This window comes from Castanea sativa, chromosome 6 (assembly GCF_040712315.1).
Source record: "Castanea sativa cultivar Marrone di Chiusa Pesio chromosome 6, ASM4071231v1".
Lineage (NCBI taxonomy): Eukaryota > Viridiplantae > Streptophyta > Magnoliopsida > Fagales > Fagaceae > Castanea > Castanea sativa.
The window spans coordinates 48,627,574-48,693,113 of record NC_134018.1 but is presented as its reverse complement, the minus strand read 5'-3'; the positions used below and the strand labels follow the sequence as shown (position 1 = coordinate 48,693,113).

The window sequence follows — 65,540 nt, the reverse complement described above, 5'->3', positions numbered from 1 at the left end:
AAGTAACAAACAATGATCTATTTCATTCATGATTGGTAATATGCACTATGTAAATTTCAGAATTTAAGAACAAAATAGCGTACCTTAGTGTGTAGAAATTCAAAATAAATATTAGAAGTACTTGGGAATACTTTTAATCTTCACTCTAATTTCACTTTACGCCCAAGAAGTGTGGTCTCTCAATCAGTTTTTAAGGGAGAATAATCGAGTGGCTTCACTCAACCATACACATCATTTCACAATGATGTCTCTCTTCTTCTCATTCTCTGATAAAAAATTATGTATGTTTCTCCCTTTAAACTAACTGATTATCTAATTAGGCTGGCCTATTGAGCCTTTCCAATTGGGCTTTAGTGTGTAGCTTGGAGTGGAACCAAAAGGGACCAATAAGACACTAGCTCCAATGGGCCTTAGGCTTTTTTGTCAACTCTTGACAAGTCCAAAGTTACCATTAATTATATTTAATACCACTATATAAATATAATTGCACTCTAAGCCTTATTAATAAATTATATCCCAAGACTTTATTATACATGCAACCCCTTCATAAATATTCGTAGTAATACAAAGTCATAAATGTAGACTGCCACTTTGAAGATTAATACATCTTAATCCTTGAGTACCCGGTTTAATCCTTTAAGTTATTCATCATATATTTATGAAATCTAATTTCATAAATATATACTTTAGTAACTTGTTACTAAAGTAGTTAGGCCTAACACTCTGAATAACAAAACTCATTAAACTTATCTCAAGGGAACATTTTATATCTTCATTAAAAGATTATGAATTTCATCTTAAGAATATATGTTCCATCAACACTAAATGTGGCTGTCCAACATACTAAGATTTTAATCGTGACTTTAGATCTCACTTTTGATATATCAAAGCAACCTACATCTTATGATCAAGTCCATTATTCTCTCAAGATTAAGAGTTCATGCAAATAAAAGTTGTGAGATTTATTATTTATTTGACAGTTGTTAGGAGAATAATAAATCTCACAGCGGTCCAGTTCAATATGTCTTAACTCTTAAAACATATCAACATATTAACTAGAAGTCCCCACTTCCATGATCAAGACAAATCATCTTAGTTGATACGTTATAGTCTTTGTAGATAAAATGCTCAATTTCATCACCAACTACGAACTATAAATTATGAGTTTACAAAGAACTTGTGACTTATATCTTCTGTGACTAAATCACATACTATGCATCTCATGGACTATATGATAATGTCCAAATATTCAAGTTACCATTATTTTAGATGATAATAAAACAACTTAATTAATCACAATATTAAGTCATACACAATGTCATACATAATGTCATACATAATATCATACATAGCATCATACAATAGGATTTAAGGGCACTAATCCTAACACATTGATGGCGCAGCAAATCTAGAGTGGGGCTAGTTTTGGTATCTTCAGAAATCACTATTAAGAAATCCCTAAGATTAGGATTCTCGACCACCAATAATGAAGTTGTGTATGAGGCTTTACTGGTAGGAATGATTATGGTTCAAAAAATGGGAGAAAAATCAGTGGAGATATTCTCAGATTCGAGGTTGATTGTAGGCCAAGTGGGAGGAGAGTTGGAAGCCAGAGATCCAAGAATGCAAGAGTATTTGAATCAGGTCAGGCATTCGCAGTCAGGGTTTGAGTCTTTCACCTAATTGCAAATCCCAAGAAGTAAAAACACTCATGCTGATTCTCTGGCCACTCTCGCAACATCCTCAGCACAGCGCCTACCGCAAGTTATCCTTGTTGAAGACTTGTGTAAACCTACAAAGGTGGAGGGAGAAGTGTTCCGTGTTAATTAGATCAGGGTTGGTCCTAGCTGGATGGACTCCATTGTGCTATTCCTTAAGGAAGATATCTTGCCCGAGAGTAAGTCCGAGGCTGACAAAATACGCAGAAAGGCTCCTCAGTTTTAGCTATCTGAGGACCAAAAGTTGTACAAGCGCTCTTTTTCTAGACCATATTTGTTGTGCATACACCCTGAAGCAATTGGAATACTCCAAGAAGAGTTACATGAAGGGATTTGTGAAAGCCACACAAGAGACAGGTCTTTGTATCACAGGGCACTCAGTCAAGGGTATTGGTGGCTAAATATGCAGAGGGAGGCACAGGAACATGTGAAGAAATGCGACCAATGCCAGAGATTTGCCCCAAACATTCATCAACCGGGGGGTGCCCTTAATCCTCTATCCAGCCCTTGGCCCTTTGCTCAATAGGGTTTGGATATTGTAGGGTCTTTCCCTAAGGCAGTAGGAAATAAAAGATGTCTATTGGTCGGCACGGATTACTTCACCAAGTGGGTTGAAGCTAAACCACTGGCAAATATCAAGGATATGGATGCCAGGAGATTTTTCTGGAAAAATATTGTCACTCAGTTTGGATTTCATCGTACACTCATCTTGGATAACGGTCTTCAGTTTGATAGTAAAGCCTTCAGAAGGTATTGCTTTGACCTGGGCATTACGAATAGGTATTCCACCCTAACTTATCCACAGAGAAATGAACAAGTTGAGGCTGTCAATAAGGTCATAGTGAGTGGATTCAAGAAGAGGCTGGATGATGCAAAGAGAAAATGGGTGGAAAAGTTGTCACACGTTCTATGGATGTATCGTACTACACCTTAAAGGTCCACTAGAGAAACCCCTTTTTCTATGACTTATGGGGTCAAGGCTGTAATTCCTCTCGAGACCGGTTTCCCAACATTGAGGACGAACTCTTTCAATCCGAGCAACAACGATGGCTTATTAGAAAGGAGCTTAGACTTGATTGAAGAAAGGAGAGAAAATGTAATGGTTCAGCTAGCATACTATCAGCACAAGCTCAAACAAGGGTACAATTCAAATGAGAAGCTAAGGTCACTCGTGCCTAGAGACTTAGTATTAAGAAAGGTTTTGGGTACTATCAAGAACCCATCTTGGGGAAAGTTGGGACCCAATTGGGAAGGGCCATATCGCATTATCTCGATGGCTGGAATAGGGGCTTATTATCTTGAGGACCTAGATAAAAATGTTGTACCACACCCTTGGAATGTAAATAACCTACGAAGGTATTATTACTAATGAAAGTCTTTTCTGTCAAATTTTCGCTTATTATATTATGCGTTGCATCTCTTACTCATTTGGATATCAAATAGAATATTGGTCATGCCTAGCTCTTCGGACCACATACCTTGGATAAATTGATATTTTTCATTATGTTTCTAAGTGTTAAATAGAATCTTAGTTATGTCTAGTCCCTCGAACCATCTACTTTGGGTAAATTGATACTTTATGACATTTCCCTAAGTATCAAACAAAACATCGGTCATGCCTAACTCCTCGGACCACATACCTTGGGTAGATTGATATTTTTCATTATGTTTCTAAGTGTTAAACAGAACCTTAGTTATGTCTGGTCCCTCGAACCACCTACTTTGGGTAAATTGATACTTTATGACATTTCCCTAAGTATCAAACAAAACATTGGTCATGCCTGACTCCTCAAACCACATACCTTGGGTAAATTGATATTTTTCATTATTTTTATAAGTGTTAAACAAAACATTAGTTATGTATGGTCTCTCAGACTATCTACTTTAGGTAAATTGATACTTTATGACATTTTCCTAAGTATCAAACAGAACATTGGTCATGCATGGTTCCTCCAACTACATACCTTGGGTAAATTGATATCTTTTAATCATTTTTCTAAGTATTAAACAGAACTTCAGTTGTGTAGGATTCCTCAGACCATTTACTTCGGGTAAATTAATACTTCACTTTATCTTATCTAAGTAACAAACAGGAACTTGGTCATCCTTTCTCTACAAATTCATTGTATTGGGCTCTTTGAGCCGAAGTTCATCCATCATTTGGGCTTGGGAACCAAATTGCATCCCTACAATACCAATAGTCTTGTATACCTTCTAACATTTCCAATAAAATGTCTCAAGTTCAAATCTTCCTCCCCATTATAGCAATCAAATTTATAATAATAATAATAATAATAATAATAATAATAATAATAATAATAATAATAAAATGACAATACAATAATATGGCATGTTTGAATTTTGATTGGTTAATATTGCACCAAGGTTTATTTTGGATACCTAGCAAATATTTCTTATTATACTCTCACATAATCCTTCTTTCCATATATGTGGGAGGAGGTAGGACAGAAAAACTTTTTTTTTTTTTTTGGTTGCATTGTTAGGATTTGAGTTTGTAGTGTTGGCAAACCATAACAAAAAGTAAGTCTTGTTGAGTTAGAATGTATACTTTCATGTCCAAGACAAAGACTTAAGTTTAGGATAAAGAAAGATGCAATCTGCCATTTTGAGTGATGCTCGATTGATATTCGATTCCTCTCGATCGATCGAGAGTCACGGATCAGCAAAAATCAACAAACATAAAAAAGCCCATAACTTGTCTGTTTCAAGCCCAAATCATGATCTGTTTGTTACAGTATTTAGAAGACATTATAAGGTAACCCTAGGTGGGGTTTTTAGAGAGAGCAAGAAGAGTGTTTCTTATGCATCTTATTGTATATTTAAGGTTTCTGTACTTAAAGCTCTCTCAAATCTTCTACCAACAATATTCTTTTAAGAAACTCAAGATCCAAAGTTGTAGAAGTTGCTGCCACATTCTAGTCAACAAGGGTGCTAGAAATCTAAACCTTCAAGGATGGTCTTGGAGTCATAGACTAGAGGTTTGTGTGATTCAAAGCTTCAGTATCAAATGTACTGAAGAGTAAAGCGTGAACTGGAGGTTAATGTTGGAGTAGGTCCACATCAAAGAAGTTTGAAGGTTTCAAAATTAGGTTTTATAATCATAGTTAAGTTTATTACTAATCAATATTTTTTATTGTAAACTTCTATTTGATATAGTAGATTATTCTTCTTGGAATATTTTTCCCCAAGTATTTTTTAACCTTGAAACTGGTTTGTTTCATTGGTTTTTCCTAAGTCATCATATTTGTGTCTTATTTACTTTTTCACTACATGATATAAATGATGAATGTTTAACCTAATGCCTACATAATTGACTTAAGTATCAACTTGATAATAAAATTAGGTTAAACATTGTGCGTTTAAGAGTCTAATAACTAACTCCAGTTTACAACTACAAAAGCTAAGCCATTTTGTAGATGTATTCTAGTTATATAATGTATTATAAATCCAGTTTAAAACACTAATATTACTATTTTTGTGTGTATTCTAATAAGTATTACTGTTTACTCAAAAAAAAAAAACAAACATGCATAATACTAAGATTTTGTTACAATTCAAACCATCTAATATATTAACCATTTTTTTTTTTACATTAGAGTCATATAACTAAACCTTTTGTTAATATATGCAATATAAATTCTCATATATATGAAAATAATGAAGTTACTACTAATTTTGTAATAAAAAACCTATAAAATAGTTTCTAAAAAAAACTTATAAAGTTTTGTGGCAATCAATGTGATTGGTGCTATATCAATAACATAATATAAATTTCTTAATTATTTTTTTTGTATTCAAAAGTTGACACATTCCTTTTTAAGATTTGCGTAGTAAAATTTCAATATCCATTATGTCATTTAATATAAATAAAGATATAAATCACGTAAAAATTGAAATTTATCTACCATGCATGCTTTATATAGATTTGTTTCAACCGTTTAAATCTACTAATAATAAAAACTATTAAATACATTTTTTTTAAATAGTGGCTCCATTAACTTTAATAGGTTGACACTCTACCATAATATATAAATCTATATAATTAACCACCGCTCCCCCTTGGTGCAGTGGTCACTCTACAAGTATAAATGTTTGTGGGGTGTGAGGAGTAAAGACCGGGATTCAAGTCTCTAAGAGAAAGCTTTACACACATATACACTTAGATTAGATTAGAGTAGAAATTCTATCTTGTATCAAAATAAATAAATAAATTAATCAGTATATATATGATTTTTGTTGTTGTCCATAAATTCCATACTTACACTTTCTCATAAAGGAGTGGAAAACTCTTTGTGACCATCTCGTCTTCATGGTTGCACTTTCTCATAAAGGATCTGAATGACTCTTTGTGACAATCTCTTCGTCAATATAGCACTTCCTCAAAAAGTATCCGAAAGACTCTGTGATAAATGCAATCTTTCAAGAGTGAAAAGGACGTTGTATCAACAAAAAAAAAAAAAAAAAGTGAGAAGGACGTGGGAATTTAAGGTGATGTTTGGTTCGTATTTAATGTATATTCATTTTCACTTTTTTATTTTTTTTTGTACTTATTTTCTCTTTCTCAAATTTTGTACTTATTTTCTCTTTCTAACTCATTTTATGTTTGGCACAAACTTTCTTGTCTATTGTTTTTTTCCCACTTTTCAAGTAAAAAAATCAACACAAACTTTGAGTTTTCTTTTTTATATTACAAAAATACTACTATATTAATTTTCAGTGAAAAAGAAAAAGACAAGAAGGTGTATTCATTTTAGTGAAAATGAAAAACACACAAACTCTGCATATTTTTCTTTCTTAATATATACTTATCAAAAAAAAAATCCTTAGTTACAATAGGTGCGCATCCATCAATTTTAGAGTTTATTCCATAAAATTAAAAATAAAATAAGAAGAAAAGAAAGAAGGGACTCTAATAGAGCATCACTCCATCATAGTTTTTATTATTGTACATAAAAATGGTGTGGCTGAGGCACTTTAATAGGATGCCACTCTATCATATATACTGTGACATCAGAGTTCTATAATTTTGTTTTTGGTTGGATGTAAAGAATTTGGAGGTGATCATCTCCCAACCAGATACCATCGTTTTGGGATGTTATTTTAGGCATCGGAATCTTTTGACGAATCAGATATTATCTTCTGGATCAATCGGGTAGTCTCTTCCTCAGACATAGTGTCAGCTGTGCTCTGCCTCTGAGATTGAGCATAGGTCTCAAAGAATTCCTTGTTTTCTTTCTCCAGCTCATTCCACACTGCAATTAAATTTATGCATGGCTTAACGTTACCATTGTTCTCGTACAATAATCCTCCCTTTGTGTGTGTGAAACTTTTTTTTTTCTTAAAGTATGTTTCGAAAATCTCTTCCCTCTTGTATTTTTTGTTTTAAAAAAAAAAAATTGGACATAAATTTCTATAATGGTCCCCTTAAATTTTTACTAAAGGTCTGTTTGAGAACAGTTTATTTAGTAGAAATTGAAAATTTTTTACTGAAAATAATGTAGATAAAGCTAAAAATTAGTTGAAATAGTACAGTAAAACTTATGAATAATACCAAAAAGTGCAATGAAACTCATGAATAGTAGTAAAAATAAACTAAATAGTAAAAGAAGCTGTCCAGTATAAGTTTATCCCAAACACAACCTAAAAACACGTAATACAATTATATACTTGATTAATGCATTTTTCGTTCTTTAAAATTACTCTTTTATCATATATCTCAGTAAATTAAAGTATATTTAATGGACATCACACGTAATATAATTATATTTTATTTTTATTACATTGTATTTTTTAGACATGTCAATGACTTAATATTTTTTTGGCTGCAAAGATGTAATCACTTATTTGATGTAAATATTTTTGTTTATATAAAAAAATATCATATGTTAAATCAAAATTAAAAATATTTTATGTATAATATATAAATATATATGTGTGTGTGTGTTATATTTTGGATTTAATTTTTTTTTTTTATATTTACCTTGGCATCTAAAAAATTTTCAGGCTCCGCTACTATCTATTAGTACATAATTTAGTCTGTAACAAACAAACTAAGCTGCCCTAATCTATTTGTGAGATAAGCTTAATCAAGCCAAAGCCACAAGCTATTTTACAAAAGATAATGCTAAAGCCACGGGTTATTATACAAATTGTTGATATATTAAGGACATGTTTTGGTTGGTTAGTTTGTGTAATGTTGTTTGAGTATTTTTGATATACGTTTAAGTAAAACAATGTAGTGAATTGTGTGTAAAGTTGTTTAAAATATGTAGAAATATGTTAGAACTTAGCTACCAAACACCCCTTAAGTAATTATTAATAAGTAAAAATATAATATTAGTGGTGAACTAAACTCAAATGAAAACTAATAAAAATTTATTACATCAATAGCTTATAAAATAATTTATGCTTATATATAGCATTATTCTTTATATAACCAAACCAGAGGAAAGTGCTATATATCTACTGGTATAGTGCATCCTGTTTGAGAATCTTGTCAAAGTTTCAAGCCATCCTCAAGCTAGCATTTATTACTCAACTAATAAGGTTTTTCCTTTTGCAGATCTCTCTCTTTTGTGTGTCTATGTGTCTATGAGTGAGTTTGCACGTGTTCTTTGCGAGCTTGCGATGACCATACGTCTTCTATACGAGCAAGAAATCATTAAGAGAGAGTTAAGGGAAACAAACCAGTGGAGATGATAACAGGGTTGATATTTGCATGTTTTGAAAGGGCTTCCATGCACTCTTCTTTAGTCATGTGGAACGTCAGACAAGTCTCTATCAGGTGATGTACCTATAAAAAGTAGCTTCGATCATTAACCAAATGCAAAAACAAAACTGAATTAACATACGTATATGAGGGGCAGAGAATAGTCCGATATCCTATAACATGTACGTACGTAGTCCCATGTGTATATACGTAGTCCGATATCTCAGTACGTACCAGGTGTATGTATGAGGCTGCAGAAGAGTCCCCCAAGTAGCGAGTGAAAGAATTACTCGTGCAATAAGATGAGTATTTCAGCTGAGGTGGAGAACTGTATATATGGAACTATAATAAGGTGGAAGGGTTCAGTAGTCAGTAGAGTGGAGCTAGCTAGGTATCACATGTGGGATATAGATAATAATTGGTTGTGATGAGCTTAGAGAGATGACTTTTTGATTCGTACGATGTTATCTGGCAGCGTTCCTTGACACGTTACCCGACCAGAAATTCTCCAATAAAACAAACCCAAACCCCACGTTTGGTCGGTTCGACTTCAAAGTGATGACCCAAGGACAACGACATTTTTATGGTAATGTGTCATGTCTTTATAGTTTAAGGGTTTGATTCATATATATGTCCTTAAAATATATATATATATATATATATATATATATATATGTTAATCATCTATTATAAGAAAATTTTTATGAATAATTAAGAAAATTGTTAAAAATAGTTAATTAATTTTTTTTTCATAAAAAATTTCTTAAAATGATTTACTAATGTATGTCTTTAGAGCATATGTTAGTAAAACTAATAGTTTAATTAACTCCCTTTGACTCTTGTCTTTCTTCCACTGTCTACTTGTAAGTGCACAATTTGTACTCGGATCCAAAAACAAGTGATGTGTTCACACTCAAATAGTTTTATACAATAAAATTTGTAGAGTATGAGTTTGAAACCTAGGTTTGGGATGTTGGAAAGTTAATCAACAGGCTAGAATGCCGTTATCTATGCAAGTGATGGATGAATACGACAGGAAAACCCTCCTCGGATGTAAGCCGAGGACAATTTGTATAGTATTTCTTTCTCTAAGCAAAAAATTACAATTTTTTAGTTTTCAACCAAGAAGAAGATCCCCCTCTTCTTTCCTCTCTCGTCTTCTTATATCCTTCTTCTTCTTCTCTGTTTCATCCACGTGTAACACAAATCTTTCTCTCAGATACTTGTCCCATCCACCACATTCTCAAAGTCTTCAAATAATAGCTAGAAGGCTGAATTCTACTGTTCAGATGTCATTTCTCTATTAATGAGGCCAGGGAGGTAGATGCAGGGCCTTTAATGCGGTGGTAACAACTTTTTCGTCAGATATTTCTCACACGTTCCTGCTTCTAAAGGGTGCTTGGATCACACCTTTACCCAATAGATCTTCCAGAATTCTGCCTCTAAACCGTTTAGCAAGTCTCAGGGCCTTTACTGGGCCTGTCCGAGGAGACACTCCTCCTCGGACAACTCCTCGGACCTCTATAGTGCGGACTGACCTGTGGGCCTAGAGACCTCGATTAAACAGACTTGCACCAACTAACCAGGCCCAAAACCCAAACGTTTATTCAAGCACTTTTACCCCCACACTACCTATCTAATATTAAAAAAAAATTGTCATTGAAGTAATTTAACTATTAATTAAAATAATTTTACATGTATTAATTGAATAAAAATTATTTGTCACACGTTAAATGTTTTTCTTTATACTTCATCAATCAAAGCTTGACCATGTCTCTTGTTATTTTCATATAGAGTGATAAAAAATAATAAATTGAAAAAAAAATCATATGAATGATGTACTGCAATTAGTAAAATATAAAGTGGTGGGACATACACGTGTAAGTAACGTCCCATAAAAGATTTATGACCTGTTTTGATTTAGGAAAAATGAGGGAAAGTAGAGCAAAATTTGTCAAAAATTAGACTAATTTCCTACTAATTCTACTCTACTCCTCTTCACCCCCCCCCCCCTTCAATCCAAAAGGACCCTTAAATATTTGGTTTAATTAATGTAACAGCTCCACTCCAACTGTAAAGGATTAGTGGGAGAAGCAATCTTAAAGTCCCACATTGCTTGGAGAAGCACATGAGAATGTGCTTATAAAGAGTGTTCTCCCTTTAATGTGTAAAGGTCTTTTCTCCACATCTCTATAATTCTAACATTTTTTTTCAACGAAATTTTCTTTTTTGAAATTAGTTACTCTAAAATTTCAAATTTTCAAAGCAAGCATTACAAAAAATAATTTTGTGAAATTTGAGCTTTTTTACCAATGATTTTGACATATGATGGCACAAAGATTGATATATAGGTTTAAGAACAAGGTGTAACTCTCATATAGATAGAGAAATTTGGGCTTTATTGAATTTTGAGAGTTGTGTGTTGTGGTTAGAATCTTTCTCATTAACTAAGCCTTTTGCCTTTGTATTCATTTGCAAAATCTTGTTCAATTCCATCCAAGCTTGATTTTGTTTGAATTTTCTTGGAAGAAGAAGCTAGCGGTTCACCAGCCACTACATCTAGGAGTTCCACCAAATCATTAAACCTAGTGGTTGTTTGCTCTTTGATTTGTGATTTACTAGCCACTAGATCGATGAAGAATCTTTCCAACATATTGTTATGACCTAAGTGTTGGATAAATTATTTGAATTTAGTTTAGTGATAGAATATCCTAGATAGATTAGTATTGTTATATATTTGTATTTAATTTAAGAGAAATGATATGTTTTAGGATAAGATTAGTTCTTATGTTTTAGGATTTGTTGATGAGATTATCTCATCGTTGGCTATTTATGTACATAAAATGCATAAATGAGGGTTAAGCAGAAAAATAACCAAAAATGTCTATGTCCTCTTTCAAGTTCAGGAGATTGATCCTCTCAAATTAACTACACTATTAATTTATTTCTAAGCTCACAACATTTGGTATCAAAGCCAATAGATCCATCTAGTTATAAACAATAATAAAAATTTGCTGCCTTTCTCATTCCAGCAAACCACAGAAAATCCACCCTCTAAATCACCATCTACCAAAAGACTATCGCCTTCCTCATCTTACCACCATTCATAACCCCCACCCCCCCCCCCCCCCCACCCCCGGCCAAAAAAAAAATTGCCGCATCATGTTTGGGTATCCATAGCACAATCAACCACCACTTATGAACAAGCCTTCAAGGATCCAAGGCATGCTTTTCAAAACTTGTGTGCAACAGTAGATCGATTGGGCATCCGAATTGAATCATTGCAATATGTCAAAAGAACAACCAACGACTTTGAAGGTAGTGCTTTACAAATTCAAGCCAATACTATGGACTCATCAAATTTTTCAATAGAAGTATCGATGCCAACAACAAGTGTTGCTTCGGCTTTAGTTCAACAAAAACCTACTAAGGAACATGAACAAGAGAATTAGGTTCTACAAGAAAGTTATTCATTAGATGGTGCACATGCAAAAAAGTTTGAGTTTGATGATTGCTTTATGATCAGTGATTCACCGGCCTCTTCATCCAGGGATCCCACCTTATTCTCAAACCTGGTGGCTCTGTTGATTGGCACTCATGTAGGCTCATCTTGCATTCAAATTATGGGGTCCTGAGCAGATTCCTTTTTTTTATTTTACAAAAAATGGGAAAAGGAGAATTTTAATTTATATTCTTCTCATTGAGACATATGGTCGATGCCAAATTAGGAGTTTTTTTCAAATATCTCCCTTGCACTTTTTTTTTTCTTTTTTTTCTTTTTTTTTTTTGAGAAACTCTCCCTCTTGCACTCTTGATTTGAACATTTAAGCCACAAAATTTTATATTTGGGACAAAGCAAACTTTTGTAAACAATTTCTTTCAAAGCCTAATGGATGGTTCTTGTCATTGCTATTATTCCAACATGGATCAGTTTCACACCAAGAAAAGCCTAACTTTGAAGAAGGAGCCTAAGTCTGTTTAATTTGAACTGGATGATCTCAGCTTTAAGTACTCGGGTAATTAATTGTGTTGCCCAATGTTTTGAAGGTAAGCAGCTTCCACAATTCTTGGATGAAGACCTCAGGTTGATGGAGAGGATGCATGCACCAGTGTGCGACGAGGCTTCAATTATTCAGGGCAGCATAATGATTTTGTATCGTATAGGCCCACCCAGAATGGTTGGTGATGGTTTAAGTTGCTTGTATTAGTTAGATAGTTATGGATGTAGAGATCAGATTCTTGCTGATTTTTCTTTAGCCACACGTCTTAAATGTCCTAAATATAGGTGTAAAAGTACCCAAAAGAATTGTCATGTGTTATTAAATTTTACAACAAATAATCAATTTGAGTAGAACTTTTATAAATTTTTAATAATATATTTGTAATCTTACTCTCATAAACGGTTACTACTTTTTTTTTTAAAGCTCATAGTAAGTTCCTTAAAAGACTTTTTTTTTCATGTTTTTTCAAGAGGCAAAATTCCTTTACGTTTGACAAATAGTATACGTGTAAGTTAATAAAAACCTAATAAAAATTTTAGGAGGAATGCCAAAAGTCTTGTAAATATTAGTAAATAAAGAAGGTATTAGTAAATATTTCCAAAACACATGTAACATCATTTGAAAATGCAATCAAACATTTCACTTCAAACCCTTTTTGAAAAAGAAAATTGGCTGATATATATAAATATATATATATATATATATGATCTCTAAAGGAGGTCCCCCCCTTCAATGTCCACACTCAAAACTTTGAACAAAAGCTAAAATGAATTAGTAATTGACATCCTTGTCTTCTATCAAGAGGATTTGAGGGACCTTTTATTCTCCAATAACAGGGCGACAGCACAAGTTATTCATCATAGAAGATTTGAAGGACCATTTATTCACCAATGATAAGTCGACAGCACAACCTATTCTCCAATCATAGAGCGACAGCACAAGCTATTCTCCAATCGTAGGGCGACAGCACAAGCTAATTCTCCAATGATAGGGCGACAGCACAAGAAGCTAGCTAGTTTTGCAAAATAAGCTGCTGACCCTCCATAAAATCTTGTAATGGAGGGGTTTCCAATCGAGTACAGCTTTTGTTTTCCTTACTCGTGATTTTATTTGGCAGTGTGTCTGATGTTAACCAATCGTGGCTTTATTTGGATAATAAGGTAGCTTTTGGATTGCGTCCACACATTTGGACATTTTGCGTTTCAGCCTTTTTTTTTTTTTTTTGACCAGTGTCTGGTGCACTATTTATGGGACATAAATAATATATCAAGACATATAAACAGTATTTTTTAATGTGAACAGTAACCGGAAATTATTTTCAATTTTCCGTTTTCAACAAAATAAACGATATTTAAATACACCCTAAAGGTAGGCTAAGAAAAAATGGATTTGAAACCAATGACCCGATTTGAACTCAAAAAAAAATACCAGATTTAACTTGGGACTCAGAGTAAAGAACGAGTCAATTTGTAACCAACCTACTTAACTTTGGATTGGGTTAACATGTGACCCAATCCGATCCGACCCGTTTTTAAAGTGATCCCCTCGGCATAGCAAATTCAAATGAGACATTACAATATATTCATTCTTAACATCTTCACATACATATTTAGTATTTATGGTAATAATATAGCATAAAAAAAAATGATCCACAACATTTAGATTTTTTTTCCTTATTCTTTTATGTTAATGGTGAACTAATAGATTTATTGGATTGTGTAAACATAAGAATTTATGTATTATTTAACATTTTATTTTTACTATTTTGTTATATGTTTCCTTATCTTTGTTTTGAAAAGAAGACAAAAATAATATAAATTATATAATCATATTAGCTATTGTTGTTATTACTTTATTTTTGTCTGCATGTGAAAAAATATGGGTTAACATGTAACCCGATCAACCCAATTTGCTCGTAACCCTTTTAGGACAACCCGGTTCTGACTTGAACCTAATATGATTTGTATCCCAATGAACTTGAACCAAACTAGACCCGACCCACTTGATGGGTTTGTTATGTGGGTGGAAAATTCACATTTTGTCTTCATAATCTTAGTATATATATTATTGGATGGATCTATACAAGCATATCTCATTCACACTCGAGAGTCACAACTTTGATGCAAGGTTCGCTTATTGTCCTCAATCACATTTGTGGCTAATATGAAATATGCCAAATACTAGGATATCTTCCATTAAAGCTCATGATAAACAATAAGTGTAAGAGCGTAACAAATTTCACAACTATTTTCACAATTGTTGAAATGACAGATTATGAGTGATGCACAATAAAAAAGATATCAACGGTGATCCTATGTAAAAGTATTGAACCAATTACAATCTGTCACCTCAACAAATTGCAAAAAATTTTGCATGTAGCACAGTTACATGTAAAATGGTTAACCGTCGACATAGTAGCTTAGGTTTGTCCATGTCCAATGATGATGAATATGATTAAAGTTGGATTTGACATCTGATATTGATAAAATTGTGAAAATCCTAAGCCCTTCAATAAACAAGCATATAATCACACAGAGAGAGAGAGAGAGAGAGAGAGAGAGAGAGAGAGAGAGAGAGAGAGAGAGAGAGAGAGAGAGAGAGAGAGTGTGTGTGTGTGTGTGTGTGTGTGTGTGTGTAACTTTAACCAATATTTTGACAAATTAATCTATTATTAGGTTTCATTTTTTTTCTTATATTTTACATGTTTACAAAATTTCAAAATGATCAAAGATCAATAACTATGTCATCTATAAAATATTTTTTTTTAAATAGGGTTTTGTATTTCAAAATATACATAAAAGGAAATTTTAGTAAGTAATATTCAATTGGCATAAAATTTGGAATGCATGATGAGAACATGGAGAACATGTAATCCAACAATAGAATTTTCAAAATATTAATTCAATATAGAGTTAGTAAGTGGTGTAATACTACTTAAAGTTACCCCACGTATAACTTGATCCTATCTTATATATATTTTATGTTCCATGTATTTTACTTTTAACTAAAAATTAGAGTCATGTAACTTAATTGGTTAGCACATTCCGAGATTCAAATTTTCTCACTCTCAATTATTAACATATCAAAAAAGAAAAATAAGATGAGAGGAAATTTTATCCCAAAATAAAGAAACCCTAAAAATTCCACAATAACCAACTAGGACCTCAAAATCATACAAACTTTCCAACTTCACAAGTCACCTTCGAACATTTACTACTTACCATGACCTCAAAATATGTGTCCTTACTAGGACCTCATAATCTACTATCAAGGACCACCAACATTTGTTGTTCAATGATGTTGTCAACCTTCAAGGACCAGTTGCCAGAGTAATTCTACAATCACACTTTTTTCATAATTATTTTAGGATTTTTATTAACATGTGCCCTTAATAAACTATTTTAAGAAATTTTTTATAGAAAAATGAAAAATTTATCAACTTTTTTGACAGTTTTTTCAATTCTCCATAATATCTATTTCCAAAAATAGATGATTAATGTGTCTTAAGGGCACACATTAAATTATGATTAGTTGTTTGTCACTTTCACATGTACTCACCCTTTTTTTTTCACCATTCACAATATATCATATTAGAATTATGACAAAATTAAGGCACATATGGCTGTATCTTTTTTTTGTTCTATATTCGCACTTACCATTTTTTGTTTTGATCAAGCTTAGATCCAAGGGATGGCAATGGGGTGAGATGGGGCCGAAGGATGGGTCTTCACCCCTGCCCCGCATAGTTTTTTCTTACCCCATCCCTGTCCTGTCTCGCATGATGGGGAAGATTATCTTGAGCCTTGGAGCCACGCGAAGCCTCGCCCCACCTCGTAAAATTCTATTTCTTGTTAATTTTCCTCACAATTATTACAATTTTAAAAAAACTATAAAACATATTGTGTTAATAAAAATATATTTGAAATTACAACTAAATTTATCTCATCAAATCAAACTAATTTTTAGCAAAAACTGAATAATATTATGCAAGTGTTAAAAAGATAATATCACCAAAAAAAAAATCTCATAGTATAACACATAACAAAATATAAATAGAGAGCCACGTTAGGTAGAATAAAATAAGCTAAATTGATATGTTTGTTTGAATAGTAGGGTTTTAGGGTATGAACAATTTATAATTATAACATTTATCAACAAGGGGTGGGGCGGGGTGGGTCTAAAAAGTCTAAACTCATCCCTGCCTCACCCTATGGTGCGGGGCTAAAATCTCACCCCATCCCCACCTCATCACCTCTGCGGGGCGAGGAAAACCCGCACGGGGCGAAGCGGGTAGGGGCAGGTCAATCAAAGGAGGGCAAAACTGTCATCCCTCATCCAATGTCTAGACAAGTCCTTTCCTCTTATGATGTATAACTTGTCCCAATCTTCACGGACATCACTTACAACTATTATCCTAAAATACTATGATTATTGCTATTAGTTTTGCTACATTTTTTTTTTAGAATAATTTCAGCTACAATTATTGTACTTTGAATATGATACGTTCAATTTCAATTATCAAGGACCAATTATACTTTCAGTTTCAGTTTCAGCTGCCATAATTTTTCAGTGGAGTGTGTGGTGTGATTTGTGTTATAATTTCATTCTCTCTCCTTTTTGTGTTCATGTATTTATTTTTATAATTTTTTAAAAAAAATAGTAGTTGTCTCACATTGCTAGAGTATGCATGGATGAGGTTGGGTCGGGTTGATGAGACTTTTCAACCCAACTCACCATGGTGAGTTAAAAAAAAAAAATTCCAACCCACGTAAATTGAGTTGGACCCATGGATTTTATTAGTATTATTATTATTATTATTATTATTATTATTATAGGCATAAAGAGCCCAAGAGTATATATTGGGTCGTGGATCTTGTCTGAAGACGCTTAATAGTCCAAAGACAAGTAGGCGATAGGGAAGAGATACGAGTCAGAGTGCCACGAGAAAATTATGACTGCGAAGGTTTGGGAAGGAAGCCTGAGAGGAATGCCTCTTCGGCTAAGCAGAGCAGAGGTCAGAAGGTTTGGTCTGCCATCAAGAGCAACACTCTGAAAAATTCTACTATTAGGGATAAGCATCAGGGGAGCATAGGACAAAGGGAAGCTAAGAAATATCTAAGGGAAAGCTGCTACTACCGCATTGAATGCTCTGCAGCTAACTCTCTGGCTGCATTGATGTGGATGTGATACCTGAACAATGATAATTAGCCTTACAGTTACCCCCCAAAGGCTTCGGGAAGGTGCTGATGGGAAAAGAATCAAAACCAGCAACTTGACTTACATGTGGAGGGTGGAGATGAAGAAAAGAGGAGTATATAAGAAAGAAAGAAGTCCCTTACAAGGGGGGATCGGAGGATTGGAAGAAAAAACACTGTAGGAACAAGAACTGAAATTGTAATCCATTCTAAGTGCAATATATACAAGAACTATTTTTCTCGGACATTGCCGAGGAAGGATTTCTTCACATAATACTTGTTTTTCTTTGCTTCCTTGTCATCTTTAGTCCATCATAACCCTTGTTCAATTCATTAAAGCCTAGTTTTTAGCTCATTCTCTACAAATTCATTGTGTTGGACTTTTTGGGCCTTAATCCTATTATCTTCTTAGGCTTAAGACCCAAACCACGCCCTTATAATTGGCGCCGTCTGTGGGAAACTACTTGAGCTTTAGTGAAACTATCGTTCAGTCATGGTGGGTTCAGGGCCAAACCGAAAGGAGTCTGTAGGGTCCCAATGTCAAGATCAGTTTCTCAATCTTAAGCGAAGGAGGGACCGGGAGGTTAGTGTGCATACCACACATACCAATAAGAGCCAGTCTAGAAGTGGGAGTCACGTCCCTCACGAGGCAACTACTAGAAGTATGTAGTTAGAAATTGATCATTTGCAAAGGAAGTTACGCCGTGAGCGACGTGGAGGAACTCCTTCAAGTTTTGACCATTCCTCTGATGGTGAAAGTGACAATAGTTACCGGCCTAGGTCAAGGACTCCTCCTAGTGTGTCTTTTATGTGTGATGAGGAGCGTCGTGGTAGGTGGAAAGGGAAGAGTCCGTCCCATAAGGGTCTGGGCAACGATGCCATGAGCAAGGCTCTAAATCAAATCTCCAAATCACCTTTTACCAAGAGAATAGAGAGAGGAAAGCTTCATCGGTGGTTTTTATCAGCTGATGTTTGCCATGTATAATAGCAAGATAGACCCTGTGGAGCACGTGAGCCATTTCAATTAGAGAATGGTTGTTCACTCTAAGAATGAGACTTTGATGTGCAAGGTGTTTCCATCCAGTCTAGGGCCAGTGGCAATGAGATGGTTTGATGGTCTGAAGGAAGGTTCTATTAATTCCTTTAAGGAGTTTACAAGGGTCTTTGGCTCTCGATTTGTAACTTGTAGTAAGGTTCCTCGGCCTTTAGACTCTCTGCTGTCTATGAATATGTGAGAGGAAAAAACCTTGAAGATGTACTCTGACAGATACTGGGAGATGTTTAATGAGATTGATGGGGATTTTGATGACGTGGCTATAAGAACATTCAAGGTCGCCCTACCTACTGAGCACATCTTGAGGAAATCTTTTACAGGGAAACCAATTAGTAGTGTGCGTCAACTCATGGACCGTATTGATAAGTATAAGTGGGTCGAGGAGGACCAACAACAAGCTAATAGGAAGGCTAGAGTGGTCTCTTAAGATAGTAGGTTGGACAGATAACAATAACCGGCCTCAGAGGGATTTTGCTGGGCAATCTAGATCTACTAATGCTCAGATGGTTAACACGGCGTTCCAAGAACCCGTGCATCAAATCCTGGAAAAAATCAAGAATGAGCCATACTTTAAATGGTCGAACAAGGTGGGAGGGGATCCCACAAAGTGCAATCAGAGTTTTCATTGCCAATACCACCAGGAGCGAGGACACACCATAGAAGATTGCAGGACTCTGTGGAGCCATTTGGAGCAGCTGGTTAGAGGTGGGAAGTTAAAGCAATTTTTGTATCAGCCCAATGGGTAAGAAGGCCAGACAGGGTCGGGAACTCAAAGAGATGCTTCTTCAAGGCTGCCTTTGGGCACAATCAGCGTTATCCTAGCTGCTCCAGGGAGAACTGGCTCTCGTCCCTCTAAGGTGATGTCCATAACTCGGCCACTTGCAAAGGACTTTTCCCCTAAACCAAAAAGGAGTATGGTGGAAGTTCGACCCGCGCTAAGTTTTTCTAACAAGGACAAGGCTGGTACCTTGCAACCACATGATGATGCCTTAGTGGTTACCCTCAAGATAGGGGGGTATGATGTGAAGCGGGTTTTGGTTGATCAAGGCAGTAGGGCAGAGATTATATACCCTGATTTGTATAAGGGGCTAAAGTTGAAACCTCAAGATTTGGCATGTTACGATCCACCTCTAGTAGGTTTTGATGGGAAAGTTGTTATTCCAAAGCGCCAGATTAAACTACCAGTACAGACAGGTTCAGAAGTAGTCAAGGTGGACTTCATTGTAGTGGATGCTTACTCTCCCTACACTGCCATTGTGGCGAGACCCTGGCTTCATGCCATGAGGGCCGTTTCTTCCACCCTACACTTGAAAGTGAAGTATCCTTCTGGGGACTAGGTTGAGGAACTGATCGGAAGCCAATCTATGACTAGGCAGTGCTTAGTGGCTGCAATTAGGCATCAGGCTGAAGGCAAGTCCTCAACCTCTGCTGAGCAAGGATTATAGCAATCAAGGATGTCAGATTTATCTACGAGGATGGTAGAAGGGGCAAAATGTGAGGAGTTAGAAAATGTCGTTATAGGTAACGATGAGGAGAAATTATTCCAGGTCGGAGCTCAATTGCCTCCTCAAGAGAAGGAAGAGCTAATAGTGTCTCTCAGAAGGAATATTGATGTGTTTGCATAGAGTACTTATGAAGCTCCTAGGGTGAATCCAAGTTTCATTTGTCATCATTTAAATGTCAATCCAGCTAATGGCGGCTCCAGGAATTTTTTTTTCAGGGTGTTCCTTAACAAGCATAAATTACACAATCTAATAAAAAGAAAATTTTGTATATTGACAACAACAATAATCAAAAAACACGCAAATATATAAAATTTACAATTGCCTTCTACGTGGTTTTCTCATCAAATATTTGTCCATAATTCTAGCAAAAGAATAAACAATAAACTATAAGTTCATTTGGAATATTAATAAAATTATTAATTATTGTTTTTTTAGTCGTTTCATTAATTTGTTTGTCTTTTATAAATTATAATTTGTTATATTGTTGTTTCATTAATTATAAAATTATTAATTGTTGTTTAGCCTAAATAATTTAATTTGTTTGTCTTTTATAATTTATTGGTTAATTAAATTATTAATTATTATTTATTAGTTACTTCTCCCAATTAATTATTGATTAATTAAATTATTATTTATTAGTTGCACTAGCACACACCCCATATGTAGATAATCTTTTTTCGAGGAACAATAATGCAGATATATATATATATATATATATATATATATATATATATATATATATATATATATATATATATATATATATATATATATCAATGAGTACCAAAAGAGAAAGTGACATGATGGGAAATTACTTGATAAAAGGAAATTGTAAATTCCTAAATTGAACAAGCTCAATCCAGTTTTTCCTTGATTTTTTTTCCTTTCAACCATTTTTTAATTCTCTCATCTTTATCTTCCCTTCTTTTTTGTTTCACTCTTGTCTAGAATGGTTCTCATCCACACATTTAAACTTCCCTTACTTTCCCAATGCCTTGACTTATACCTTCCCAGTTCCTAACTAATCATCTCTCATCTACACGTTCAGAGGTTCTCTCTTTTTCCTATCTTTTTTTATTTCTCTCGCAAGTCTCTTCCTCTCCGCCCTTCTCAGTCTCTTCATTCTCTTCCTAACAAATCTCTTTCTCTCCCTCCTTCTCAGCCTCAGTTACAAACAACAAAAATGAAAGATTTTTTCAATTTTTTGTCATAAAAATCTCGCAAAAACATTGCATCGTCATCCGATGTTGGGCTTGATGTCGGGCTTGCCATCCGTTGTTTTTTTTTTTTTTTTTTTTTTGAGAATTCGTGGGCTTGCTACTTGCTTTGTTACAATTTTTTTTTTTTTTTCAGATTTTAGTTCAAATTTTTTTTTGGGCTTTTTTTTTTTTTTTTGCTTGAAAGAAGAAAAAAAATTTTTTTTTTTAAAAAAATTTGATGGTGTTCCTAATTTTGATTGAGGATGTTCCCAATTTTTTTTTAAGGGTAAACAAATAAAAAAATTTAATTATTATATGGATCCGGTTAATATGTGCCCTAAGGGCAAACATTAAACTATCCATTTTTGTAAACATTTTCTCGGAAATTGAAAAAGCTGTCAATACTTTTTTAATTTCTGAGAAAATATTTTCTAAGAATGAAAATTATTGTGTGCCCTTAGGGCACACATTAACAAAATCCTTATTTTATATATATATATATATATATATATATATATATATATATATATATATATATATATATATATATTTTTTTTTTTTTTTTTTTTTTCAGGTCAAGGTGTTCCCAAGAACACCCTGGCTGGATATGGCGCCGCCACTAAATCCAGCTGTCATCCCCAAAAAGCAACCACCTCAGCGTTCATCTAAGGAACATTCTGATGCTGTCAAGGAGAAGGTGATCAAGCTTAAACGGGCTGGGGCTATTAAGGAGGTGTTTTACCCCAAGTGGTTGACCAATACAATGGTGGTAAAGAAGAAAAATGGAAAATGGCGAGTATGTGTAGACTTCACAAATTTGAACAAAGCTTGCCCTAAGGACCCCTTCCCCATGCCTCGAATAGATCAATTAGTGGATGCAAGTGTAGGTCATCCTCGAATGAGCTTTTTAGATGCTTTTCAAGGGTACCATCAGATACCATTGGTTTTGGATGACCAGGAGAAGATGGCTTTTGTTTCGCCTACTGGATATTACCACTACAAAGTGATGCCATTTGGTTTAAAGAATGCAAGGTCTACCTACCAAAGAATGATGACCAGGATGTTCGAGCCATAACTAGGAAAAAATATTAAGGTTTATATAGATGATATGGTGGTAAAGAGTAGGGCAAAGTCCGAGCACATTGGTGACCTCGAAAATATCTTTGGAATTTTAAGGAAACACAAGTTGCGCCTTAATGCTTCCAAGTGTTCTTTTGGTGTTGGTTCAGGTAAATTTTTGGGTTACATGGTCACTCATCGTGGAATTGAAGCCAATCCTGATTAAATTAATGCAATTAACAATTTGTAACCCCCTTAGAATCCTAGGGAAGTCCAAAAGTTAACAGGAATGACTATTGCCCTAAATCGATTTATGTCTCGATCAGCAGACAGGTGCAGACCTTTCTTCCAGTTGTTAAATAAATGAAAGGGGTTTGAATGGACTAAGAAATGTGTCCTAACCTTCCAGTAGCTCAAAGAATACCTTCTTAGCCACCCATTATGTCCAGGCCCGAGGAGGATGAAGTTTTGTTTGCCTGCATTGCTGTAGCTTCTCATGCGGTGAGTTTAGTGCTGATACGAGTTGACAATGGAGTGCAGAGGCCAATTTATTATGTAAACAAGTTGTTACACAAAGCAGAGGTTTGTTATTTACCATTAAAGAAGGCCATCTTGGTCATTGTACATGCTACACGTAAGCTTCCCCACTACTTCCAAGCTCATACAGTCGTAGTTTTAACCCAACTTCTTCTTCAATCATTACTACTGAAGGCTGATTACACGGAAAGGATTGCCAAGTGGGGTACAATTCTAGGGGCTTTTGACATCAAATATATGTCTCGAACTTCTATTAAGGGTCAAGTTCTTGCAGATTTGGTGGCCGAGTTTGCTAAGCCTCCTTTGGAAGAGAAAGAAGAAAAGCAAAACATGAATGTAAAAACAGTTGGAATGATTTCCTTGCAAGAACCTCTATCCACTAAAATGCTAGTATAAAATCATGGCATGGCATGAATCCAGGATAACCTATGCCGTCATTCCTCGATTACCTGTAATCCTCCAAGCAATAAGATCTCAATTGGCCTGAAACAAAGATAAAATGAAACAAGAAAATGATGGGGCAAAAAAAAAGAGACCGTAGATTTGAGATTGTTGAACACAGTTTTGCTCAAAGATTTCGTAAATCAGGATTATTTCCAATGTGAAATACAAACCTTGCATTCATACAGATGGGAGAGGAGCAATACAACCTAGACAAATGCGCATTACATACAAGAATTCTAAAGAGCTACACACTAGGGTAGCCTCCCCTTCCCCAATCCCTCTCTATATCTAAGAGTTGAAGTTCATACACAGTTGTTTGTATTATACTTTACAACAAAAAGAGCCTAATTACAAGAAACAATCTAAAAATCTGATCATGCCAATTACAAGCACTGCCTTGCAAAAATATTGGCATTATTTATATATTGCTTAATCAAGCAAGCAAGCAATTCTCATGACTTCCGAGATAACAATGGCTCCAATTGAGGGTCACTGTCCTTCGAAGTTAAAGGATTTTGGCTGCCCGACTCCAAAACAGAAACCGACACATCCTCCCCTCTCTGTCTCGATAACCTCTGAAACAAGGTCGGCTTATCATCAAGTAAGGGACCTGGTGTCTTAGACGTTTCTTTCAAGCTCTGAACATGCTGAAGGCATACTTGAACAGCATCATGCACTCTCACGAAGTACCACTCTTTACCAATCAGCTCTACAAGACCAGATCTAGATAAGGTGAGCAGAACTTCGCGGTTTGGATTGGAAATGGCAATCTGCAAAGACCCAAGATGCAGCCAATGACATTATGGTATCGTGAGATTCTAAAGAAGACATTTATAAACTTCAACAAGAGGGGCACTGAACCTGGATGTCCCGTAATTTGTACTCCTGATACAAGTCCTTCAAAGCCTGAACTGCACTGGAGTCTATATATGTCACAGCTGCAATAACGATAAGAAAAAAAAAATTTGGAATGTAAATATAAGAACCTAATTTTGATGAATTATGTGAGCAAATTTGGCAGGTATAGTGGAGACTAAGGAAGTTATAAGAGTTTACAGGAGGACAATCCAAGGTATTCGTAATAGAAAACTATTTATCTTGACAACTCATAATAATTAATATCTAGTCACAACATTAAAAAATTCCAAGCATTAATCATCTGAGCCGATGCTGGTACTGTAACCTTCATATGAACCACAATACTAGCATGCATTTTTTTATTTTATTTTTTTTTTGAGAAGGCATTGCTAGGATGCACTTGAGTACTGTATTGAGGGACTAATTAACTTCATGACATAAAAAGATCTTGTGAATTTTGCAGTATAGGAAACCACCCAATAAAAGTCCTAGAATCAGAACATGTATGGGTGATACCAGCTGAAGCCATGGAAAGTAATACAATGAATAGGGGAAAGGAGTATTGCAAATAAAAGCTTTAGAGGATCACATGTAAAACAGAAATTCAGATGGAAGCAATTAAATAAAAAAATTGTATAGTTTATATAAACCATTTTCAACTCTTCCCTTCAACAGTGAATATTTCTTGCTTCAATAAAGAGTTGAAAAATATAAACACTTATATTTTTAGCATAATATGATATATACTTTTTTTTTTTTTAAAAGGGATAATACAGAATACATCTAACATCTTTACAGTGGATATGACTAACATCTAATAGAATGTGAAGCGGATGAGTAAAGACTTACGTGCCAACTCTATAATGACAAAATAAATTCTTTCAACTTCTGGCCCACGACTAGTAGATCTATCAACATCAACTTCATATTCCCGTAGCCTGACAGAGAACATATGGATAGCTTAAATACTAATTTTTTAACTTGAAGAAATTGGCAACCACTACTCAAATGTGATATAAGCATATATGATTTAACACAAGTACAATGGGAAAGCCAATGTTATCGAATTTGATCAATATAAGAAAGCATGATTCTTTACCTGTCTTTTATGTAACTTATATTTGCAAAATATATAGGAGCATCAATCCGAACAATCACAATTCCATTGTATGTATATGCTTCAGGATACTGTTTACTATTTCTATAAACAGTGGTGCCAGGAAGACGGCCCAAGACAGCTGCAATGCACCCCAAATTAAAACTTAGAAGATTTCAGGTATCAGCATACCTGAGTTCAGAAGTATTCAAAATTGAAGCTAAATACAATTGCAAACAGAAACTGTGCCAGCATTGAGCTCCTAGCTTTATCTATATACCAAACACACCCTAGGGAAAACAAACTTTCCAGAACCAGAGGCCCCTAAGGAATTATGTCTTTTGAACAGAGAAGGAAGTGGTTAAGAAATCTGATTAACAATGTTTATTAAAAACATGAGGATGTAAATTTAAGAAGCTGCTAACAAGAAATGAGAAATAAGATTGCTGTTGTTGATACCAAAGAGTAGAAGGCTTGATCAACAAAAATATAAAAAATTAAATTTATAGAAATAAGAAGATGACAACAATTATCACAACAACAATAATGAATATTAACTTACCACATATTAAAAACACAAAGCAAGCATATGCATAATATGCTCTAATAAAAGGAGCACCATGGCTCATGTAAAATACACATAGACCCCGTGATAAAATAAAGCCACTTACCAATATGTGGATTTGCTGATTCATGGATAACAAAAGCAAGCGAAGCACCAACCTACAGTTTCAAAAACATTTTAAAATCGTAAAGACAAAAGATGTATTTCTTCCAGGTTCATAGAGACAATCATGCAATACAAACCCGCATTTATTTAAGGTATATCTACCAGCCTTCTCTAGGTTACACTAATTCAAATATCACTGGATTGTTATGTGAAATATTCATTTTGCACAAAAGTGGACAAAAATTTATCTATTCATTATAAATTTTCCCAGTTAGTCTGAACCAAAAAAATTGGTGTAAATAGAGCTCAAAAAGGCATTCAGAATATATGCATGGAACTCAGATTATTATCAGATGCAATATTCTAAAATTCTCTTTTGATCCCATTTTGGGAGTTCAAAGAACAAATCCCAAAAAAGTGTTGCAAAATGCTTTTCATATATATTGCATTGATTATTATCTGAGTCCCACTACAGACTAACATAGCAAACTGCTTCAAGTACTCACCCCAACAAGGACACCAATCTCAATACCAAGGAACAATGTTGTAATGCAAGTAATGGTCCAAAGAAGAAAATCTTTCTTATCTACTCGCCATAAAAATATAGCCTCATTGTAATCCACCTGGAATAATACATCCAAACAAAAAAAGCAAAGAGTTGTGATCTGAACATGGTAACTGGTGGTAACCAGTTCTAGTCTGAAGAATGTCAACACATACTGCAAAACACTACATTCAATGTCTAACAAAAAAAAGGAGACTGATGGTGTAAACATCCTCATCAGTAACATCCTTAGCATGGAATAATAGAATACTCACCAGACCCATTACAGCAGAGATCACAATGGCAGCGAGAACACACTGAGATCACAGAGAACACAGATCCCACAGTTAACATTCCAAATAATACACTCCTTAAAGTTTGAAAGTAAGAGTAGATTATTTAAAAATAAATAAACAAATACATAAAAACCCATAAACCAGTAGTGAAGGTATGATCTCATGTCTTATAAAATACTTCACTAGGCCACAGATTCCATAACAATACAATAACAACAATAAGCCTTAGTCCCAAAATTTGGGGTCGGCTATGGATCCTTGACAAATTAGATTTAGTAGGCCACATGAATTCTTTTTCTCCTTTCTATCCTATCTAAAGTCATGCTCTTTGTTACTCCCCTAGTTGACATGTCTTTTTTAATTACTTCTACTCATGTTATTTTTGGTTCCTCTACCTTTTTTTCATTCCCTCAACTTGGATCCACTCACTCTTTCTTATCGGTTCATTACTCGCACTCCTTTGAACATTACCAAACCATCTCAAGCAACTCTCCCTCATCTTTTTGGATTCTACAACAATCCACTGATAATTTAATAAGCAAACTATTATGCTCCATTATAGGAAAAGATAGGGTAGAATATGCTATCAAGTATTGCCTGGAATTTACAACTTACAATCCCAACTGAGAAAAGAAATGTATTATAGTAGAAACAAACCTGGGGTATATATTCAAATAATGGAGTCAAAAATAAAAGGGCACAGCCCATTATGATTCCTGTAACAATTCCAGCCAAGCCAGTTTTTGCTCCACTTTCATGATTCACAGCAGACCTGGAAAAGGAACCTGCATTCAAAATACATGAACATACTTTTATAAACAGGAAATTATATCAACACTTTTGTTATAAAAGAATTACAAAGAAATGAAGTGGATCATTTCTGTCAACACTCAGTTAATTTTTAATCTTGGACTCATGTTTGCAGCTCTTAGAACCTCACAGAAGTATCACCTGTGGTGGGGTATGCTGAAAAGAATGAACCAATAACGTTGGCTACTCCAAGACCAAACAACTGTTTCAAACAAATAGAAGATTTATTAGAAATTTCTTTGCTCAAAATAATGATTACATAATGTCCTATTACTAAAAATACTAATTACTATCATAAGACCTTTCACAACCCAGTTCTTCCCTCCACAGCAACCCCCCTCCCCCCTTTTCTCCCCTGGGTATGCACCCACGCGCATGTAATACAGCATTCATTTTTAAAATAAATAATAATGTTTAGTATGCAAACTTCCATAAGGACCATAACCAATGCAAATACAAAGTTCATATCTTTCTCATCTTTTATTATGGTGAGTAATGCATTCCTATGAATTAAAAGTGGGGAAAAAACAAAACAAACAAACAAAAAAATGGGAGATCTATAGTAAAAGATGCAGAGAATAAAAAAATAGTACTTTTTATGAGAAAGAGATCATTGCCATAACAAAGAGACCAGGTTTTCAGTCCATTAATCCCACTCATGAAAAATTTATTATTGCTGAAACTTCAGTCCCCAATCCAATGTTGTCACCCCTTTTTAGCTCATTACCCAAGTAGTAGAAAAATAGAACACAATGTTGACTTCATTCTTGTAATATGAGCATCTACTTACATATATGTAGTTGAAACTTCATTCCCCTAAACCAATAAAATTATTCAACCACATGAAACATAGCAAGGACATGCTTCAAAAACAAAAATTTATCATGAAGATTAAATAAAAGCATGCTTTCAAAAGTTAAGATTTGAGCCCCAATTGTTCCAAATGATACATGCAACTAATGTTTAAAACCCCCATGGAAATTAGATTTTATACTGCTATAAATAGCAGAACACAAGCATGTTTCTGTTTTTTCTTTTTCTTTGTGAGGACTAAGTTTGCTTGTAGATGCTTCACAGTAAAGACCTTCACGCTTAAGCCAACAAATTATTTTGAGAAGAATGTCATGCAATATTTAACATTATCCAAGTTGGGTGCACGCACGCACACACGCACAAATGCACAGCCACACAATGTGCAGACCTTAAGCAAGCAAATATTTTGGAAAAAAAAAAAAAAAAAGTCATGCACCAACGACACACATGCACAAACACACGCCCACACAGCGTGCAGGCCTTCATGCTTAAGCCAAAAAATATTTGGAAAAAAAAAAAGTCATGCACCAAAGACACAGGCACACAACATTTCAATTTTCATGTTTTTTTTTAGAAGCATTACCTCTTGATTGGAATCCAACTCATACCCATTCTTTGCTGCTAATGCTTTTGCAATCCCCACAGATTCCTAGATTTCAAAAAAAATATAAATATATACACACACACACACACACACACACACACACATATATATATATATGTAAATACATTAGTAATAAAACTAAAATATTACAAGAGTAATAATTAACATAACTTGTCTTACCAGTATAGCTACACCAGTGATGAGAGCTGCAGTAGGAATCAAAGACAATGCATACCCAAAACTTTTAGGAATAGAAAATTTTGGAAGGCCCTGAGGTATATCTCCTACCTAAAACAGCACCAAGAATCTTTTATCAGTCATGTTAAAAATATACGCCTAAGTTATGTAGGATATATCTTTCATGAAAGAACATAAAGACAACTAAATGGAACATACAAAACATATATGAATAATTGACAAACAATTTTAACTTAAGATTTCTGTTTTACACAAGTTTACGTCATTGGTTTGGATTCCAATCCCTCCACTTCTTCTCTCCAAAAACATCCATTTTCCATCTGAAACCTCTGTGAACAGATTGCATATCGACATAGGTGCTTCTCATACTCAATGCATTCTTTGCCAAAATTATATTTTAGTTAATTTTTCTCCAAAACTTGTAGGGGATACAATTGAAGCTTTGAATGATCAGAGGAAAAAATTATTACTTGTTTTAATACTAAAGTGAAAGCAAATGCATGTATATAAGCAGAAGTTTGGGGTTCTGGTATCTCCCTATCTCCTGCACACTTGTACATGCATGCTATTATCTCGGGAAGTATCATAATGACATATCTTTATATAGCTCATATTAAAGTTCTAGTGCCGGTGTAATAAAATTTGTTTAATTATTATTTTTTACATCTAGTTTATCTAATCAACACCAAAATGCCTCTTCTTTTCCAAGTCTTTCCTATTCCCTATATAATGATATTGTTAGAATAATGGTTTAATGATTAACTTCACTCTTTCCTACCAGCTTAAACTTTTGGGATAAATGATAATTTATCATAGTATCAGAGCAAGTAGTCCTAAGTTTGAACTATCTCCACTCTACCTCCCATATAAAAAGTTAAAAATCTAATGTCTTGAGCCACACTCATAAGGGCTAGTTAAAGGGAGTGTTCAAATAATAGCTAAATGATTATATTCACCATTTACTAATAGTTTAAGCTTTTGGGATCAAGTGATAGTTTGATAATTCACAACAACGGTGTAGTAGATGCAACAATGTAAGTTTCTAAATAAAAAATACAACCATTCATCATATTCTTCATAAAATTCATTTGCTATTAGATGTGGTTTAGTCGCCGTATAAAGTTATTTAACATCACTAAAAACAAGGAGGTACTCAGTACACAAAGCTCCCACATTTGCGGGTCTAGTGGACTAAAAGTTATAGTTTCAAGAATCAATTTAATAAACCCATCAAATAGTTGTAATTTCCAATTTTTAAATTCCAAAAGCTAATCAATGATAAGATAATTTCTACAATTGGCTCTTGAATATTTCACTGGTAATTGCTAATTACACATGACTCAATAGGTTTTGAACCATGACCTCACTCTAATCTCTTTTTTACGGAAGGAGAAGGTAAAATTTGAGCTAGAGCTCCTTGGCAATCGGTCTTCGATATTAATCTGTGCTTGTTTCTCTGGAAAATTTTATTTTATTTATTTGCATTTTTTGATAACCAATAATTACAAGTAAAATGTGGCGACTAGATTGGAAAGTATTCAGAGGAATTTCCTTTGGGGGTCTTCTGAGGGGGGTTTCAAATATCCTTTGGTGGCATGGGATAAGGTGTGTTTACCCGTTGAGATGGGTGGATTGGGGTTAAGAAAGGTGGTGCCGTTTAATCAGGCTTTATTAGGGAAGTGGCTGTGGAGATATGGCCATGAAGATACCCACCTGTGGCGTCGTGTTGTCTCTACAAAATATGGCGAGGATCAAGGGGGGTGGAGGACTAGGGATTGCAGGAGGTCCCATGGGTGAGGCCTTTGGAGAAGCATTAACGAAGGTTGGGAGAACTTTTCTAAGCATCTTTCTTTTGTAGTGGGGGAAGGCACTCGTATCCATTTTTGGCATGACAGGTGGATCGGTGACGTTACTTTAAAAGTTCTCTATCCTAAGCTTTATGTGTGTTCAGCGGTCAAGGATGCCTATATCTCTGAGGTTTTGTGGATTCCAGAAGGGGGTACTGTTAGAGTGTGGAATTTAACGTTTTACAGAGCCTTTGAATATTGGGAATTGGTTGCTTCGCATTCTCTTCTCCAGTTTATCCAATCTCGTATTCCATAAGGTAGTAGGAGAGATACCCTTTACTTGCGGCTTAAAGGGGATGGTATGTTTGACACTCGGTCTTACTACCTCGCGATCTAGGATGCTCTGAATTCTTGGCTTCCTTGGAAGGGGGTTTGGAAACCTAAGATCCCTAAGTGCGTGGCGTTCTTTTTGTGGTCTGCTGCTCATGGTCGGATCCTCACCTTGGACAACTTTATGTTTAAGGGTTGGCCTTTGGTTAATAGGTGCTGTTTGTGTTGCAAGGATGGGGAGTCGGTTAACCATCTTCTTCTGCATTGTCCTGTTACCCATTCCCTATGGTCTTGTATGCTTCAGGCCTTTGGGATTCTTTGGGTTATGCCAGGATTGGTGGCGGATTTGATATCTTGCTGGCATCAGTGGCATGGAAAGGATAAGTCGAACATATGGAACTTGGTTCCAGGGTGCTTAATGTGGATTGTGTGGTTGGAACGAAATCGTCGTTCCTTTGAGGACAAAGAGAAGACCTTGGTTGAGTTAAATCTTTTATGTCAGCGTAGTCTCTTAGAGTGGTCTCATTGTTGGGGGTTTACTAATTGCTCTTCTCTCTCTGAGTTTTTGTCCTCCCTTAACTTAGTTTCCTAGTAGTTTTTTTTTTCTTATTGTTCATCATCATGAACTTCTTGTATGACTTTCTTTCTATCATTTATATAAGCATTCAAATTACCTATCAAAAAAAGTAAAATGTTGTAGCATGCTAGACATTATCCCTAAAATTAAGCTCTAGAAAATACAATTTCATCATGTTGGAAAAGAAGTGAAAGATATGTTTCTGTTGGAAAAAAGGAATCTGAACTTCTACTTATCTAGTCAATTAAGATTTGATCCAAATTATGTAGTTGAAAATTTCATAGATGTTTAGAAGATTATTTTTTGATGGTGGATTTGTGAATGCTAATTTCTGGTTGACATTACATGAGCAAACATAAAACGTGGTCTTTAGTTCATTATTCTAGAACCATGACTATATTACTAGATTCAATACCTAATGATTAAAAGTGAGTCTTATATATGCCATTCTCACCAAAGATATGGAAGCTGGATGAAATATTTTCACAAAAGTTGTACCCAAAACGACTGCTGTGAGGGGACCTGCAGCTCTAAGGAATCGCAAGTACTTCCTTGATTTTCCCTAGACATGAAATACCAAAATCATAAGTAAATTCCTGTTGAAGACTAATCTTCCTTCAAAACAAAGACAATAAACTCATACCAGATGCTTCATGATCACAAGTATCGCAAGAATGATGGATCCCATTACAAAAGGGGGCCATGAAAACTACAAAAGGAAAAACCTGTTATAGTTAAAAAAGGAATTGATAAGTGAATATACCAGGAAACATAGATGACTGTCAAATGAATGCCTTAGCATGGGAAATATTCAGTTATGCATATTGAATGGCTACCATGGTTAATTAGATAATATTGCAGAGTGAAGTTGCCAAGGTACTGATGGAAACTAACCATAAAGTAAATTACACCCATTTTCCCTTTTTCCAACTCAGTTTAGCTTCCTATTTTAGCAAGTTCATATTTCAAACCAACTTTTAAAGTCAAAAACTAGGTTTGAACTAATTTGCCTTCATATATATATATATATATATATATATATATATACACACACACACACACACACAAGATCGGTTCAAGTTACACCTAGTGTAACTCTTAGAGTTGCACATTTTCCATTAGATTTAAGTAGATTTAATTTCTGTTTGGATACCGCTTATTTTGCTAAAAACTGAAAACATTGTAGCAAAATAATTTTTAAATGTGTGAATAGTACTGTAGTACTCAGTTTTAAAATTTTTTTTTCTGAATAAAGTACTTGTGGGTCCCGTGAACAGAGCACGAGACCCACTGGAAAAGCATAATTTTGCCTTCTCTTCCTGCACAGGACCCACAGTGCACGTGAAACGCTCTTCTCAAAAAATAAAAGTGAAACGCAAACGCAGTCAAATTCAGCACTATCCAAACGAAGGCTTAATAGTCAAAAAAAGAAACTCATTAATGCTGATTACCACCTCATTTATTATCCCTTATTTATGAATTTCCATACCTGTCTCTACTTCCAAAACATTCTCACATTCTCTCTCTAGCCTCATCTACTCTCTCCTCCTACGTACCCTCTCATGGCCCAAATCTGAATCTTTCTCCTCCACCGCTCCCAACACAAATTCCACCTCCATGGCCATAGGGTGTGTTACCAATAGCGAAAAAAGCTGCAGCTGGCAGACACCGATATTACCTTCTATGAGGTTTGTGGGTTTTCCTTTCTTCATGCTGAAAAGGCTAATAGACATTGTTAAATTTTTTATTGGACTTCAAAGCTTTCAATTTTAATTATTGCTACCACACATACACTTCTTAAACAGATCTAAAGCTCTTTTCTGGTTGTGCATTCTTGTTTTGTTGTTCCATGTAGCAATTTAATTTGTAAAAGGTTTTAGGTTCTAGCCTTCCACATTTTGTAGCTCACTAAGGACTTTCTGCCTTTGTTGTTTCCACCTTAGACATTGTTAAATTGTCACAACCAAAAAAGAGCTTTAGATCTTTTTAAGAATTGTGTGTGGTAACAATAATAAAGATTGAAAGCTTTTGAGTCCCATAAACAATTTAACAATGTCTATTATGGAAGTCAGGTGGCAGCGGCTCTTTTCGCTATCAGAGACCCACCCTATTATGGCCATGGAGGTGGAATTTGCGTTGGGAGCGATGAAGGAGAAAGATTCAAATTTGGGCCATGAAAGGGTGCATAAGAGGAGAGAGCAGATGAGGCTAGAGAGACAATGTAAACACATTTTGAGAGTAGAGACAGGTATGGAAATTCATAAATAGGGGGATAATAAATGAGGTGACAATCAGCAATAATGAGTTTTTTTTATTTTTACCGCTAGATCTTCTTAAATCCAATGGTGTAGAAAATGTTTAACTCTAAAGATTTACACAAGGTGTAACTTGAATCCATCTATACATATATAATCTCAAATTTTTGACAGGTTTCTATAGGTTAACAAACTACCAACTGTGATGGTCTGCGATGGTCTTCTTCAATTAAACATTGTCTCTAATTTAGGACATTCTTCTACATAAGAGCAAGTATGTACAGAAAAGGTACTGAAATTTTTAAATATATATAGATGCTTGGACTTTACCTATTGATTTACCATATATTTCCTCTAGAAAAAATTATGACAAAACTCATAAAAATTGACTTTACTTGACTGGGTAAGAAATTCAGGAGAAAATACCATTACAAATTATAGTAAATGGAATAAATGTGTAACTATAAGATATTTAGAGATTTCTGATTCCCCATAAGAAATTACAAAAGAGTCAATGCAAAAGGCATACTTGCAGAAGGATTTAAATTGTTTGTGCTAAATAGATCTTACAAATAGAAATAAATGATTTCACTCAATAGAACATACAGAACTTTAAACATTCTATTTGAAGTCTGGTATCAACTTGTTAGTAGTTAGTATAAACCAACTCATAAAGTATTAAATCAAAGAAAAGGGAAAAATCAACATTTCTACTGAAGATGCAGAGATATGAATAAACTAATATGCAAAGGGTATACCACCGCATCCAAAGCATACCCCATCTGCTCCAGCTATGATACTCTCAATCAATGGCACAATCTTGCTACTCCGTACTATATCATAGCCCAGAAAGTATTTTGCTTGAGATAGGGCAATTACAACAGCTGAAGCAGTTGTAAAGCCAGAAATTACAGAGTGGCTGATGAAACGAATAAGCCACCCCAGCCTGAAAGTTCAAAGAATAGATGCATTAGTTATAAAAGGCATCAAAATATCAGAGTATGTATTTATTAAAATGAATCATAAAATTGGAGAATAACTATTATTATAACAACGATTTTTTCTTAAGAAAAACTAAATGTGTTTATCAAAATAAAAAAATAAAAACTAAATGTGAAATAACGAAGGTTGGGAACCATGCAAATCCTCAGCCCCTGCCTCACTGTTAAAAAAAGAAAAGACAAGCTAGATGCTTAGTGGTCAGTTTATGTAATAATACAAACAAATTTAGAAAATGCCATTTATCTAACAAAAATTCTCTAAACACCATATGTTCCTCATCATGAGATAAAAAAGGTCATTATACAGCTTAAGAATTGTGTTTAGTAATATCATGACCCCCACAAGCAAAGAATCTAAATTGGTGTATAAGATATATTGTTCTATATGAATAAAATAGTCAACAAATTCAGCACAAATTTAATGCTGTAACTTATTCCATGAAGAGAATGATAAGCAGAACCTTAAGAGCCCCATTATGCATTCCAGTATCCCGACCATAAGCGCCAATAATATTGCAAGTTCTGTGTATAACTCATCAGATGAATCAACAATTCCACCTAAGACATTGGAGACCAGGAGAGAAACGAGGGCGACAGGACCAACTGCAAGCTGACGAGATGACCCAAAGATGGCGTACACAAATAAAGGCACAAAACCAGAGTCTGCCTTGCAAAATCAAGTCACAATCCCAAAATTAAATAAGCAGCTATGATACAGAAATAAGGACACAATTCAGATATTTATGTAAAGTACTAAGGTATTTTTTTTTTTTTTAGATGTAAAGTAATGAGGTGTAATAAAAAATAAAGATAATAAAATAACAATTTTCAGAATGAAACTTTTCTCATAATTAATGTATGCCAAATATGCAAAACTGTCAGTGCATCATCAAGTAGAAGTACAGTAGAGCCAAATCAAATATCAAAGTTCAAAACTTTACATTTTTACCAGAAAGTATTTTCCATTATAATATACTCAACTCAAACTGAATAAGGTCAGATACATGGATCTTATTTTTACCATTCACCCTTTCAATTTTAATGTCTCTCACCTCTTACATCTTAAAAAAATGATAAATCAACTGTTACAACAAGTGGGGGAGAGAGAATTCGAACCTTGGTTCTCCTCATAAAGAGACCAAACAATGCCACTGAGCTATAAAGCTCTTGGCTGCATCTTTAAAAATTATAATCTTTCTACTCATGCTTTTGACTCTTTCACCTCCCCTACTTGAAACCATCTGAATATAATTGCCAAAATGGATAAAGACAATATTTCTTGCAAATGAGTAATAGTTAAAATGGCATTTCTCCCTCTTATAAGAATAGGCGGAGGGTAAGGTCCCAGATTCAAAACCCATTGCTTACATGTGTAACTTACGAAAATAAAATTCAAGACAATATTTCTCAATACTCTCAATACAAAAGCAACTCATAAATTTTTGTTACATGAGATTTGGTTATGCACTTACAAAGTCCGTATATTGGTTCAAGCCCAGCTAATTTTGCATAAGACATTGCCTGTCATTCACAAGAAACAGTCAAAAAATTGAACTTGCACCCAACACATGTAATTTAAATATGTGAGTAAAATTAGTTTTTTTTTTTTTTTTTTTAAACCATTCTCATTCCAATATGGAAAACAATTAGATGTTGAAATCAACTAGGCAATAGATGCTTCATGGGTTTGCCTAACCAATCAACAATAATCCAAGTGCTTAACACATCACAACCAAATCTCAAGCCAAAGCAATGCCAACTTTTCTAAACCATAATTAGTTTAGAAATTAAAGTCATCATTTCGTTCCCAAAAAAAAAAAATTACAGTCATAATCATAATCTTTGGCACGGGTCTGTAATAGCTAATAAACAGTAATCAAAAATTAATTTTAAAAAAGCAAAAATAAATTATGAAAAATCATTTATACCCATTAAAATTAGCCTAAACCATATCAGATATCATATCAAACCCAAAAAATAAATAAATAATTCTGATTTTCTCACATATGAACTTTTCACTTATTTCAACGTTAATTATGACAAGTGGACTATGACTTTGGACAAAATCGCCGACTTGAATCGTAGAAATCTGTCCAATCATCAACAGTTAAGTGCTCAAAAACGATGAAAATCGTATTACTCCGTTTGGATTCCGAGAAATCACAGGAAAAAAAAAAAAAAAGATTATAAAGAACAATCCAGCTTTAGTTAAGCTGAAACTAACAAAATAAATTCAATACGAAATTCTCTCCTCTCTTTTTTTTTTTCACTCAATTTTCTCATCAACCAAACAGAAACAAAAATCACACAAATCTTAGTGCTTAACTCTACCAACCAAATCAACAAACAAACATGTTCAAAACGATGAAAATCATAAAACACTCCGTTAGGTTCCCGAGAAATCACAGGAAAAAAAAAATCAGCCAGTAATTTCATTATTCTCAACGTCAAAAAAAAAAAAAGAACATAAAGCAAGAGTCCAGCATAGTTGAATAAATTGAATACGGAATTCTCACTTCCGTCCTTTTCGTCCATTTTCTCGTCATCCAAACAGAAACTAAAATCACTGAAATCTTAGTTGCCGTAATTGATTTGACTTAGAGAGGGAGAGAGAAGGATCACCTGCGGGACGAGCATGACGCCGACGGTGGTACCGGCCATGAGATCGATCTGCAAGTACTCTCTCCATTTGTAAGTCCGAATCCAACGGTAACAAGGGAGGAAGAGCTCGATCCAATTGTGCCAACTCATTCGCCCAACCTTCGTCTTCCACTTCGAGAAAAGCGCGCTAGGAAAAGAACCAGAACCAGAACCAGAACCCGAACCCGAACCCGAACTCGAACACGCCGTGTTCGGGTGCAGCAACGGGATGATCTTGACGGGTCGGGTCAACGTGGTCGTCGTCGGCATCGAACTGTTGGAATTCGAGTCGCCGGAATCCGCGAGGTTCGGAGCGCTGGGCGATGCGTACGTTATCTCCATGCGCACCACCGGCGCATAATAGTAACAAGATATACTAGAGAGTGTGGGTTTGTGTATCTATTAAAGCGAAAATATCTCCCTGCTTGGCTCGTTTCGCTGCGTCCTTTTGAAAGTGTGGGATTTTTGGGTGGGCGAGAATGGTCGCGGTTTTTTTGCCTTTATGAAGTACACGACAAAGTTTATTACAACAACTCAGACTTTTGGTTACTTCAGTTTTAGTTTTACCTGCAAATCAATTGGCATTTCAGTGGGAATTGGAATATTTTGACATGTTTGTTTCTCCTTGCAATGGCTAATATATATATTGTACAGAGGCCAAGTCACTCAATTTAATCTAGACCTCAGGAAAATATTTTATTGAAAATAAAATAATTAATTGTTTTAACGGCTATTTCCAATAAAAATAGGGTAAAATTTTTTCTAAAATAGCATATTAACGATACTTTGTTTTTAATACTATATTTACAATATGTTTATAACAAATTTTAAATAATAGGTAAATATTGGCTATTATTGATAGACAAAAAAGTAATACAATTGGTGAATTCAAATTATAACCAATAACCATTTACTATCTATAATTTGTTATGAATATATTATAAAAATATTATGAAAAATCTTAAAAATTTTATTACAATTATATGTATTTTTTATAAACGTATAGACGGTAAAGTCTTAGTGACGTTTGGTTGTTAATTGTTACACATTTTGATGATGTGACATTAACGTTTTTTGCTTATTTTATTTTTTCTAACATCACCATTATTTAAAATTACAAAATATATCACATTATTTTAATCTCCTCACATTCTTAACTAATGTAATATTGTATTTTTATATTTAGATTACATTAATGTAAAATTACAATAACGTAATATTACGGAATGTAACATCACGACGAACTAAACGACCGTGATAACATTACTTATATATATCATATAATGAGTAATGCTATATGCACAAACTATTTTACAACATCTTTACAAAATGTTGATGTAGTCAACCTCTTATTGATTTTTATCTAAGTCCACCATTAATATCACATTTTCATTTACTAATAATCATTCACCACATCAATAATTTATAAAATTGTGTGTAAAATAATTTTTATCTCTAGCATTATTTAGAGTGTAATTTCCTTATTTCAAAGTTTCTCTAGATTTGTCAATTTATCTTTTTGTCTTGTGGGAAGTTTCCAAAGCAATAATTTTCTAATAATGTCACCTTCTATCATCTATGCGGTGATGATGCAAGAAATTTCCGAGTTCAAATCTTCTGTCTCACTTTTTCTGCTCCACTCTATACTCCATCAATAAAAATTTGCCACATGTTCACCTAATTAATTAAATACTATTATTGTTGACTTATTAATGCTACCATTATTAATTAATAGTAGTATTTAATTAATTAGGTGAACACGTGGCAAGTTTTTATTAGTGGAGTATAGAGTGGAGCAAAAAAAGTGGAACAGAAAATTTGGACTCGAAATTTCCTAATATGTGCTTCTATATGGGACAGTGAATGTAACAAGAAACTCCATCCCTTAAACCTTAGTAGTACTACTTCCCCAAAATTACATCCCAAATCGTGACAACTGACAACAAAGCTATATGTGATTTTTTTTTTTTTTTTTAAGAATCAAGCTACTACCACAAATGATCAATGTGATTTTCATCTATGGTAGTAGTAATCTAACAAAAATATTACCTAAAGTAGAAAAGGGGTGGGTATTTGTTAATAGGAAAAAGTTAAAGATATTCTAAGTCCTTAAGGGCATTTGTTTAGAATATATTTTTAAAAATATTTTATAGAAAAAAAGTAATTAATTATTTTGACAACTTTTATATTTTTTACTAGTCTTTAAGCACACACTTATGCACATGCTTGAATGCTCAAAGACACTTTTATTATTTCCAATCTCATACATGATAACTGATAAGTACTAATTTAAGTGTATATGTGTGAAACTCCCTCATGAAAATTTGAACCCTGTCCCTTGCCCCCCACACCCCACAAGTACTGATACTTGTAGGGTGTGTGATAGTTTTTTTTTTTTTTTTTTTCGCTAAAATGCAAAATTCACCCTCTAAGTTTCACAATTTTTCATTTCAGTCATTTAAGTTTGAATTTTGTTATTTCAGTCATCTAAGTTTTATTCCTTCCCAATTAAGTCCTTTCCGTTAATATGCCGTTAATTTTTGCCGTTAACATACCAAAACGGCGTCGTTTGGTCCGTAATTAATATTTAATTATTTTTTATATTTATTTCCTAATCTTAGGAAAAACGTTAATCAAAATAAAAATATAAAAACAGAAAGCAAAACTGAAACCCTAGCCCCGCCCCACCCGATAGATCTGAGAAACCAAGAATGAGAAAGAGGGGGAAAGAGAGTGAGAGATCGAGAGGTGGAAAGAGAGATCGCTGAGGGAGAAAGAAGATTGCAGCACCGAAATCTTTAATAACATACATGCCAACTGCAACTGTTCCTCATTGTCATCATGATCTCTATATAGTTTGTATCGAAGGTTTATCAGGCAGTGAACAACAAGTCCCATGTGACCGACTATGTTACCGGAAATCCACTTTTCTTTCGATAAAGGTTGTTGTAAGATAGTCTATATCATATATGCTCTTGTAAGTTGTAAGATTGTGACCGGAAATCCACTTTTCTTGTCATGGATTATGTCAGAAAGTTGCAACACTTGATCAACTGCTTTTTTTTTAAAAAAAAAAATTTTAAATTAACGTTTTTCATAAGATTAAGAAATAAATAAAAATATTAATTAAGGTCTAAAACGACACCATTTTGGTAAGTTAACAGTAGAAACTAATAATATATTAATGGATGACTTAATTGAGAAGAAATAAAACTTAGAAAGCCGAAATAACAAAACTCAAACTTAAAAAATTGAAATGAAAGATTATGAAACTTAAAGAGTGAGTTTTGCATTTTGACTTTTTTTTTTTTTTTTTAGCATTGAAAAAGTAAGTGGGTAAGAAATGTGAGTTGGTGGATTTTAAAATGGAACACAATTTTACCCATTTATTGTATTTATTATCCTAAGTTAATAGGACATATCTCTTTATTTTTATTTAGAAATTGGTTAGATATATCTAATTTAGGGATAATGTATATTAATTTTTTAGAAAAAATAACCTGTTATCACGTAAACAAAAATTATCTCATAAAACAATTTGATAGGTAGTAAAAAGTGGATTGAAAGGCAATTAAACGTGGGTGCTAAAAAAAAATGAAATAGATAATTATTAAAAGAAAAAAAAAATTGTGGCCAATTCAAAAAAAAAAAAAAGCAAGAAAGAAGAGCAAATTGTAAACGTGGGATGATTGGAAGGAATTCAAATTTTTAATTCTAGTCCAAAAAATAGAATCCCATTATAAATAGTATAGATTCTATAAAAGATAGATAAATATAAGAATAAATAAATCATAGAAGTGATGTCAAAATTTTCTTAAAATAGTTTATTAATAATTGTCTTAACAATACCCGTTTACCATTAACCTTTGAAGAAAGGTTAGGTTTAAAATGCATTTACCGGTAACTGATGGGAAAAGTACATTAATGTATGTGGATGTAATTTGGGCCAGATTCAAAGGAGAGAAGGTTATTATTATTATTATTATTGATAACAAGGAGAGAAGATTATTGATAAAATTAAAAAGATTTTACTAATGTATCTCCTTAGGGCACATAATAATTATTCATTTTTGAAAAAAAAAATTTCAAAAATTGAAAAAGTATTGACAATTTTTTCAATTTTTAAAAAAATTTTATTATAAATAAATGACTTAATATGTATCCTAAAATGGTACTATATATATATATATATATACACGTGCACGTAATTATCTTTTGTTTGACTAAACTATTCAAATCCACCTATTGTTGACAGCAAGAAACGTGAAAAACAACAACGAAAATCGTTTATCAAGTCACTCTTGAACAGTGCTTACCGAATAAATAAAAGCCACGTGCTTTTTTTTTGGTTGAATCCGATACAAGGAAGCGAAAACCAAACTTTTAGCTAAAGCTGTCTAAACAAAAAATTGTTATAGTGGCTTTGTGCAGGCCAATAATTTCTCCTACCGACGAAAATGACAGCAATGGCAATTTGTTAAGTGGGACAGGTATAAACTATTATTATATCTTTGTCATACAATGTACTACAATTTAATTAAGAATTATATTTATCTCTCAAAACTAAATTTTGAGAATTATTAATTAAATTTAAAAATTAATAAAATAAGAAGACTTGTAGGTAAATTTTTTTTAAAAAAATGTATAAAAATATATATATATATATTAAAATTGAATAGTAAATTGGATTGTAAAAATATTTATATTTATATTTATATATATATATATATATATTTTTTGTATTAAGTTCGAACAAATATGAGAAGCAATGATTTGCCTTTTGCAATCCTCATCTATAATACCTTTCTCTCTACAATTACCACGACAGCAAAGTCAAGTAATTGTCTTTAATATTGTGCACCAATATTTAATATAAACCAAATTTCATGTCACAATCAAGATAGCACTTTTTCTTTTTCTTTTTGGAGAAAGAACCAAGATAGATAGCACAATGAATGCTAAAATCTCTTTACATTTCTTTCATAAATATAAAATGTACTAGTTTGAGCATTGAAGATGCTATGGTTGGCATCACACTAATTTTGTTTTTTAATTAAATTTTTGGCTAAAATGCAAAACTAATCATCTAATTTTCTTCTGATTTTTAACTTTACTTTTGTTCATTTCAGTCCTCTAAGTTTCAGATTTATTCACTTAATCCATTAACTTTTGTTAAAAAAATTTGAAAATAAAAATCATTAATTGAATTTTTTTAATTTAAAAATTTTGAAGAAAAATTTATAAATTGAAAAATTAACCACAACATATAATAAAAATTGATGGAAAAACCTTAACTAAATAAACTTGAAAGTTAGAAAACTGAAATGAAATCTGAAGAAACTTAGAGGATCAATTTCGCATTTTACCCAAAATCTTTGTAGGTGGTCCATTATCCAAGTGAAGCATACCATCAATTGCCACATCAGTACTAATGTTAAATTTGTTAGACTATGGGTTACAAACATTTTGGCATGTTGGGACCATAAGTGTCCAATAACGTATTTTCCAAGCTCCAATTGTTCCAAACAAACTCCCCCAACTAAGGCCTCCAAAAAGCAAGCTTGGTCCACAGATTTATGAACGCTAAATTGACATATAAGAACTTTCTTGTGCTAGTTGAGGTTAGGCCCATATTTTAATCTGCACGTTATCATGACAATGCCAAATGGTTGGCTTGGGTAATGGGTTACCTTTAAAGTTGCAAAAGGCCAATAGCCGTAAGCAGATGTTCAGGGCAAGTTAGCTCCCCAGCTAACAAATGTTCCAAAGTATTACACAATTTCACTGAATGTACACTTATAATCAATTTTCTCCATGATTCTTACAGCTTCAGATTGTACTCAATAGGAGTTAAATTTTCACATTGAAGTAGAAGCAAGAACCTGTGGCGTGTAAAAAGGAGCAAGAAACAAAACTTTTAACAGAATTAATATTAGATTTACTTCTTACTTCTAGTGGTGTGACTGAGCATGCTCAGGTTTGTGCGAGTACTCATAATCGAGATGTACAAAGGCACGCTCGATGTCAGGCAAGTGCTCAAGCTTCTCCTGCAAGGATTCCCCAATGTCGTGAGCCTCTTGCAAGGGCATGCCTGCTGGCAAGACTATGTCAACTTCCACAAAGTAGTGAGAGCCAAAGGTGTACGCCCGAACTGTATCAATATGTTTTATGGCCTCGTCGTGGTTCCAACAGAGGTATGTCAGTTTCTGTAGATACTCTGGTGCAGCTGATTTTCCCACGAGGGAGTTCACATTTTCCAACACTGTCATTGACCATGTACGGATGGTATACAAAGCCAGCTGCAGTAAGCCCAAAGTAATATGTAAGTGCAATGGAAGAAAAGAAATAGCCTTGAGAGTCCATAACTCAAGTTTAGAGAAAGAGGAACAAATTGCCAGATCCACGTCACGACAAATTACATCAGCATTCGATAATCTTCATGGTGTCAATTAACAATTTGACATATAATCAGAAGATTATCAGCATATCAATAAACATGATTTTTTTAAAAGAATAGACAGCTTGATCAGAGAAAAAGAAAACTGTCGATAGGCACAAAAAGACATGGAATTGCCAAGGTGGATATACTTGGAAGATCTTAATTTCCAAAGAGGCAAAGACTACGGGTATAACAGCCTTTTATCTATTCTAGTAAGTCCTCTGATTTATTTAAGTTGAATAAGATTCAAACTCCAAAATAGAACCAATATACGGCAAGCTCTAATAGCGGTCCCATGAAAAAAGAAATTAGATAAACATTTCCTTCAGCTTTTAACTCCATGCATAGAGTTTAAGAAAGAAAAGAATTTTGACAAAGACAAACTTACAATGATAGCTCCAACAGGATCCATCCAATCAGTAATATAATTAGCAAGGAGAGCAGCAATGAGTCCAATAACGTTGGTGATAACATCAAAAAAGTGGTCCTGGGCATAAGCTTTGACGATCTCATCAGTGAAAGAACGGCAATAAAGAACCAGACCGAGTTTTACCAAAGTCACAGAGAGCATAATGCCAACAACCCATTCCTCTTGCTCTTTGGTCAATGAGAAATCATTCTCCTTAAAGCACATAAATATTGAGAAGCAACATAAAAGTCAGTTTATGTTCACAAGTGTATCCAGTAATTCCAAAAAACCATGGTAAAACAAATTGATAGAAAATGGAAGATTAACACATTAAGAATTTAACTAGCAGCCCCTTACATCAGATAATAGTGTGCGTATTGACTCCAAGATTATCTGCAGTCCAAGGGTTGCCATGACAGAGGCAAAAACAAGGATCCCCTGCAAGTTGTTGCCAAGATGTATCAAATTCTATGTACGTAGTAATATTATTCTAGTCTTTTAATATCATTGGCTAGAATGGATTATACAATTGAAGAGAATGGATTAATAAATATCAAATTAAGATAAAGTGCTGGTCTGAGTCCAGTCCACATTCTTCTACAAAATTAGTTATGGAATTGGAAAATAAGTTTAGGAGAAGGTTGAAAAGCTCTTGCTTGTAGAAATAGGCCCACATACTAGGATTAAGAGGGCCAGTACAAGCTAATTGGTTCCTTCCTGGTCATGCAGAATCAGTGAACAGTGAGGTAAAACCAAAGGTGGCAGCATGTATCAAGCAGGCAACATTAGACGTGCATCCGAAACCAAAATAATCATTTATTGCATAGATTCAAGTTGCATTATCACCAAACTTGTCATTTGTAAACTTTTTCTTTATTTTTTGAGAAGTTTGTCATATGTAAACTTGACCATAAAAATTTGACTTCACAAGAAAAATTGGAGGATGGCTCACCAATGGCTGCATACGTCTCTTCCCAATAGGATATTGATATGGATTTGGTGTTTTCATGGAGAATGCTGTAAACCACAGGATGAAGCCAGACAGAAGATCAAGAAGTGAGTCCAATGTGGATGCAATGATGGCTAAGGAACCACTTCGGACAGATGCATAGACTTTAGCCGCAAAGAGAAACATGTTTGCAATATTTGATATCCTAATAGCAAACGTTTCACTTCTAGCCAACTTGTCCTTCTCTTCCTAATACCATAAAAATAGCACCATTTCAGTTTTGAGTCTGCAGACAATAATAAAAAGAGAAAATTACAAGCTTTGGCAAAGAAAATGATCTTATGAACCTTTGACATCTTAGGAAGAGAACCACTTCTTGTTAACTCATCCATCTCATTAAAGCCCTCAAGCATTTCTGCCTGCTGCTGATAGTACTCAGCCACATTATCTTCAGGACCTGAACCCATCAAGCAAACAAATGAATTGGGGTCCATGTAATATCTCTCAAATGTTGATTGATAGTTATCTTAATCGATGAATCATTCCGATCAACATCACTTTCTCAATTTCCCCAAGTCATAGTGTCCAACTTTTATACTTACATTATAAAAGTAACCACTAACCAGTGATACATATAGGCTATGCAAATTTGTGATTCCAAACTTTTTACTTTAAAATTAGTGATATACCAGAAAATTAGTGAGTTCTCAATGTACAAGGATTTAAGAGAAACCATCCTTCAAATTCTATCATGTTTAACTGTTAATCCTCTAAAACCTACAACAACAACAACAACAACAACAAGGATTTTTTTTTATATATAACTATAAAAACCAAACTATATTATTAGTTAGTCAATGTTTGAAACTAATTTGGTATCTAACAAATCGAGTCCTCTGGACTCGATTTTGGAATGCTAAATCAACTACACTGAACTTGATTTCAACATCGTTCGTAGCTGATGTGGATACTTGGTCCACGTAAGCACCGAACTTGAGTCCACAGGATTCGAGTTCTGTCAAATAGAAATCGAGCCCTATGGACTCGATTTAGTAACCAAAACCTAGAAATCAAAACACAGAGATCAGCAAAACCCAAATATCAAAATGTAGAGATCAACAACCAGTGATAAACAATGAAGAAGAAAGAAGCAACGATGCAAAATCCAGCAACCCAGGCGCCGATTCAGGCGATGGAAATCGGATCGGACGTGTGGTTTCTCGCCACCGCTCCAGTGGAGGAGAAGAACATGTACCCAGCAACCCAGGCGCCGATTCTGATCAAACCCAGGCGGCGAAAGCTTCAGGCGATGGAAATCAAATCGAACGTGTGGTTTCTCGCCACTGCTCCAATGGAGGAGAAGAACACGTTGGAGTGGAAAGTGGGTTTCATTTGTTTTGGATTTGATTAGTTCATGGGTTTTTGGGGCTTGGAAGTGGAGAGTGGGACGGCATAAGTAAAAAAAAGGGAAAGGAAGAACAAGAAAGTCACTTGGTTGCTGAAACAAAACTTCACTTTCTGAAACAAAACGAAATCGAGTTCTACGTCTACGTGGACCAAGTATCCACATGAGCTACGAATAATGTTGAAATCGAGTTTAGTCCACTTGATTTAGCATTTCAAAATCAAGTCCAAAGGACTCGATTTATTAGATACCAAATTAGTTTCAAACCTTGGCTACTAATAATATAGTTTGGTTTTTATAGTTGTTTAAAAAAAATCCCAACAACAACAACAAATCCTTAAACAGCCATAAACACAAACATGAGTGATGCAACAAGAACTTACAATCTAAACCATCTTGAAAGAAAGTGAGACCACCAAGCAACCAACTGAATAGCTAAAGAAGACCCAAAATTTCATTTTATTTTATTTATAAAAAAAATCCCAAATATTCTTCAATCAAAGAAGAGCCGCTTACCTAAAATCTTCTTCAATCAAAGAAGAGCTACTTTCAATTATACCTGTTTTTGTGGTCATTTTCCAAAGCAAACCCCACAAATTTTCAATTAGTACTAACCCATCATCTTAACACCAACACTGTATATATAAAAAAGCCAAGAGTTGGGCACAGCACAACCACTAATCCAATCCCACATACATCTAAGGAATCAACAAAAATTCCCACTAAACTAAAAAATAAAAACAAATTAAAAGCAAAAAGCAAAGCAAAATAAAATAACAATTAAGAAACAAATAATACCAAAACAAGTAAAATTCCCAGAGACTAAAAATTCAGCATAGAATACTAGTCATTTCAGACCAAAAGAGAGTCAGACAAAAAAAAAAAAAAAAACATAAATAAATGTACAGAGCTACAATAAAGAACATCATCAAAGGTACTCAGTTCACCAACCAAAATAAATTTGATAAGTACGTGGAACAGAAGAATAAGGTTGTTTTGGGAAATTACCTAAAACCCCAAGACAGCAGTCATGGAGTCCACGAGGAGGCTTTTTGTCCTGGTGGTCAGTGGATACCTGAAACCCATCGAAGTTCAACCGCCACGACCGGTCATCAGTAAAGCTGGGCTCCGACAACAGCGAGCGCTCCTCGTCGTTATCGAGCGCCACCGGGTCAGTCATTCTCAGGTCACTTGAGCTGTGAAGAGGAGGGTTAGAGGTTGTAAATTCAATGAGAATACGAGGAGTTTTCTGAGAGAGTGTGAAATGCAAGACTGTAATAATAAGAGAGATTATTGTGGTGGCTGCTATATTTTCGATACCAACCAGAGAAATACGAAATACGAAAAATCAGAAAATGGATTTGGTTTTTTTGAAAACGTAGAGAACGGAGAAGGGTTTGAGATACACGCGCTTGTTTAAATTGGAAAGTTAGCTAGCATTCCTTCTATTAATGTTTGGGTGCTTTTAATACAACGTATAATAAATGATTTTAAGAAAGTTTTTATACCACTTTTATGGGAATATATAAAATTGTCAATAAAATTAATTGTTTTATCATTTTTTCTTTTAAATATTTCTAAAAGTAGTTTATAAACTAATTTTCTTGAGACATTTGTTAACATTTCACTTTATTTATTTATTTATGAAAATTAGGTAATTTTTAAATACTCTCGGAGTACATAGAATGATGTTCACTGGTCTCACATTCATAACGAGATCTACTTATTAAATTTTATGATAAGGTCTACTATGAATGTGAAAAAATGAAGTGTCATTTCACTATATTTCGGGAGTACTTAAGAATTTTTTATAAAAATTACTTATTTTTGTAATTTATTAAACATGATTTGACACAAAAAGTTAAAAATTAGCTTATTTTTAATATATTGAAAGCTGTGTGAATTTGGAAAATAATTATAAGTTGACTTTCTGTTTATTTAATGTATTATTTGTGAATTATATGCTACTTTTTTGTCTCAATTTTATTTTAAACAATTTTACATTCAGCTTTTTAAAAAAATAAGCTAATTTTTAGTTTTTTATTTAATATTAAGCAAATAAGATTTAGCTTACTTTCAGTACTTTTTTAACTATGATCTCCTTTTATTTTAATGAGAAACTGTCACATCATTCACTAACTAAATAAAATGCGGAGATTAAAACTCACTGTCACTTGACATTGTATATTTAAAACAAAAAAAGACATGTCTAGTTTTAAAAAGTCCTAAAGGTAAATCAAACTCATGCAATTAAACTACTAAGAATAAGCAGTCCCACGTGAACACAAAAGATTTGATATAAAACTAAAATAAAATATAGCGTGGGACCCATAAGCAATAAACATGCAATTTTTTTTTAGAATAAAAATCTATTTTTTCAATTTTATATTACAATTTTTGAAAACATCTTGATTTATCTAATATCTATTTGGACAAAATTTAACTACAAAATTGGTTGTATCCTAAGGCTACAATTTCAATTAAAAAATTTAACATTACTACATATTTTGAAAATTTAATCATTGAATTGCTTGCTCTTCCCACTTTTAATATACGTGTCAAATTTTGTACTTATCAGATATTACTTCCTGTACGATCTATCAATTTATATTTTATGCGTAATTTCAAATTACCAAAACTTGTATTTTAAACAATTAACTGATGACATAGCTTTTGATCTTTAATTTTCTAAATTTTTTGCAAACATTTAGAATATAAAAAGAAAATATAATACAATTGTGAATTTCTCAAATTTCACTTCCAATAATAAGATATTGACTAAAGTTGTAGTCTTAGGCTACAACTAATTTCGTAATATCTATTTGGCTAAAGTGCAAAACTGATCCTCTAACTTTTTTCAGATTTCGTTTTAGCCATCTGATTTTACTTTCGTTCATTTCAGTACTCTAAGTTATAGATTTATTCAATTAAGGTTTTTCCATTAACTATTGTTAAAATTTTTTGAAAAAAAAAATTTAGAAAATATTTTTCAATATTAATTGAATTTTTTTAATTTAAAAAATTTGAAAAAAAATTTATAAAATTGAAAAATTAACCACAACATGTAACAAAAATTGATGGAAAAGCCTTAATTGGATAAACTTGAAAATTAGAGGACTGAAATGAATAAAAGCAAAGTTAGATGACTGAAATGAAATTTGAAGAAATTTAGAGGGTCAGTTTTACATTTTACCTAATCTATTTTATTAAAATATATTTTTTTTAATCATTTTTCATTTTTTACCCACAACAATTATCATATACTTTCTTTTTTACTCTTCAAAAACTATATATATATAGAGAGAGAGAGAGAGAGAGAGCAAAAACCTATTTTATAAGAGGGTCTAATTTATATATGCCTTAAGAGTATATATTAACTATTCATTTTGATAAAATTTTTATGAAAAATTAAAAAAATTGTCAAAACAGTTAATAATTATTTTTTTCATTTTTTTAAATAATTTATTAATATATGACATAAGAACACACTTGAATAAAACCCTTCATAATATAATGAATGTGATTTTTGAATTTTATTGACTCTATTTTGGGATATGCTATTTTAAATAAGCTAGTGCGAATGCTCTCACTAGCTAGTGTGGCGCGTGGGGTATTGGTTGTTGTTGGTGTTGTTGAGATTTGACAGACATCACAATTCAGACTTGTGAGTACTGATGGCGGCGATACTGATGGGACTGTGTGAGAGGTGGAGACTGAAACTGGGTTACGGGGTCATTTTAATTGGGACACGTGTGTGGTGGCGATTCCGTGAAAATAAATGACGTGGATGGAGGAAGAGACAACGTAAGGGGGTCCACGGTGTACTGAGTTAAGAAACCAAGAATGGAGGGAATAATCTGAACCACAGGATTGTTTGTCATTGAAATAAAAGCTCGTGTGGGACCGGTTTTCGGATTGGTATACGTGAGAGAAAATTAACGTGGGATCTATCATCTATCCCATGACCATGAGAGCACGAATCACGATCATTGCCATCTTTTTTTTTTTACCAACATACCCATATTCTGCATGTGATATCAATAAATCCTGCGGGTCTATCATATATATTTCTTACAAATAACTTACATAATTTTGGTTTTTCTTTATAATTAAAAAAAAAACAAACAAACTTGTAGCCTAGTGTATAAGATATGCAAAGCTTATACAAAATAAAGAAAGGAGAATGATAATGCAGAATAAAAGTGAAACGTGTGAGTGTATTTTTTTATCTCATCTCATTTCTCTATATGTGTGTGTTTTTCAACAAAAAAAAAGAGGAAGAATTTTTCCTTGGCCAAAAGATATGTACAGTGATTTTATTTTGTGGTGGGTGACTGGGTGTGACTAATATAAGCTAGAGGAAGGCAGGGACAGACCTAAGATTTCAAGCTGGGGGATCAGAGATAAGCGGAAAAAAAAATTGAATCGACATTTTCTGGAATTGGGGAATGCATATTTTTTAGAAGGATTTTACTAATGTGTGCCCTTAAGGCATACAATATTATACTATTGTAAGCACTCAATTGCGCCTGGACCCAAAAACACACGTGGGCTCAGGCTCAATGAACCTTAAACAATGAAATTTGTAGAGTGTGGGTTCGCAATCTAGTTTAGTGATATTCGAAACTTGATGAACAGGCTAAAATATTACAGTGCTTGCAAATAAAAGACAAACTGGGCAAAATAAACCTCCTCGGACGTAAGCCGAGGACAAATTGTATATTATCTGTCTTTTTCTTTCTCAAAGGGCACAATTCTTCATATTCGTCCCCCCTTTCTTTGCCCTCTTTCCTCCTTAAATACTTCTTCTTCTTCCTTCTTTCTCCACGTGTCACACAAATCACCTTATTAGCCATTTGTCCCATCCACCACCCTCTGAGAGTCTTTAAATAACAGCAAGAAGGCTGACTTCTACTATTCAAGTGTCACTCTCCCATTAATGCGGCCAGGGAGGTAGGTGTAGGGTCTTTAATGTGAAGGTAGCAGCCTTTTCATAAGATATTTCCCTCACACCGTTGCGTCTGGAGGGCGCCTAAGTCCCCCTTTTAACCAACGGTTTTTACGTAACCCTGCCTTGATCTTTCTGGTGAATCCTAGGGTCATCGTGGGTCTGTCCGAGGAGATATTCGTCCTCGGACGAATCCTCAGACTCTTGACTCATGGGCCGAGTTACGGTTCCAAGAGGCTTTTAATCTAAACAAACTAGCGCCCATCAACAAAGCCCAATGCCCAAATACTTACTTAGGTCCTTTTAGTCCCCACAACTATTTTTTTAAAAAGTTCGGGAATTGAAAAAACTGTAAAACTTTTTCAATTTCCGATAAAAAAAATTTCAAAAATAAATAGCTTAAGGTGTGCCCTTAGAATTGGAATAGCAACATTAGTTGTTGGCAATCCCACGTTGACTTCGGAAGAATTTGAATATTTTTAAAAAAAAAAATCAAGCACTATAGTTGGTTTTTTCATGATCTACAAATAAAATAATAATCATATATATTAAATTTGTGTGACAATTTTCTTAAATTTGTATGACAATTTTCTATATTATATGATTTATTTTTTTTATTTTTGTCTTTGGTCTGCCTTTATTTATCTTTGTCTTTATGTTGTATCCATCTTTCTGACATTGACCCACTAACCCAATCCCATTGCAGCACTACTGACACTCTAAATTTATTCTGCACAGCACTACTAAAAAAAACATTTCTTAACTTTACTCTTTTTTTTTCTTTTTTCTTTTTTTGTCACTGGTCAACAAAGCACAAACAAACAGTAAAAAAAATTCTCTAATCCTTATCTGAGTAATCTCTACAAACTCTACTCTCTCTCTCATCTATATAATACAAGACTCAGAGAGAGTCACAAACACAGATAGAGAGAGTCACAAAGCCAAAAAGCCATTAAAAAAAAAACACCACAGTGTGATTCCGCAAACACTCCACAAGCACAAGCACAGATTGTTAAAACAGTTGATTCAATGATTCACAAACATTTTATTAGGTTTTGATTCTTGAAGGAAAGGATCATAGATTAAATACCTGTTAGAACAGTTGATTCACAAACAGTGTGAAGGCTCGAGCAACCGACGACGGCGATAGCTGAGGGCTCACGTGAATCACGTGATGATGGCGTGCCGGCGTCGACGTGGGTACTGTTGTATTGGGCGAGATTCTCGCATCACGTCGGCGTTTAGGCTCAGTGGCTCACTATCTCTCTGTCTCGCCGCGCCTCTCTATCTCTCTATTTCCTTTCTTCTTCTTTTTTCCTTCCTCAGTTCATCTTTCACTTTCTAGTTTCTCCATTAGGTTTACTGTTGAGTTTTATTTTTTATTTTTTTATTTACATGGGTCATGGGCTCTTGCCTGGGCTGGCCAGCTGGGCTTGGAATTCTTGAGAGGGGGCTGAGCTAAAAACTAAAGGGGGGCCAAGCTTTTTTTTTGAAAAATTTAAGCTGCTAATTTTTTTTTTTGGGTCTAGGGGGGCCCGGGCCCCCTTAGGCCCCCACTTGGGTCCGTCCCTGGAGGAATGACATATATGAAATAATTAAAGCACTACTGGGTGAGATGCATCAATAAGAGAGATATGAGATATGCATCAATCTCTAGATGTTTACAACTTTTGCACGGGCAAGGCTATCCTTAAGGGTCCGTTTGGTTATAGGAGTGGAAAAGTGGGAGGATAGAAAATGGTAATAAGATGGAAAAGTGGGAGGATAGAAAATATTTTATTTGCTCTCATTTTTGTTTGGTTGAGAGTGGAAAAGTAGAATGATGGAAAAAAATGAGCTTAAATAAATTTACTCATATACCCTTATTAAAGAATTATACTTAATTAAAACAAAAAAGTGACAAATAACCATAAAAAAAAAGAAGCAATTATCCAAATTTTTAAAAAAGTAAAAATAATATCCCAAAAAAGAAGTGGCAATGTAACTGCCAAGAAACAAAAAGAAAAAAAAAAGGCACCAGGCCCTAGAAAATCAAAAGAAACAAAAAGAATAAGAAAAAAAAAGGCAACAGCCCAAAAAAAAAAGGGCAACGGTACAGTGAAAAAGAAAAAAAAGCAACTGTCGAGAAGAAGAAGAAGAAAAAAAAAAAAAAAAAAGGTAACGTACTACCCAACGAAAAAGAAAAAAAGAATATATATATATATATATATATATATATATATATATATATATATATATATATAAGAAACTTGAAGAATATGCACAGGGTATTTTTGTCAATTAAGAAAAAATTCATTTCCACACAGTTTTCTCTTCATTTTGGGGAGAAAATTTTTTGGTAGGTCAGGGGAGAAAACACCTGGGCCTCGCCATTTATTTTCCTTCTTCCTCACCCAACCAAACACATTTAAAAAAAATTTCCTTCCTATTTTCTCTTTAAAATTTTCCATCCACCTTATTTCACTTTCAAACAAACACACCCTAAGGGTTTATTTGGATACCGCTTATTGTTGAAAACTGAAAACACTGTAGCAAAATAATTTTTAAATGTATGAATAGTGCCATAGGACCTAGTTTTAAAGTTGATTTTGTCAAATTCTATACTTGCGGGTACCGTAAACAGTGCACTGGACCCACTGTGTAAAACATAGATGTAGACGTGGTTGGATTTCAGTTGTATCCAAACTCACGCTAAGACCCCATAATTAATTCTACCGCCATGGAATGTGTGAACCCAATATTTATGGTGAAGCTTCAAAGTCAAGATTTATGAAAGTCTGTAATGAGACCATCGGCACTGCTAACTCTACATGTATTCCCACGCCTCGAGCAGATCCTCCAAATTTAGCTTGTAAAATCTAGATGGAGGGCAATTTCACTTGATGAAAGAGGTATTCTTTAAGAATAATCAGTTTTATAATAACTATTCATTAAGTTAAAGACATTATATTGCTAAGACTTATTATATCTTCATTTGTCAAGTAGAGGATCTAAGAGGCTTATTCATTTCTATTTTTGACACTTTCTCTTTTTATCTCTCCTTTGCACACGTATCTAGCTCAATATCTCAATCAATACATATTAGCCCATTAATCACCATAATTAAAAAATTAAAAAACTTTCTCATTTTCAATGTGGGATTAAATATTTTCACTAACTCTTTATCTTCTATATTAACTCCCATATATTTACATTTATATTGTCATACAAATCCATTTTAATTAATTAATATTAAAATGCTCCAACAACATTTATGACTCTATTTCTAAAAAAAGTTACCATTCATTAATGAAGATATTTTCTATTGTTACCCTATGAGAGCATAAAAAATGTCTTGGAATACCATTTAAGTGACCGTGTTATCAACTTTTAATCATTTTTTTTTTTTTTTTTAGAATCTTTTATCATTGTTATTGATTACAATTAATCTTGAGTAAAATTCAAACTATAGATTAGTGCAATTTTTATTCTAATATAACAACTTTTCTTATCAATATATATATATATATATATATATATATATATATATATATATATATAAACAACTTTTACCATTAACCAAGCACATGTATTGCATGTGCCACCAACATTTTAAAAAATAAAAATGTAAATTTGTGAATATTATATTTAAATTATAGAGATAATTACAGTAAACCCACCTGTGGTATGACTTTTCACTTTGCCCACCTAGTTTAATCATTTACACTTTGCCCATCTGAACTTCAATCTGATACCCACCTCACCCTCAGACGTTAGAAAAACACTTTTTTATTCAAAATTAGAACATAACATGGATAAAAAACCCGAACCATCAGTTTTTTTCCTCACAAGCCCTAGAAACAAGAAAATCCCTTGTATTGAGCTGGGGTTTTGATTTTTCTGTTCGTGCTTTCATGTGAGGGTGAGGTTTTGTCTGTGGGTTGTCTTGAGGCATTGAATATTCGAAGATAGATCATCACCAGGTACAACATTTCTGTTTTATGTGGGTTGGGGTTTCAAGTTTTGATGGTAGTTTTGATTCACAGGAAGTTGATAATCAATGTCTTCTTTGAGTGGAAATTACTTAGGTTCAAGTGGGCATATGTGTACATATGAGACTTGTGTGTTGAAAACAAGTTTAACAGTGGATAATTTTGGGAGAAGGTTTCTGGGTTGTAGCCGATATAAGGTAAGTATACTTTTTACTTAATCTAGTTGATTCACGTGAGATTGAAATGTGATGTGTTCAATTCAATTTATGAATAGGTTGGTCGCAAGTGCCCTTTCTTTAAATGGATTGATAACCCCACTTGTATGCGTGGGAATGAAGCTACCCATTTGGTGCAACAAAAGCTGGATTTACTGTGGAGTGAGCTGCAACTTGCACATGAAAGGGAAATAGTAGCTACTCAAACAGCAGCATAAGCTACCTAAATGGTAGAAATTGCTAAAGACAGGGCAGCAAAAGCAACTGTTAGGGAGAGAAAGTTTCGAGCTTCCTCTGTTCAAGCCAAGGAGATAGCAGTGAGAGTTTTAGAGCAAGAGAGAAAGTGCAGAATTGCACTAATTCTGTCATGGGTTTTTTTTTTGTTATGTTACTTTCATGTTTTGACTCAAGTGAGAATGTTGGAATGATGAGATTAAGTATGCCTGGTGGGTTGTAATATAAGCTGGTTCTCAATTGTATTGTAATAAAACTATGTAAGATTTTTTTGAGAATGAGAACTATGTAAGATGGTAGATGCTGTTGGCTTGAAGCCACTTAATATTATAAGTCTTTTTAAGATAAAGTGTTATTTATGTTAAATACTGTTGGTATTTTTGTTTAAAGTGAATTGGCTACTTGTAAGCTGTGAGCTGTTGGTGTTTTGTTGGATGGTGTGAACTGTGCCAGGATTGTGCATAAAAAATATTGTGTGAAGATAATTGTGTTTAAATTGCATGACAACTATCTGTCAACTTGCAAGAAAAGACAACAAATGCACACATACACTTGCTATTCAACACATACAGCTACACACATAAACAAACTCATATATGGAACTCATATATGGGTAACTACAATAATTTGAATAATAATTCTGAACACCTGTCATTAAGTTGAGAAATTGTATACATGATTAGGGTGGCATTAAATAGTATTTCATCAACTACCAGTAAATATAAGGCATTTGGTACAACAACCAAAACAGTTGCAACTGCCCATTGTTTACAAAACTTACAAAAGTACAAAAAGTGTTTGAACAGGGCAATTTAAAAGTGTCTTACCATTGTCTACAAATCTCAACAGTGTCTGCCTTGCCATTGTCTACAAACTACATAAAACTTTAACACTACATAACCCTAATACATAGCAACAAAAGTGTCTTGAATTAGTCTTCATTTACTGCTCTTGCCTTTCCCACCACAGTTGGTCTTTCGAACTCTTGTTTTACATTTTTGAGCACTAGCTGCATCACGCCTTCCTCTCAAAGCAGCTCCTCTGGTAGCAGGTGGTCTTGTTGGTGCTCTGCTGTCCCATGTTTCTACAGGGGTGTGTGCTGCTGGCTGGCTTGAACAGAACCAAGAAGCTCCTCTAATTGTGTACCTGAAGTCTGAAGAGTATCACTGACTTGGGTTCTGTGACCATGAAGCTGGTGGTTGTGACCATGGAGCTTGTGGCTGTGGAGTTTGTGATTGTGGCTGTGACCTTGCTGCTTGGTTGGATGAGGATGAGGCCATAGTGTAAGGCTAAGCTGAGGATTGGGTCTGTGATGAAGATGGGACATGGGATCCTTGTCTGTGTGTAGAAAGCCTTCCACTTCCCTTCAACCAAATATGAGCATTTTTTACAATGTTAGTTATTGACATTTTGCATTTGAATAAAAAAAAAGTTTGTAAAAACTTACAGATTTCTGCAATCTCTACCTCCTCTCCCATGGTGTCTCACCAGTGACATTAGCCTTGCATCCCCTTGCATTGTGCCCTTCATTTTGACACCTTCCACACCTCACTGACTTGTTTTATCTAGACACTTTATAAGGATTCCTTGGCTCATCAGCATCTCTCTTCCTCTTTATGGGTGGCCTGCCTGGTGGCTTATACATAATAGATGCAATAGGCTTGGGTTAGCCACTTGACATCCACTCAGATTGGCCAGGCATGGGAGGTAATGAGTGTCTTGTATATCTCCATAAAAGCATCCTTGTAGTAGCATGGATGGGTGTAGTTTTCTAGTTTCTCATAATTCACAAAAATGGCTACAACTCCATGCTTGTTGGGGATTCCTGTCAAGTCCCATGCTCTACAACTGCATGTCCTCTCTACCAAGTCCACCGCATACCTTTCCCTCTCATTGTTAACCTCATACACAAACCTCCCAAATGGCATTGCACAGAAGTTTTTAGACTTTAATTTTAACTTCTCCAACTTGTCCAGTATGCTTGGACACAACTTGCCACCATACTTTTCTATGTCAATCTTCTTTGTATACAGTCTAGTCATAAGCCTAACTCTGATCCACTCCAGCATTGATAAGATGGGCTTGTCTCTAGCCTTCACAATCATAGAGTTAAAACTCTCACTCAGATTGTTTACCAATGATGTTGGTTTCTGATTTTAGGCTGCTTCTTGAGACCTGCTTTTGGTTTATGCACAAATTCCTTGAAAGGCTCCCTGTACCTGCAGATGAGAGAGGTAGATGTGAGAACCATTTCAATAGGATTAGGAATTTTGCCTTGGTGCACCACTAGGTTCCTGCGAGTCCAGAGAAGCCACAAGATGGTAAGTAAAGCTTGAAGAAACTGCATTCCATTTTGTCCTAATACTCTATCGCTTATATGTTTTCTTTGATCCGTTGTTTTGTGGTCATATGATTGAGATCAGAAGTTCTAATATTAAGAATGGACCCATACCAGATAATTCTAGCAAAAGGGCACTGTTGAAATAAATGTGTTGTGGTTTCCTCACCCTCATTACACATAAGGCAATTGCTAGAGTTTGTGATACCTCTTCCCTTCAGTTCAGCCAAAACAAGAATGCTATCATGAAGGATTTTCCAGATGAATGTGAGGACCTTCATAGGAAGTTTTATCTTCCAGAGAAACTTCCAAAAGGATTGGTGATCGACATTTGAATTAGTACATACACCCTGGGATTGATTATAGTCCAAATGCAACATTTTGTAAGCCTGATCAACCCTATACTCTCCTGAAGCAAAGTATTTCCAGACTAACTTGTCCATAGTTCCATCTATTTTTGTAATAGGAATCTGCAATATTTCCTTGACTATAGATGGTTGGTATAGCTTCCAAAGCAAGCTCAAATTCCAGGTTTTTGTCCTATTATCAATTAGATCAGCCACATTACCATTAACCAAATTATGTTCTTGTAATACTTAGTTTGGACAACTGAACCAATCTTGGTGAGTTAGAGGGATATGTCTACCATTACCTATGATCCATCTACCCTTATGCAACTTTGAATTTTAAGGGACAAAGATATTCTTCCAAATCCAAGAATGATGAGGTTTTGGCTTGTACTCTTGTAAAGTAGATGTGGGAAAATACTTAGCTTTAAAGGTCTAAAAATCAAAGAGTTTGGATTATGCAGTATTCTCCAATACTGTTTTGATATCATAGCCTGATTAAAAAGACTAGCCTTTTTAAATCCCAAACCTCCCATGTTCTTAGTTGACACACCTTATCCCAATGAATCAAGTGAAACTTCCTGGTACCCGATTCATGCCTCCACCAAAAATCCCTCATGATTGCATCTAACTTGCTACAAACACTGTCAGGAAATCTAAAAATAGGACATGGCATAAAGGGGGTAGACTGCAAGACTGATGAGATCAAAACTGCCCTTCTAGCCTGAGAAAGCTGCCTTGCCTTCCAGCCTTGGAGTTGTGCTTGCACCTTATCAATTAAATCTTGAAAGTCAATTACCCTTCTCCCCCTAAGCTTAAAGGACAAACCCAAACACTTTCTAGGACATTGAACAAGATTAACCTGAAGACTGCTAGCAAGGTTTTCTTGAATGTATAAAGGGGTATTTGGGGAGCAGTAGAGATTTGATTTGCTAAAGTTTATGGCCTAACCAGATAAGGAGCAATATCAGTGAATTGTATTTTCCAAATTTGTCAATGAGCACTTATCATTCTGAAAGAAGAAAAGTGAGTCATCAACAAAAAAACAGATGTGTAAAGGATACACCATTCCTACCAATTTTAATGCCCCTTAATTTCTTTTGGCTTTTAGCTTTGGTAAGGGCAATAGACAAAATATTAGCACAAAGAAGAAACAGATAAGGAGATATAGGGTCTCCTCGTCAGAGTCCTTTAGAAGGGTAGAAAGGTTGTGTTGGGCTGCCATTGAGAAGTAGGGTGAACTGTACAGTAGTGACACATTCCATCACCCAATTGATCCAAGTGTTACTAAAATTCATAAAGAGCAGTACTGCCTTCAGAACACTCTAGGAAACCCTATCATAAGACTTACACATATCTATTTTTAGGGCTCCAAAACATTTTTTCCTTCATTTTTTCTTTCTCAATGGTCAAAAATTTCATGAGCTAGAAGGATATTGTCAGTAATGCTTCTACCCTAGATGATAGCATTCTGAAAAGGTGAAATAAGCTTGACCTAAATATGAATGACCTTATGCCATTTGAGCTTCTAACTTTGGGTCCAGGACCACCCTTCTCTACCACGGCTGTATCTTCCCCTGCCTTAAATATTTCTCTAAGTAATAGTGAAGACTTTGACCCAACAGATGAGGAAGCAGCTAAGGAAAGTTCAAGAAAGAGAATCAGAAAAGAAATTGAAAAGTTTGGAAGAAATATCAAGCAAAAACTCCTCTGTGTTATTTTTGACAAGGAAGCAAGCACATCTTCTCTCAGTGGTTAATCTGATGTCGGGCTTTGGGAAGCTAGCTAGCAACAGCTTCCCCAAGGGCCATGAGAATTTTAAGTTGGAATTGTAGGGGCTGGGCACTCCCTTTGTAGTTCTACAATGCCAGAAAAAGGCCCAGGAGAACAAACTTGACTTTTCGTTTTTGATGGAAACTAAACTAGCCAAAGATAAAGGTGTTGAAATTTTGAAAAAGTGTGGTTTTTGGAATGGGTGGGAAGTTCCTCGTGAAGGTCTCAGTGGAGGATTGCTGCTTGGATGACATCAATGCCAAATTCTCAACATCCAGTATAACTCCAAGAACCTGTTGCATCTAGTATGCTATTATTATTTTTAAGATTGTTGGACAACTATACAAGTGTATAAATGAGGGATGAGTCACTTTTTCATAAAAACATTACAAGTTGCAGGTGGATTTGTTTGCTTGGGAAGTTGTAAAAGGTTTGAAAGGAAACAATTCCTCTGCATTGGCTTAGTTTAACACATCTTTTAAAGTTATTAGTTTGGGCTTTGTATTATACTATTGAACCACTTGAAATTCCGTCTGGTGCACGGTTTTGATCATAAACTTATAAGATGTATAATTTTATTGAGGAACGCTAATTAATGATTAAAGAAAAATACTATAGTAGGTCGGATTAAGATAACTTTTATTTGTTTAAATAGTATTGTGAAGTAGGGTTAGGAAAAAAGAATAATAGCTATAACATACCGGCATAATGACATTTTTAATTAATTATAATGAAGTGTTTGGATCTCAAAGTGTCAAATTAATATTAACACTTAACATGCCAAGGTATTCTTCTTCTTCTTTCTTTCTTTTTTTTTTTTTTTTTTTTTTTTTTTTCTATTAGACAAAAACAAAAAAGAGATGTTAAGATGTTTTTGTTAAACAATGTATGTAAGCATCAAATTAATATAAACATCTAACACTCTACTATTGCACGAATTATGAATAAAGTTGCACTCATATTTTTACTTTAAGGAATGTAGGTGTAGAGTGGTGCTAACTGCTAAAGGATGCTTACTCATGAAAACAAATGAGCATGTTAAAAAGAAAAGGGACAATCTTATGCTCTGTTTGGATGCTAAGGGAAGGAGGGGGAGTAGAGTAAAAGGAGGGAGAGTAATTAAATTATCTTGTTTAGAAGTTTTTTAAGGAAAGAGGGGGAGGGATTTGGAGGGGTTTTAACTACCTCTAACCCCTCATTTTTAATTTTTCCAAATTGGAGAGATTTGGAGAGAGAGTAGAGTATAAAAATTATTGACCAAATGAATTACTCAATTTACCCTTGTCATATTAATTAAATTACAAACTAATATTAAATTAATTTGTAAAAAGGTTGTAAGGAGCATTAGCGAAGAGTAATTTGTACCGTAATTTTTTTTAATGCTGCACCAATTGCATGCACCAAAAAATTCTTCACTACGTATAGATTGTTTGTAACGTTACAAATTATACTTTTACAAAAATAAAAAAATTTAATGTTAAAAAATTAATGACATGCACCAAAAAGTTTTTTTAATGCTGCACCAATGACATGCACCAAAAAAATTAATTTGTAATGTTAAAAAATTTTAACGTTAAAAATTAAAATTTGTAACGTTACAAATTAATGACCCTTTTACAAAATAATTTTGGCGTAAATGAATTTTTAGTCTCTATATTTTGACGTTTTTTCATTTTAGTCCCTACATTTTATTTTTACCACTTTTAGTCCCTAAACCAATTAACGCGGGACATTTAAGTCCTTGAAGCACTATTCCGTCACCAAACTACTGGAGAAACTGACGGATTAATAAAATAATAATAATAATTTACTGTAGCACTGACACATCAATATATAAATTTAAAAAATTAATTTATTAATTTTAACTGAATAAAAAAATAAAAAAAGAATTAAAAATCAAAATTCATATGAATTATGATTTAAAGATTAAGAAAAAAAATAACTTGTAGTAACTTTGTCATTTTTTCTTAAATTTTCTTGTCAACCAAACACAAAATCATCAATAAACACTAAACTCAGACACAATGCCAAACTCATTTTTCATTTTCCTAGATCTCTCTCTCCCTCTCCCTCTCGGGTCAAACTCCTCTCTTGGCTCTCTTATTTCTTTTTCTCCGACGGTCCTCTCCATCGAGTGCCTTAATGGTACTTCCACCGCCGATGAGTGGACCAACGATTTTCTCCAGACCGGAGACATAGTCAAGGAGCTTCGAATCGGAAACTCGAGTCAGTCCAAATCGGCGTTCAAGAAAGGAAAAGGTGGAGCCCAGAAGACTTTGCACGAGTCGTTCAAGAAGAAAGAGACTTTGATTCTAGTCCGAGTTTGGAAAGGCGTGGACGAGTTCGCCGAGTTGCAAGCTTGCATTGTGCCTAATGACTCGGCCTTTTCGCCCTTAGGTCCATCTCTAAACCTGGCCCTTTCGCCCTTTGGGTTCTCCCTCGACCAACGAAGAGCATAGCAAGGGGCAGATCTTCAAGGTTTTAATAATGGATGCCATGGATTCTTGATCTAGAGAAAACAATGAGAGACATTTGAGTTTTTGGATTTGATGATTTTGTTTGGGTTTGAGAATTTGAGGGTTTTGGTTTGTTTTTCCTGTGGGTATTTGACCCCATTTTTTTTGTATTTGTTTCCCAAGAGGATTTATGGGTTTGAAGGTTAAGGTTTACTTTGTTGGAGATCGGTTTGGTTGTTGGGTTTATGGGTTTGGTTGTTTTATTGGAGATTTGGGTTTGATTCTTTGTTGGAGATTGATTTTGTAGTAGATCTGTATTTTTGTGATTGTTGGTTTTGTTCTCATTTGAAGATTGCTGTGTGTTTTACATGTTTGGTTGCTAAGAAAATGCAAGAAGGGAAACAAAAATATTGATTTTTTAAATTTCTGGGCAAGGTTTGCTGGGAAGAAAATGAAGAACATGATTAACGGGAAGAACACATGTTTTTATTCTGGGCGAGGTTTGAACATGATTTTTTAATTCTATTTTTATTTTTTTTATTTAGTTAAAATTAATAAATTAATTTTTTAAATTTATACGTTGATGTGTCAGTGCTACAGTAAATTTTTATTATTATTTTATTGATCCAGCAGTTTCTTGTAGTTTGGTGACAGAATAGTGCTTCAAGGACTTAAATGTCCTGCGTTAATTGGTTTAGGGACTAAAAGTAGTAAAAATAAAATGTAGGGACTAAAATGGAAAAACGTCAAAATGTAGGGACTAAAAGTGCATTTATGTCAACAATTTTTAATGTTACAAATTATATTTCAAAAAATTGATCAGTTTCAGTTTGCATTACTTTTTTTTTTGTTGAGAAATATATATTCTATAATTAATAAACTACTTCTTGAAACTTTTTTGGTCAGTAAGGAGTAGCAGAGAAAAAAAATAGTAATAATAGACATATAATTATTTAATCTAACAAATTAATCATATTAATCATAGGCCAATATTGCAAGTTCATTTTCAATTAGGGGTAAATTCGTCTATTTAAATATATTTAATCTTTTCCATCCTAATTTTTAGAACATCCAAACAAAAAGAATGGTTAATTTTAAAAATATCAAAATAAGATGAAGGATAACCATTCCTCTCTACTCTTTTTTTCACTACTCTCCTCCCCTCTACCCCTTCTACTCTCCTCCCTCTCCAAACTTCCAAATATAACATTAGTCTTCACTATTAGAGGAGTACATATACGGGAACCCCTCAAAAAAAGAAAAGAAAAGAAAAGAAAAGATGATATATAATTGGAAAGTGGAATCAATATCAAGAATCACTAAAAAAAAATCAAGAATTACCGGTGGAAACCGTGTAGCCTTAGAAAAGAAAAAAGTTAACCAATACTTAAAAAACATTAGTTTAGGAAATATTTTTATGGAAAAAGAGAGGAATAACTAATTTTTTTAGGATTTTTTATATTTTCTATAAAAATGATATCAAAACTTTCATAAAATAACTTATTAACAATTACTCTAAGAACACCCGTTAACATGATCTTTTGAAAAAAAAAAAAAATCTAGAATGACATATATGTTTATGTCATCTTGAAAAATTATACTATTATATTTTTGTTACCAAATTTTTTTTTTGGTTACATGTAGCATCGCATCTACCTTGTGTGCTTCCTCCCACCTATCTATGCATCATCTTTTTTTAGTGATTGCTCTTTATATTTATCAACACCTGATGAGGTTGAGAATATCACCAGCAAGTTGCAAGCACCCTCCACAACTGATTAAACCTGCGAACAGAAAACAAATAGACCTCAAAGAGAGCACCGGTGTGGTGCCGGCCGAAAACCCTCCGAAGGTCAAGTTAGAATTTCTTTTCAACCCTAAAGTGATAGAGTTGAGTCAGATATGCGTACCTTTAGTCAAGGGGATTTTGGATGTATTTATAGGGGTGTAGAGTCGGCCTTTTTTCCTTGATTACCAAGCTCTTTCCTTTCATGATCAAAACTCTTTCCTTATAAAATTCCTTTGATTAAGGCTAATGTGTAGCGCAAGAATTCTTCGTATTTACGTTTGCGTGAATCACACTCAAGGCCATGTCAGCCCTAATCTCATAGCGTGGTTTGAGGTAGCCTGGAGAG

The 65,540-nt window shown here is 34.0% G+C and overlaps 4 protein-coding genes across 5 annotated transcripts in view; 1 reads left to right on the top strand and 3 right to left on the bottom strand.

The window, feature by feature from the left end:
• Positions 1 to 2,652, top strand: part of LOC142640107 (uncharacterized) — a 4,569-nt gene extending 1,917 nt beyond the window's left edge. Inside the window, exons 6-8 of the mRNA XM_075814200.1 lie at positions 1,404 to 1,644; positions 2,015 to 2,105; positions 2,261 to 2,652. Coding sequence (XP_075670315.1) covers positions 1,404 to 1,644; positions 2,015 to 2,105; positions 2,261 to 2,652 — 724 coding nt within the window. The remainder of the gene's footprint in view (positions 1 to 1,403; positions 1,645 to 2,014; positions 2,106 to 2,260) is intronic.
• Positions 2,653 to 6,839: 4,187 nt separating this feature from the next.
• Positions 6,840 to 9,027, bottom strand: LOC142640106 (uncharacterized). The gene is made up of 4 exons (XM_075814199.1): positions 8,971 to 9,027; positions 8,683 to 8,790; positions 8,427 to 8,532; positions 6,840 to 6,991 (listed from the first exon to the last, which is right to left on the bottom strand). Exons 1-4 carry the CDS (start codon positions 9,025 to 9,027, stop codon positions 6,840 to 6,842), a joined length of 423 nt encoding a protein of 140 aa, XP_075670314.1.
• Positions 9,028 to 23,560: 14,533 nt separating this feature from the next.
• On the bottom strand, positions 23,561 to 38,405 carry LOC142640390 (sulfate transporter 4.1, chloroplastic-like). The gene is made up of 17 exons (XM_075814450.1): positions 37,904 to 38,405; positions 36,754 to 36,802; positions 35,743 to 35,944; positions 35,058 to 35,226; positions 32,669 to 32,734; positions 32,480 to 32,587; positions 29,314 to 29,421; positions 29,113 to 29,178; positions 27,858 to 27,918; positions 27,564 to 27,691; positions 26,886 to 26,927; positions 26,573 to 26,689; positions 26,068 to 26,119; positions 25,400 to 25,538; positions 25,150 to 25,238; positions 24,304 to 24,380; positions 23,561 to 24,212 (listed from the first exon to the last, which is right to left on the bottom strand). Exons 1-17 carry the CDS (start codon positions 38,261 to 38,263, stop codon positions 23,895 to 23,897), a joined length of 2,151 nt encoding a protein of 716 aa, XP_075670565.1. The 5' UTR covers positions 38,264 to 38,405; the 3' UTR covers positions 23,561 to 23,894.
• Positions 38,406 to 43,673: 5,268 nt separating this feature from the next.
• On the bottom strand, positions 43,674 to 48,510 carry LOC142640970 (metal tolerance protein 11). 2 transcript variants are annotated; one of them, XM_075815314.1, is made up of 6 exons: positions 48,132 to 48,510; positions 46,066 to 46,175; positions 45,722 to 45,967; positions 45,127 to 45,207; positions 44,749 to 44,982; positions 43,674 to 44,220 (listed from the first exon to the last, which is right to left on the bottom strand). In XM_075815314.1, exons 1-6 carry the CDS (start codon positions 48,301 to 48,303, stop codon positions 43,873 to 43,875), a joined length of 1,191 nt encoding a protein of 396 aa, XP_075671429.1. In that variant the 5' UTR covers positions 48,304 to 48,510; the 3' UTR covers positions 43,674 to 43,872. The 2 variants fall into 2 exon arrangements, with proteins under 2 accessions (XP_075671429.1, XP_075671430.1); XM_075815315.1 differs by lacking the exon at positions 48,132 to 48,510 and adding an exon at positions 47,640 to 47,940.
• Positions 48,511 to 65,540: the final 17,030 nt, after the last annotated feature.

Coding starts and splice junctions, on each gene's coding strand:
- LOC142640390 (XM_075814450.1), bottom strand. CDS start 38,263: ATGGAGATAACGTACGCATCGCCCAGCGCTCCGAACCTCGCGGATTCC. Junction 36,803..37,903: donor GCGTCATGCTCGTCCCGCAG/GTGATCCTTCTC, acceptor TGTGAATGACAG/GCAATGTCTTATGCAAAATT. Junction 35,227..35,742: donor TGCATAATGGGGCTCTTAAG/GTTCTGCTTATC, acceptor TTGAACTTTCAG/GCTGGGGTGGCTTATTCGTT.
- LOC142640970 (XM_075815314.1), bottom strand. CDS start 48,303: ATGACTGACCCGGTGGCGCTCGATAACGACGAGGAGCGCTCGCTGTTG. Junction 45,968..46,065: donor CTCTTCCTAAGATGTCAAAG/GTTCATAAGATC, acceptor TTATGGTATTAG/GAAGAGAAGGACAAGTTGGC. Junction 44,221..44,748: donor ATCCTGTTGGAGCTATCATT/GTAAGTTTGTCT, acceptor GGCTTACTGCAG/CTGGCTTTGTATACCATCCG.
- LOC142640106 (XM_075814199.1), bottom strand. CDS start 9,027: ATGTCGTTGTCCTTGGGTCATCACTTTGAAGTCGAACCGACCAAACGT. Junction 8,791..8,970: donor CGACCAAACGTGGGGTTTGG/GTTTGTTTTATT, acceptor ACCTTATTATAG/TTCCATATATACAGTTCTCC. Junction 6,992..8,426: donor CCCTGTTATCATCTCCACTG/GTTTGTTTCCCT, acceptor ATTTAATTGCAG/TGTGGAATGAGCTGGAGAAA.